General features: G+C 29.0%; 3 protein-coding genes across 3 annotated transcripts; 2 read left to right on the forward strand and 1 right to left on the reverse strand.

Annotated features, from left to right (window-relative positions):
- Positions 1–12989: 12989 nt before the first annotated feature.
- LOC137824466 (Chloroplast-targeted copper chaperone protein) lies at positions 12990–14921 on the reverse strand. The gene is made up of 3 exons (XM_068630120.2): positions 14275–14921; positions 14025–14100; positions 12990–13744 (listed from the first exon to the last, which is right to left on the reverse strand). The coding sequence occupies exons 1-3, from the start codon at positions 14722–14724 to the stop codon at positions 13620–13622; spliced, it is 651 nt and encodes a 216-aa protein (XP_068486221.2). The 5' UTR covers positions 14725–14921; the 3' UTR covers positions 12990–13619.
- Positions 14922–34103: 19182 nt separating this feature from the next.
- EXO70H6 (exocyst subunit exo70 family protein H6) lies at positions 34104–36502 on the forward strand. Its single transcript, XM_068623116.2, has one exon. The coding sequence runs from the start codon at positions 34421–34423 to the stop codon at positions 36281–36283; it is 1863 nt and encodes a 620-aa protein (XP_068479217.2). The 5' UTR covers positions 34104–34420; the 3' UTR covers positions 36284–36502.
- A 32314-nt stretch (positions 36503–68816) lies between these two features.
- Positions 68817–70884, forward strand: KCS3 (3-ketoacyl-CoA synthase 3). Its single transcript, XM_068642190.2, has one exon. The coding sequence runs from the start codon at positions 69060–69062 to the stop codon at positions 70467–70469; it is 1410 nt and encodes a 469-aa protein (XP_068498291.1). The 5' UTR covers positions 68817–69059; the 3' UTR covers positions 70470–70884.
- The last annotated feature ends 1205 nt before the right edge of the window (positions 70885–72089 follow it).

Below are 72089 nucleotides of genomic sequence, written 5' to 3' on the forward strand. Positions count from 1 at the left end.
CGTGCAAGCTAAAATGGACCCCTTCAGCACTGCCTCGTTTTCGCTCAATCCAAAAAATTTTGTGCAAGCTAAAATGGACCCCTTCAGCACTGCCCTATTTTCAGTCAATCTAAATTATTTTCGTGCAAGCTAAAATGGACCCCTTCAGCACTGCCCCGTTTTCGCTCAATCCAATTTTTGTAGTAGAACCTAAAGTGGACCCCTTGAGCAGTTTACCATTTTGGACCAATCCATTTTTTTAGTAGAAGCTAAAATGCAACCATTGAGGGAAAATGCATGACTGCTAATACTACTCACATAATTGATCGATTTAGAATAAATTATCCGCATTTTCGGGATAACCATGTACACTGTAATCTTACAAAATATTTTGAATATGGTAAAAAAACTTTCATTCAAACATATACAACTAGTCATTGCATGTGGGTGGCTGAACATGTACAACAATTGTTCAATATTACATAACAAAATTGTACATGTGTCATTCATAAACTCCATCCTGAATACATTGTTCACATTCGTCAAGATTACATCCTTATGTACTCTTTCGATCCTTTCAGTTTATGCAACAAAAAAATTACTATTATACACATCTTTATTACAGGATCCAACAGGAACAGTTAGAGCAAGTGTACATGCAAAGGAGTTAAAAGATCCAGAATTTGGATCACAAATTGCAGTAGGATCAGTCTTTGTGCTAAAGAATGTATTTATCTTCCATAAAACTTTTTTTTCAAATAAGTCCATTTCATATTTCATGAAATCATTAATATTGTTATAGGTAGTCATATTTAGTTCGAATCAAAGAACATTCTACCTTAATATATAACCATAAACAACATTGTTAAGGTATGTGGCTTTCATTATAACTATAGTACAGACAACTGTGCCTTTCGTTACAATATTCATGCCTATAGGTTTTAAAATTTAACATATGTACACCATCTGATTCATGCCTATAGGTTTTCAAATTTGACATATGTCCACCATCTGATGAGGAAGTTCGTTGTTCTCATCCAGTAATACGCGATCCACCGACTCTAGGTACAGTTTCAAAAATTGTCTATACTTAAAAAACAATGTCCTATATCCAATATTATAATTCACATTTCAATATTCAAAATATATTCAGATGCAAAACAATTGGAGTTATTGAATAAGAGGGAGGAAGATAGAATCTGACGTTCAAGGATGGTTTAAACTTCCACATCTTACAAACATGGCTACATGCACAATGAAGACTATTATTGTGTAATTAAGGATACAAAATTGTATTTATAATTTATAAGCACATGTTTGAACAATGCTTATTACATGTGTTAAGTGAATTTTTTGGTTACTTGTCCTTCTTAGCTTCTATGAACTTAGTTTATGTGTGTTGACACTGCCATACATTCAAATTTAAAAAATATGTTCACTTCAACCACATAAATGGAAGACAATTAAAATTAAATAAAGCTTCAAAAAGTCCAACCAAATTAGAGTTACTAAAATTACAACGTTGTTGCTAAATACATGTCTTAAATTCTCTAACCACATTACACCCAATGAAATAAACATATATCATTCTTAACAACTACTTCGTAATAAACATACTTAAGTACTAAACACGTCATGTACGATCCCTTTCAATTATGACTAACAAAATCATTTTTTCCCCTTCCATACCTAGTCCATGGTGATTTCATCACAGCCGACTTCACATGTTTCCTTGCTCTATGCTTCACTCGGGTGAATATGTTACTTTTTTCTTCTCCCCCATTTTGGTCTTCGAGTATGTCTTGCTCTTGGGGTACGTCTTACTCTTCGGGTACGTCTTCCTGTTCGGGTACATGTTGCTCTTTGGGTACACCTTGCTCATCAGATAGGCCTTGCTCTTCGTGTACACCTTGCTCTTCAGGTATGCCTTGCTCATTGGGATCGTCTTTATCATTAACGTAAGACGTCTGCACATGTTCGTCAACATTGAATACGTTATTTAAAACCAAACAACAATGAAAGAACATCAATCTTTAAAAAATGAAACAATTCACACTTCATCGCCCACTACAACCAACACTCAGTCACTTCCCATTTCCAGAACAAGTTTCACTGGGTTTGTGCAGGAAGCAAGAAGTGGGTCACCACATATTCCCTGAAGGGTCACCACATACTGTCAGTCTCTAACTTTACTAAATTTTGGGGTTAATTCACAGGGTCCTACTCTCACAGCCTCTAAATAACTCATTTAATCCACTTTCTCCCCACCTCGTGTTCCTCCCTAACCAACATGAACACAATTGACATTTCAAGAAAAAGTTCCCCTGCTAGGTTTGTGCAGGAACTGTGATGTGGGTCACCACATACTCCTACTGGGGTCACCACATACTGCAACCCTCTAAGTTTACTAGATTTCTGCTCACTTGTCACTGCCTTACACTCATGCCCTCTAAAGTCTTGATCTAACACACTTTATCCCCACATCATGCCCATCCCAAACCCTAAACATGAACACTCACTTCATATTTCCATAACAAGTTTCATTGGGTTTGTGCAGGAAGTAAGAAGTGGGTCACCACATATTCCCTGAAGGGTCACCATGTACTGTTAGTCTCTAACTTTACTAAATTTTGGGGTTAATTCACAGGTTCCTACTCTCATAGCCTCTAAATAACTCATTTAATCCACTTTCTCCCCATTGAAATTTCAAGAAAAAGTTCCCCAGTTAAGTTTGTGCAAGAAGTCTCATGTGGGTCACCACATACTCCTATTAGGGACACAACATACTGCAACCCTCTAAATTCAGTGAACATTGTGGTTACTTGACACTATCCTACTTTGATGGCCTATATAAAAAACCGATTTAACCCACTTTCTCCCCACCTAGTGCCCTCCCCAACCAACATCAACACTAACACTAACACTAACACTAACACTCTCTTTTTAACTTTCTTATCCATGTCAACATTACAAAATTTCCTTAAAAATTTTGGTACCTCATCAACCTAACATTCCAAACAAACACTCTGCATTATTTTTACAGTAAGACACATATTTCCAACAACAAAATATTTTCCACAAAAAATCAAGTCATACTCCAGAAAAATGGGTCCCGATTTTTGGACAACTCTAAATGAGTTGCTCCACCAATCCCTTTTCTTTGTGTATCCTAACATGCTACTATGAAAAAAAAATACTACAATAATAGTGAAATACAAACCCACAAAGACCCACAAAGTAAACCCAACATCAAATACGAATGTACATTTATCTTAACAGTCTATACGAAAAAAATCTGTTTTGGCTCATACAAGGGTCACCACAGGACAAATAACAGGAATGACCCAACAACAAAAATCACACAACAACAAGGTTTCACTTAATAAACAAATGAAAAAAATAAATGTATTACCTTTCAAAACAGGATGTGCAAGAGGAGAACGCCACCCAACCACCGTGAAAACAGGATGTCCAAGATGACACCGCCGCCCAACCACCGTGGAAGGAGGATATCGAAGACGACACCACCGCCAAGCCACCCTGAAAATAGATGCACCTACGACGACCACGAACGCCGCTGCACATAAAGGTTGCGGAGAACTTGGAACAAATAGCTTGCGGAGAAGAAGATGTGGTGGAGAAGACGATGTTGTGGAGAAGACGATGTGGTGGAGAAGACGATGTGGTGGAGAAGAAGAAACCTAATTTCACATTCTACCGCACCCTAAACACTAAATTTCAGATTTTGCTTGGACCCCACAATTCAAATAAAATAATATTTGTTTTGCCACGTTGGCAGTTGTATGGTGGAGCAACTCATTTAGAGTTGTCCAAAAATCGGGACCCTTTAAATTATACCTAAGAGTATCGGAAGACCCTCTCCATTCTATATAAGAACAATAAGTGTTGTAATTATTTATATTATCATGTTTATCTAACTTTTTTATTTATATTTATAAAATAAATTTTTCTTATTTTTTTAAATTATTATAGTTAAATAAGATGAGTTTATAACTAAATAAATTATTACTTTTTTTATAAAGAAATTGGAGTTTAAACATTTAATAGAAAAATTATTGTAAAATTACTTGGTACTAAAGAATTTAATTGTTCATGTGTAAAATGAAGAAGATAATTTCGACTTTTGAAATCACTTATGATAGATTCATCACTACTAGAAAATCATCATTAAATATAAATCAATCTTAAAAATAAAAAATAATTAGTTGTTATATTGATTAAATTAAATACTATTGGTATTTAAATTATTTTCTATTATTGATAAATAATTTCTAAATTGTTATCTAATTAGCTACCTAGGTTTTTAGCTACAAATTATTTAGATTCTAAAGTTGATATTTAAAATCTTGGTAGCTAATTAGATACCAATTTAGAAAATATTTATCAATAATATAAAATAATTTAGATACCAATAATTTTGTTAGTCTCTAAAATACTATCTAATTTAGTCAATATAGCAACTAATTATTTTTTGCCTCTTAAATTGATTTCTATTTAGTGATTTTCTTGTAGTGGATTATTGAGCAAAAATTCTCAAAATATAACTTTTGCATTATGAGAAGTTTTGCTACATGATTTTGGATTTTAATTAAGTGTATTGAATAAGACATACTTCATGTTGTGTTTTCTATAATATCTCTCATCTAGTTTACAAGTTTTCTTCCCACCTGCATAAGTCTTTGCTGCACACGGTGATTTTACAATAAGAAAAAAACTTTCAGGCAAAGTAGCATAAATATCATCCATCTAATAATGTGCACCAGAGCCTATGTCTTATTTATTTAACCTACAATAATAAGCACATTCAACATGAACATACGACAACACCTACACATTAATGACATTGTATAATCACAGATTTTAAGCAAAAATTTGAGTATTACATTAAATCTGAGTAAGAGAATGTGTCATTCATACCCAGAAATAGAGTTGTGTCATACAGAATAATTCTTCAACATCAACCTTATTGTTCTTAAATATAATTTTATTCCTGTGATTCCAAATCCTCCAGAACATAGCTACCCACATCTCTTTCCATATTTTATTTTGTTTTGCATTTAGTTCAAATAAATGGAATTTTTGAAAATGTTACATTAAATCCATATGTTGTACTAATTGAATTACAACTCATTTATCACACATTTATCAAACATAATTTGATTTCTTACACCCTACAATGACATGTGTTAGAGTTTCATCTTCAAATTGACAAAATACATAAAAAAAGTATTAGATAATATTATCAATTGTACTTTAGTAGGCACTCTCCCCTTCACTAATCGCCAAACATTATGTTGAGTAGCATGAAAACACTTGAACACTCCATAAAGCAGGAAAACAAATCCACTAAGTAAACCACTATTATCCTACAAACAATCATAAGTTGACTTTTCTATATACTCCCATTTTCTTCCTCTTCTAAATTTTTACCCCTAATATTTGCAAAGATTTGCTTCCTGTTGTGTTTTCCAGACAAATTTCCTACATCTCCATCCTAAGTTCCACTCCCATGTTTGCTCATCTCACCTCCCTAATCAAAGGTACCTGAGTAGTCCCTACATCATTCCAAAACTTAACCTTATTCTTTTTTCCAATCTTCTATTATACATTATTATTATTGAATTAGTTCTTGTGGTGGTTCTTTCCACAAACCTTCCTTAAGTCTACATTCGAAGTGTTAGATTGTGAGTTGGTTGACTAATGTATTGAATTATTATAATTTTTTTTTTGTTATGTTTTGAAATGAAAACATAAGTGATATGATTATTGCCCATTATAATCACAAAACAACTATAATATTAGATTTCCATTCCTAGACATGGAAGTAAATGAGTACGTGCTAGATACCAATACAAGCAAATTATGGGACCACAGATTTTCAGCTTCTTCTTTCTCCATTTTATTACTTTTTTTTTTCTTCTTCCATCATATCTAACCCATTAGTTACCCAATCGAATAGAACAGAGAAAATTGGAAACAATTTGAAGAAGGAAAAAGAGCAATTAATTACGTACATAGCATTCAAGTCTATATAGTCGTAGAGATTATCAGCGTTATGGAAATATCCATATGCTCGACAATGTTTGATTAATTTTTTAAAAGTAAGTTAATTGAGAAAAATGGCGTCCAAACAATAATCCTCACAACAACATTTGTTTTATGAATTGTTGAGTAAATATTTCTATTTCTACAATATTCAAGGGTAAAGACATCTAAGGATCAAGTTGTGGTGAATATATATTTAGATTACGGGTATTACAGTTAATTGCTGATTAAAAAAAATGGGTATTACAGTTAGAAAATCATTACCATTTTTATTTGGAGTTTTCATTTATTTATAGTTTTTTCCTATGAACCTGAGGATTATCGTAGGTTTATGAAGGTTTAATATTTTTCCTAATCCGGTTTAGGATGTGATTAGTTTTGTTGTACTCAAAGATGAGTTATTCTTTGGTGTGATTCATGTTTGGATCTAATGACCGATATGTCGATAATACCATTCGGTACTCAAAGTATAAGAATCACTACAAGAAAATCATGAAATAGAAACCAATTTTTAAAGACCAAAATAATTTAGTCACAATAGTAATTAAATTAGAGACCATTTTAGAAACTAAAAATGGTTTCTAAATTAGTTTCTATTATTGTTAAATAGTTTCTAAATTGGTATCTAATTAACAACCAAGGTTTTTGTTACCAAATTTATAAACTAAAGAATTGGTAGTTAAAACATTGGTTGCTAATTAGATACCAATTTAGAAATTATTTAACAATAATAGAAACTAATTTAGAAACCATTTTTAGTTTCTAAATTGGTCTCTAATTTAGTTACCATTGCAACTAATTATTTTAGTATCTAAAAATTGGTTTCTATTTCATGATTTTCTTGTAGTGAATGATTAGAAAGAGATTTGATTTGGTGGGTTGTTTTGGTGAATGAATGATTGGCAAAAATTTAGGTGTGCCTGGTTGGTGAAAACAGAATGAGCATGTGTGTAGTGCGTTGTTGTGTTTTAGTAGAAAAAATGGATACAACCACTATGATGTGATAAGAGAAGAGATATAAAAACAAATGAAAGCTATATAAAGTATCTTTCAAACAAAAAGTATATGAGTATTATTGTATTTTTTTGGTTCCAATGTCAAATTTTTCAAAAGTCATCATAGCCTTTCTTTTGCTCTATTGCTTTCTGATGGGTTCCAAGTGAGTAAATTCAGGGTGTGGAAAGAAGAAAATAATAGCAAAAGGAAAACTGAAACAATGAGATAGTTTTATGATAACTTACTTTTATTTTAAATACTTTTTTAATTAAACACTCTTTCATAATTATTTTTTTAAAAGTATTCATTTTAACCCGTTTTAGATAGGACTAAAAGAAAAACTCTCTTTTTTCAAATCACCAAATTTTTTAAAAATTAATTTTAAATTTTGAGAATAAAAGTAACTTACTATATTTAAGAGACTAAAATATTTTCACCGATTTCTAGGATTTATTTATCTAATTCCAAATAAAAAAATTAATTAAACAACCTCATAGTCAATGACGAAAAGAATATTTAAACAAATTTCATTCTTGTAATATAGTTAATCTCATTTTATTTTCCTATATTACATTTAATGATTACCGGAAATGGAAACTTAAACTTAATTACATCACATGTTTGCTTGCTTACTCGGCGAGACCAAATAACCGTTAATTGTATATCTTTGTTAAAGTTTATTTGACATTAATTTTCTTTTTTACTTTCACTTTACAACCCTTTTTTAATAATAAAATATTATGTTTTATAATAAAAATTAATATAAACAAAATTTAAAAATAAAATAATAATATATTTAATTATCAAATGAATAAAGATTTCAACTTATCATTGTTATTCAACTATATCAGTTAGGCTAGGTTAATAGATACGAAGTCATTGATATATACAACCCTAAAAATAATATTGGGTTATTCAAGTTGAAAAATCACAGAGATTTGATTCTTAGTTGAGTAAACTTATACAAGAAATTGATAACACTTTTAATCATAAAACAATAAGTTCGTAGTCTTTTTTTCTCCTATATTTATTCATCTAATATAAGATTCTGTACTCCTTACTTTAATTTATGATAAATAGGTCTGGAAGGACAGTAAGACAATAGTGTTTTCAGTCAAGTCTGCTTACGAGAGCTATTAAAGAGAGAAGGAGAAGAGGAAAATTCGAGATTTTACAAATGTTTCTGGAGGATTAAAGCATTGTCTTCGGCTCATGTCACAGCTTGGAGGGTGATTGAAAACAAGGTAGCCTCCAAGGTAAATCTGGTGAGACAAGGGATACAGATTGAGTGTAATCTTTGCAGCTTATGCAGGTTATTAGAGGAGTCAACAAATCATTTATTCTTCGATTGCAGGATAGCTTGGCTAATTTGGAACCTATGTTATGACTGGTTAGGAATGAATTCGGTTGATCTTATCATTCCTGGGTCACATTTTGAACACTTCAAAATTTTGGATGCACCTAATTTAGTTAATCTTACTATGGGTAATATTTGGATAGCTTTGGTCAGTGAGATTTGGAGACATAGGAATAATTGTTTGTTTAAAGGAGGAGTGGTTGATCATACTGAAGTTTTTTCTCTGGCACAGGTCAAGGTTTGGTCTTGGATCAACTCAAAGATACTGTCAGTAAATTTCTCATTCTCTTAATAGTGTCTTGAAGCCTTGGTATGTATGTACTCGATTTAAGGTTGGTGCGTTGTTTTTTTTTTTTCTTCAGTTATTAATCTATAGATACGAAGGTGAAAGAACTTTTATCTTTTATTCTCTGTATGAGAATTGGATCACCCTTTAATTAAACCGATTTAATTTAATTGTTTATTGCCGATAAAAAAAATTCACATATTCCATCAAAAATAATTTATGACCCCGTTATTTAACATTTAATTATTCTAAACAAAATCATAACTTGGGTATCTATAGATTGATGCGAACATACCTAGCAAGGTTTTGCCATACTTTACCCTACACAGCAACACTGAGATGAAGTATGCATACCCTATTCTCTGCTAAATTTGGTAACAAGTAAACAAGTTAGAGAATAGAAAGACATGCAAGTAAAACTCATCATAATATTAAGTTGCATATTTTGGATGAATGGATTAATGCCCGTATATTGATCAAATTGTCTCACTTCACCGCCAACCAGACAATTTTAGAAGCCTTTGCCACCGCTGGGAGAGTCCACGTACGTAATAGATTTCGGAATCAACCAATGCCTTCGCATTGTCCAATCTCCACCCGGACATGCTCGTGGATCTCCAATAACTGAACATTCTTAAAGCTCTTTTCTATGGTGTTCATCTTCAAGCTCTCTCAAATGGGGGGGTAGAGGAGAGGACGATGGGTTCGGTTCATGCAATTCACTTGTTTTTCTGACCAACAAAATAGAAGTAAAATGGAGAGTGGGAGGGTAGTTGGTATGAGACACATGGCTTTTTTTTCTCTGTGATTTCAGAGGATTGTGCAAAAACGATAAGGGTAAGGAAGGGAGGCTTATGTGGGGTGTGTTCTTAGAGTTTACTAGGTTGAGTTGAGAGAGATTTGCTTGGTGATTATGCAGGCTGTGTGAGTGTGATGATGAAGAGAATCACAGTGGGTAGGTGTATTTATGGTGGTGTGAGACAAGTGCTAGCTAGCTGTATCGATCAGATTTTTTTTATCTGTTTTTTCATGAAAGAAAAGACTCTTAAAATGATTTATATATATAAGTTTATAAATGTTGTTATTAGGTTATTCGCTAAAGTTTATATCAATTAAAAGGAACAAGGAAAAACTAAAAAAATGACTGAAAGAGTTGATTTGACAACCATCACTGAAAAATCTCTGAAAATTAACTTCTTAATAACATGAAAGATGTTAAATTTGTTGAATGCTTTTATTTAAGCTCTTAATTAATGTGGTTGGCTAGAAGAGAGTCTATATTATGATGAGAAGATGGTGTTACCATTGTAGGGTACGTGGTCCAAACATGGAGTCTTTAATTTAATCTTGAAGATGGACAGGGCATTGGATACCCTCTTGTACAGCACAGGAATACGTGTTGATGTATTACTTTCCCTCACCAAATTAATTCTGATCGTTCACAAAGAAGCACTTTCCAGATCAAGTAGTATTCTGTTCTTCTCTCAGACATGGTACTTCTGTCTGCATGCAAGTTTAGGGCAAACTGGTGGGGTGCAATGCATGTGGACCAGAATACTATTGTTCTACTAATTAATTAATAATCAATGATCCATCATCAAGGCCCTTTCATGATTTTGATTGAAAAATAGCCAAATGTGAAAATTTATAATTACCGGAAGTGACATTTGTATTCTGATACTGATACGTTCAAAAAAATATTACTGTTTTTAGAGAACACGCTTTGAATAAAATTAGTAGTCAATTATTGTGGCACGATAATTAATTATTTACTAAACAAAAATTATTACAATCAAATAATTAAATATTTTTTTTATTACTTTTGTTTTATTTTCAAATATAAGGTTAAGGTGTAGTCTTAGGTTACAAGTAAAAAAAAATTAGCTGATTTCGCATATTCACAATGATGTATTGATTCAAAGAAGTGCTTGAAATCAATTAAAAATAAAAGATGTTGAAGGTAAGGACGAACAGCTAGGTCGCGATCTATATTGTGTTACAGGAAATGGTTTATCTGTCTAGTTAAAATATTGTCATCATAAGACTGGAAGTGTGTTGGAGAGGTGTAAGTCTGCCATGGTTATGTGTAGGTTTTCATGGTTTAGATGAGGTAAATATAGCTACAGGAATAGAAGCTTTAGGTTTAAGAAGGAAAGATTAGTTAATAGTTGTGTTTTTCCTTGTTGTTTACTTTGTTTTTATGCTAATTTTGCAGGGTGACTTTTTGGATGTGTGATATGGTGTGCTTATGTTACAGCAAGTACATGACCACAAGCCCAATAGACATAAGGTCCAACCATCGATGAAAGATTATATTGTGTAATAGGCCATGAAAGATTATATTGTGTAATAGGCCATGCTAGTTTTAGTAACTCAAGTTTGAAATAGGGAATCAGGGCTCATCTACCTGCACCATCCCAAAACATCACCTATTAGGTGATGCCAACCATGAATAATACCTTAATGGAGTTTCCCTAACCTAGATAGTGTTTTTTCTTAAGGATTCAGTAGCACAAGCTTAACATTGATGATTTCATCGACGTCCTCCATATAACCACACCATACAACAACTCCACATAACCTGACCATACAACAACTCCATAACCCAAACCACTAAAACGAACTTCATCATCATCCACTTCAGCAACTTTGAAAGCATTGATCAGGGTTCAGAAGTCAATCTGAGAAAGAAAAATTAAAGGAAGATACCTTGTGCTTCAACCTTAACCATGAAAGGAGCTAAGCTGAATGAAAAATTTCTTTAGCATCGGGAATCCCTTGCTAGACAACCAAATTTTGTTGTTCTCAAATACTCCAAACAATGGCTACCCACATTCCCTTCCATACCTGATTTTGTTTGATGAATAAATGGACTAAGTGAAAGTTCTCAATGGTATTTTAAGTCTTTATGTTGGACAAAACAGAGAGACCAAACTCGCGCATATACATATTTCAGGAATAAATGTTGAGATGATTCTTCTTGCGCTTTACAAAGCACATACTATCACACCTCTCCTGGTGAGATTATTACTAGTTGTTAATCTATCAAGCATAATCCCCAAGCAGTAGTTAATTAATGTTTTAGGTATCGTTTTTGCTTGCCATAAGAGGTTAAACACGTTATTCAATTAATTAGTAGCTGAAACCTTAGTAATTAATAGTTATATACCAATTTAGAAACTAATTTATAAATTTTTATTAATAATAAAAATTACATTAAATAACAATAATTTTTTAATTTATAAAATAATCTCTACTTTAGTTAATATAACACTATAAGAAAATCATGAAATAGAAACCAATTTGTAGAAACCAAAATAATTAGTTGCAATAGTAACTAAATTTTAGACCATTTTAGAAACTAAAAAGAAAATTGATTTCTAAATTAGTTTCTATTATTTTTTATTATTGTTAAATAGTTTCTAAATTGGTATCTAATTAGCAACCAAGGTTTTTGCTACCAAATTTAGAAACTAAATAATTGGTAGTTAAAACCTTAGTTGCTAATTAGATACCAATTTAGAAACTATTTAACAATAATAAAAAATAATAGAAACTAATTTAGAAATCAATTTTCTTTTTAGTTTCTAAAATTGTCTTTATTTTAGTTCCTACTGTAACTAATTATTTTGGTCTCTAAAAATTTGTTTCTATTTCATGATTTTACTGTAGTATAGTAATTAATTATTTTAATTTAGACATTTTTACACGACTTCATTCTATCATACTTGGTAGATAATTGAGTTTCTTAAACATGTTATTCTTTGATAGTGCTTATGGAGAAAACTATTAGCCGATAAAAAATTCCATTTTAGTGACCTAACCTTTTCAGTCTTACTCTTTTCTTCAATCTATCATTTTCAACTTTCGTTCCTCCTCATTTGATTGCATATAAAACACAATTAAAACCGATTTCATTGGGATCCTGCTGCAACGCTTTTTTGTACTTTCTGCTTGGCGGAAAGCACTTCAACACTGCATTTTTCTAGCAATTTAGTTTTCCTCCCAAAACTAGTACCCATTTCAACCCAAAAGGAAAGTAATTCCTCTATTGGAACAGAGCAAAAATTACGCTTTCAAAAGAACATATGTTAAACAACTATGTTAATCGGTAACACAGAATTCGGTCAAAAAACTAAAGCAAAGAAACAACTCGAAGAGGAAAGCAAAACTGGTGATAAACAGACCTCTGATGGCTTCTACATGGTACCTTTTGTCTCATGAATTGGTTAGAGAAAGTAGATAAAGTATATAAGGAAGATAAAACACCCCACCACCTCAAATTTGAGAAGGACTAGGCAACCATAAAAGTGGACTATGCTCTCATCATTAGGTTACTTGTAGGGAATATAGAATGTACAATGTTCACAAAAACAACAAAAGCAAAATGAACCCTCCAACAATGGGACCTGCATAATGTCACATTAACCAACTCTCCCTGCTTTCAGAGTCATCAGCTGAAAAAGAAAATGTTAGAAGCATAAGTTTTAAGAAGAGAATGCTTCCAAACACACCAGCCTGGCCTTGAGTGCTGTCTGCTACCACTGTCTGGCATGCATTACCTTCTGACTTGTGCACCCCAACAAAGTGCCTTCAACATACATTTGCAAGCTTCTCATATGCCTGGAGATTACGTTACTCATTATTGCTTTTCAAGTGCTTAGCCTCAAGGGTTGTGGTGTGAGTGAGCTTCTTCAGCTTCAAACACTTATTTTCAATTTCCTTACTTTCTACTTTTATATATTAGTAAACCCCACGAGTAATGTGGGTCTTGGTGCAGGGCTACCTTTTACTCACCACAATAAATAAACAACTAAAGCAAAATGTTCATTTACAACACACACATTAAGATCCATTCACTGCTTCACAACTCATCCAATTTCTAATCATACAAAATACAAACACGCACACCCTAATGGTGTATCAAATTCAACTCTAGAGACATGGCCATAGCTGTGCACTCTTCACCTTGGATACACTCGCCAGTACCCCCAGTGGCGTCACGTCTCCGATGATGGTCACTTTCTTTGTCTCCATTTCTATGCTGAACGATCTCACTCCTACAAACATACAGGATTAGATTAGCCATACACTATTCTCCACACAAACATTTAAAATATGGAGAAACTGTAAGACCAACAAGTCACTGATGCTTTAGTGCTAGATTGGTTGATATAAATGATTAGGTGCATAACCAAAAACATCAAACTTTGGTGTTTAGAAACAACACAAAATTCAAGAATACGGGAGTAATAATACTGATGACACTTTTTTGGCTAATTATATTAAGGATCTCTTATTTTGTAACTCCAAAACTAAGTATGGATTGACCAGACTCACCTTCCATTTTTGAAATATGTTTTCTAACTTTTCCTTCGCAGGCCTTGCAGTGCAGTGACACCCTCAAAACAACAACCTGAAGGTTTCAGAAGACAAAACATGACCACCCTAATGTCATCGTTAAACAAAATGAGTATTTATAGTAACACTCCAAATTTTCATTGAGACAAAATAGTAACTAATAAGTATCACTTTTAAATATTATTTAGAGGAAAAAAGAAAGAAAGAAAGAAGAAAAGAAAAGAAAAACCTGGTCCTTGGAGCGAGCTGCAGAAGAGGAGCGAAGAGTTGGAGGATGGTTTGTTTTGATGGGCATGGGCTTGTCCTTGACATGATGTTGAGAAGGAAGCATTGGTATGAATTTATTAGAGTCTGATACCCACTCAATGAATGGCGCATCACCAAGGAGATATCTTCTGGATGAACCATCAGCAGCAGCATGAGTATATAGGTCGCTAACATCACCAGAACTTTTTCTACGCGTGTCACGGTTATCCTTGTCAGCTGAGCTCTTTCTGTGCTTCTCCAAGTAAGGCATAGGACTTATGGGCAATTGGGATGAACAAGGTACACAGAGTTGCCTTTTCCTTCCATCGTGGTAGTAGCTTTTGGTCCTTCCACGCACTGTAGAACGATGGTGCATGGTAGAAGTTACAGCAGTGGAAGCTGAGGAAGAACAGAATAAATCAACTCCTTTCATGGTTTTGGTCGTAGTAGTTAATTTCTTTGGTTGCAAACAGCTATAAAGATAAGAGAGAATTGGATGGAAGCAATGAAGTTTGAAGTAGTAGGTAGTAGCTGAAGTCAGAGTAGAGGGAAAGAGAGTAACATAAAATCTTAACTAGGTAGGGGAAAAGGAATATAATGCATTTTGGTCCCACTCGAGTAATGATGCCTTTGATACAAGATTAATCTAGATTTTCAAAGAAGGATTTTATCCTTTATTACATTGACTTGGTATATACGATGAGGCTTGGATAAGAAGGCTTCCACATTTAAATTTTGTAAATTAGAAAAACTATATAAAAATAGTATAATTCATTAAAATCATAAAAAAAGTTACGTTAAAATCAATTTTAAAAAGTTAGAAAACTAATATCAATTTTGTTTTTCTTTAAAAAAATTGTAATTTTAACTTTTTTGGAAAAATTTTCATTGTAAAGTTGAATATTACTTGTCTTCTCCTTTTTTTATATATTTTTGGTTTTTATCAATTCTTTCAAATCTCGAGAAATATAAATATAATTATATTCTGATGTTCATATTACTATCGCTTCGAGTTACGAGTATAAATAGAATCAAAGTTTTATTATCTTTAATTTTAAGATGTTCATTTATTTATAGTGATTGTGTTGGACTTTGATTGTATGGATGGTTAAGTTAAATCTAATGGATCTAATTCTCTCTCAATCATGATTTGATAATATTTAATGTACAATACTTATTAATGATATTGTTAATCCTTCGTTAATCATATTATTAATCTTTGTGTGTTGTTTTTGAACGATTGTTGTGTAATGGATTGAAGTGTCAATATGTCGTACAGGTTTCAGTATTCGATAACTTGGTAATTCACACTTATCCATACTTGAGTGAAGCAAAAGAGTTTGAACGAAAGAAAAAATTATTTCTTTATTTGATCAATGTAACTCGATACGTCATTTGATGGTTCATGACCAACTTGTCGACATAGCACAAATTCTAGTAAATAAAATTCTTCTCATCTCATTAATTCATGAAATTTCAAATTTTTTTTGAAAAAATTAGACTTCTTTCAACATAAATCTATAAAATCTTTCAAATTTAAAAAAAAATTACAAAACACTATAATGAAACTACAAAATTTACTCATAAAAGCCATTCAAGAAAATCTTATACATCATAACATTTCTTTGATAAAAAGTTTGCTCATATGTGATTAGATGTAGATACCACTTTAATTGGAAGTAACCCTTGGGATTATGCACAAATCATGACTATTTTTTTTAAAAGGAGTGGAACATCTTTAAAATATTCGTACTAATTTATTTACTTTTTACTAATAAAAAAATATATTTTCCTAGAATTTGTAAAGTGTGTATGAAATTAATATTTTTAAAATCCCGATCCAATCTTCCTCCAACACTATGATAATAATTATGGTAGAAAAAATGTTTGTTATTTTTTTGAATTGTTGGGACTATAAGAAAGTGGATTGATCTTTGGCGATCGATATGATTACTAGCACTAGTTGTGGAACTAAGAAAGTTTAGAGGGTGACGAGGACGTGGTATTATTGACGCATGATTGTTTCACAGTGGGCTCCTTCTTTCGTTTTCTTTTTATTAGCCTTTTTCTCATGCTTTTCAAACACTGCTAGTGGATCAATGGTTGCAAATCATCAGTCACATTGCTTGGTGCATTTTCTTCCAACTTAATGCCTATCATTTTATTATGTCTTGTCATTTATCATCACTTAATTTCATTCATATACTTACGTATACTTTTCTTCAACTTTGGAACTATCACAATTCGACAAGTAATGTCCCCCCTCTGGTTAAGTAGCCATCATTATTAAATTACACCAAAATCATAACCACATACTTGTGAATAATGTATTTTGTGGCCTTAAATCCAACTATGCAATGAATCACAGCTTCAAACCACAACAAAAGTGTTCGGGTTGGTTTTTTTATTAAAAAGTACACTTTAATTTTAAGTCGTTGAAAATATAAAATTATGAGTGGTTCGATATCAGTCTTTTCACTAAATAAGTTTTAAATAACTCTATACATATTAAGAAGTGAACTTTAAGTCTAGTCAATTAGATTAACCTTATAAAATTGATTCATAAAATAAAATTTACACTTACTTATTTTAGGCATTTAATGAAATTAGTAGTAATTCGATGTTGGGTATGAAGTTAGGATCAACTGAGTTGGGTTGACTGGTGTTTAGTGAGTGAGCTTAATCATTGTATTTCCTTTATAATTTATATTTAAAGAGATCATTGTACTTGTAATTGGTGTGCAACATGACAGAAATAAAAACCTAATAGTTGTCCATGTGGATGTAGATCAGTTGGCGACCGAACCACATTAAATCATGTGTTGTTTATTTTTTTGCAATTCATTTGTAATTATGTGTGTTGCTTCTGCATGTGTTTTTTCCCATCATTTAAACCAATAAAGATGAAGATTTAATTGGGCAGTTTTGGACATATTAGGTTTGATTTAAGAAGTATGGTTGTACAATTAGAAAACATGGCAGTTTTAGTATTTTCTATAGTTTTGTTTATCATAATCTAAAATTGTATAATTTGTTTGGTTTAATATGCAGTGTGTAGAAGAAATTAATAGCATAATGTTGGGATACCATTCCTGAAATATATTTTTTTATTTAATGTATTCATTATTTAAAAAAAACACTTATTTATATATTATTAAATATTCTTATAATATATATTATAGGATGTTTAACATTTTATTAAATATTTTATCTCTAATAATGTGATTTCCAACATTTATTCCCAAATAAAGGAACTCTAGTAATGGGAGTCCAATATTTGTTCCCGAAATAAATGAAGTTAACTTCCATGACATAAGCATAACATTTAATCTAAATTAAACCCTGTGTTAGGTTTTAAAGTGCCGTCAAATTGTAATAAAAATATTATCCGATTGAACTTTGAGCACTACATAATCTTGTGCAAGATTTTGGGGATTGCTTGAAAAGAGAAAGGACAAATAATAGGTCAAATGCACAACCAAATTTCAAACAAATGGAAAGAAACAAAAAGAAAAAGGTACATGGAAAATTGTGAATTCTACTCAAATAGTAACAGCAAAATTATTACAAATATAAAGCAAGTAATCATTAATTTATCTATTTGCCATGCATGCTCATTGCCTACAAAAGTTTCAACCACTCTGCTACCAACTATATTACAACGATTTAATTCAAATAAATCATAGTTTAAAGGCATCTGATAATAAATTATCCATCTCATAATGCATTGTCTTGTGAATAAGATTGTTGATAGTTTTTATAATTATTTTAAAAAACCATGTTTGAAGTGATTTTTTAATAGTCGATGTAATGTAAATTATTTACATCTATCATGTAAGTCATCATCTAAAATAAAAATTTATTTCACTGATTTGATTAGTTTTTAAAATTTAAGATCAATCAAGTTTCCTTAATATCTTTTCAAATGGCATTGATGAAATAGTTTCTCAATAAACATCAACTAAGTTGTCTCTCCTATTTACATTTTTTTTATTTACAATAATCTAATTATATTAAATAAAATAAAATAATTCAGAAAAAAATCTGTGGGTAAGTGCAGATGGATTCTTATTAACTATTGAATGCCTTTAATTAACAACTTTATCAACTTTTACTGTGCGAGACTGTGGATATATATATATATATATATATATATATATATATATATATGATATACCCTTCAATGATTATTGAGACTATTTTTTTATATTGTTAACAAAAAGAAGATTAGGTTTATATATAATCACGCGTAGAAACCTTGGGCCTAGGCCCATTTGTTTCCCTTTCTCTTTCCTTCTTTCCTTTCATAAAATAAAAAAAAATAGTTTGCATGTGTCTCTCCTCCCCTCTAACTCTCTCTTCTCTCTTTAATTCTAAATTTCTATTTTTATATTATTATAGACTGTAGTAAGATAAATAATACATTCGCCCGATTGGATTCTAAAACAGAATAAGAATAAATTCATTTTTCTCTTACATGAATGAATTTAGAGAAAAGATAAATATATGAGAAAAGCAAAACAACAATTATGTTAAAGAAATAATAATTTTTTAAGAAAATGAGAAAGAAAAAGTATGAATATATCAAGGCATCTTAAATATTTTCCTCCCTAAATATTAGAATTATCATGTAACTTATTAAATTTCAAGTTTTAGTTTTACCTTTAAGAAAATGGATTCAGCTTTTGTGGGGGAAAAAATTGTGAGAAGATTTGTTTGAGATTTACTTAAAGATAAGATTATAGTATATAGGTAAGTGTATATTTAACTTTATAAAATAATTTTATAAGATTAAGTTAGATTTAAAATTATTTTTTTAAATAATTAAACTGATTATTATGAAATAGAACAGAGATGAATAAAAGAGTAAAAGGAAGGTAAAGGATATCATAATGAATATCTCATTTTCTTGTTATTCAAATCAAAACAAATCGTTTGAATATATACAAATAGTACACTCATTATAGGTTTAACTAAAGAGAGAAAGAATCAATAATTAAATACTAGAATCATAATACACAAAGACAAAATAAAAATAAAGGTTATTCATCTCTATAAAGAAACAACTGATTAGAAAAAAAACACCAATTAATACTAGGATCCTTCTATAACTAACTCTGATATCCGTATCCTTTAATACTCATGGTATCTTATAATTCTTGATGTGTTATTATTAGAGTTGAAAATTATTAAGTTATATTCTAGAAGAGATTTTTGAATGGTTGATGTTGTTTAGAAGGTTTAAGTCTTAACGAAGGTAGGCGAAATGAGGAGAAGGAGGAAAATGAGTAGTAAGAAGTAACATTCTAGAATGGCAGTTATCGTCCCTATGCTGAAAATTCTTTATGAAAGCATTGCTGGCATCATTTAGTTTTTGTGGAATTAGTAGCTAGAAGATGTGCAACATTTTGTTCTCTTCTGTCTCCGTTTTTGTCCTCGTATTTAACATTCAACACGGTTTAGGTTTCCAGTTTCGGAGTGCCTGGTTTTCTTGGTTCCAATGTTCTCTGCCCTATTTAATATCTTTCCTTTCAAGACACTTATGTTCTGGATCCTCAAAAATGAGTTCCAATTATTACAAACAGTTGTGGTTTTGATCTTAGGTAATTCCAAGGAATAGACCCAATAGAGTGCAATTATAAATACTTTCAAAAACATCCCAATACTAAGTCAAACTCTATTTTATTATTCACATAAATGATGATGAACCACAATCATAATGATTCTAGTTGAGCTAAGTGGTGTACCTTAATTTCATGCACTCACCTCCTAAACCCAATTCATTTGATTTTATAAATATGAATAAACTGGTTTGTAAAAAAAAAAACGCTATAATTAATATTCCAAAAAAAAAGTTAGACTGAATAAGTTATTTTTCAGAAATTTCACATAAATCTGCAAAAAAAATTATTTATTTTAGATAACATGGCCATTTTATTAATTTTTAGAGAAATTCACTCTCTTCAACATAGTTTTAGGGACTCCGAAGTTGGCTCCTCAGACCAGTACAGTAATTTGGATGAAATTAGCCGCACGATTTTTTAAAAAAAATTATATTATATATATATATATATATATATATATATATATATATATTAAAATTGAAATAATTTTGTGTTATGTTGTTTGAAAGATAGAAATATAAACAATATTTTAATTTAAATGGTTAACACTACCAAAAATAAAATAATAATGTTTTAATTTAAATTGTTAACACCTAACATATTTTTCAATAATAAATTATAATAAAATAATTTTACAACTATAATTAATAATTTTCTTAATTTATATCATTAAATATACTAATTAATCAGTTAAAATTTGTAAAATAGTCAATAATTAAATAAATTTAAAAAACTCCGTATTCGATGGAATACTTGTCTCAATTTCTGTGGGACAATAAGTTTATGGTTACTCATATTTTTCGTGAAGGGAATGTGTGTGCTGATAAGTTGGTTAATTTAGGATTTATTCATAGAGAATCATTTCATTGGTATAATAGACTTTCAGCTAGTCTCTTCTTATAATTATTTATGAATAGGTACAGTCTACCTATGTATCATTTTTGTTAACATGTGAGTTTTGGTCTAGTCCCCCCATATTTTTGTATTTTTTTTTCTTTTTTTAATAATATTTTTTTTCATGTGATGATAGATGATTGTTGTTACTTGAGGTGTCAGTCTAACTGAGATATCAAGTTTCATAGTAATGCTGCCTAACATGAAAACTTTTTAAAATATATATATATATATATATATATATATATATATATATTTAAAAAGCTTATTGATAATTTGGTAACTTGATTTATAGCATATTAGCTATTTTGTCGTTTTTAACTTTTTTTAAATGAATTTCAAATTTAAAAATTAAAAATATATGTTTATTATTGAAAAATCTTCCCCTCACCTAGTACATTCTACCCGCAACTCCATATTAATTTTGAAATGTAAATTTTTTCTGATTAATAACATTAAATATAATCTCATATTTTGAAATAATTCAAGTATCGACACAATTTCATAGTATTTGATAGAGCATGTGTTTGATAGAGTGGTTCTATTATTTAAATGTATTTGAGATGATTGAGAAGAAAATTAATTATATTCAACATTTTTTATAATAATTTTTTTTTAATTTTGTATTGTAATTTTGCATTTTGTTAGTTTTTTTAGTTTTATGACTTTAAAAAAAAAACAAACAAAAACACAATCATCATAAACAAAAATATCATCAAATTTACCTTAATTATTAAGGTTCACCACAAACAACCACCAACACTCTTAAAAAATAAGAAAATAAAAAACATCTCACTCTCTACTATTAAAAAAGTATTATTAGAATTAAAATATATATATATAGAGAGAATTGCAGTACTTGAACCAACAAGTTTTCCTTAAAATTATGAATTTAAAACTTAACAAGAAAGAATAATATTTCCATTCTAGAATCATAAGCTTTCTTAGGGACGAATAAAAGAACAATCATAAGCTGAAAAGTAAAGTTTGAGGCAGTTTTAAACATTAATACTTAGAGTACTCATACAGATTGAACTGCAAAATAATGTAGTTTTTGAAACATTTTGAATTGAACAACAACGTGAAATCCGGCCAAAAGTTTGGTTGAATTTGCCGAACATCTTTTTCGTTACTTTTGTTTGTTTTTGTGTTGGATTTCTTATTCCTCTTAAATTAATAAATAATTATTTAATGTTTCCGGTAAAACATGTTTGCCTATTACTTAATATTCAACGAATATTTCGGTCTTCATCAGTGAAATTTGTATTATTTATTTAGAAAACCCTCCTTTTGGTTGATGAGGTCACCATTTTGGCCTCGTCTCAGATCCTTTGCATCTGCACTCTATTCTACACATTTCACTGTCTTCGCCCTTTATTCCGTTGCCTCCTTTCATTTACGTCTTTATCATCTTCACTTTTTTCATCTATATTGCAATATCAAACTACCTTGGGTGCACATAAGTTGGGTTTTTTGCTTCTTTGATCAAGTCAAAAGAACCATAATTATGAGTATTATTTCATTTTGAAAAAAAATGCATTTTAAAAAAAAAAATACACACAGAAGCAACACACAAAATCACGAATCAACTACAGAAAATAAACAACACATGATTAAACGTGGTTCGGTCGCCAATTTGCAACCTACATCCATATGCAACTAATTAGGTTTTCATTCTGTTTGTTACAATTTTATTACAAAGACAAAGATCTCTTAAATAGATATTATAGATGTGACAAAATAATTAAGCTTACCACTAAAACATATTGTCTAGTCAGCCTAGTCCAATTGGTCATGACTTCACACTCAACATTCACTACAAGAAAAAAAGGTTTTAATAGAGGTTATTTAGTGGAGGTTAATATAACCTTAGGAATTGATTTAATTAATGGAGGTTTTTTCTAAAACCTCAACAAAATAACGAAGGTTTTTTAACCTTAGCTAAATTCCAAAGGTTTATTCTAAAACCTCAGTAAAATAACAGAGGTTTTTTTAACCTTTATTAATTTCCAAAGGTTTATTTTAAAACTTCCGCAAAATAACGAAAGTTTTTTTAACCTTCGTTAATTTTCAAAGGTTTATTTTAAAACCTCCACAAAATAATGAAGGTTTTTTTAACCTTTGTTAATTTACAAAGGTTTATTTTAAAACCTCCATAAAATAACAAAGATTTTTTTAACCTTAGTTAATTTCCAAAGGTTTATTTTAAAACCTTCGTTAAATTCTAAATATTTATTCTAAAATCTCATCAAAATAATAGAGTTTTTTAATTTTTTTTAAGTGTCAAGTTTATTGTAAAACATCAATAAAATATTTTATATTTTTTCAATTCTTAATAAATAGATATAATTAAATTTTTTAGTGAGTTTAGCCTAAACTGGTATACATATTTAAATATGCTTTGAACTTAGGTCTTAGAGGTTGATTCATTAATTGAAGTTAGAAGCCACTTCATTAATTGAAATTATTATTCAATTCTTAAAGATTGTTTTTATGAATTTCAATAAGTAAAAATAAGTTGTGTGTGAAGTGACATTAACTTATCACATATATACATCATCATTTTATTTTTTGGTTACATTTGCAGTATCAAATTTTGAAGAATCAGACACTGGAAACTATTCATTATAATAATATTAATAATAATATTTATAATAATATTAACAATAATATTTATAATAATATTTATAATAATATTTATAATAATATTTATAATAATATTTATAATAATATTTATAATAATATTTATAATAATATTTATAATAATATTTATAATAATATTTATAATAATATTTATAATAATATTTATAATAATATTTATAATAATATTTATAATAATATTTATAATAATATTTATAATAATATTAATAATAATATTTATAATAATATTAATAATAATATTTATAATAATATTAATAATAACATTTATAATAATATAATAATAATATTTATAATAATATTAATAATAACATTTATAATAATATTAATAATAATATTTATAATAATATTAATAATAACATTTATAATAATATTAATAATAATATTTATAATAATATTAATAATAACATTTATAATAATATTAATAATAATATTTATAATAATAATAATATTTATAATAATATTTATAATAATAATAATATTTATAATAATATTTATACTAATATTAATAATAATATTAATAAATATTAATAATATGAATATAATATTAATTATAATAATATTAATAATAATGTTAATATAATATTAATTATAATATTAATATTAATAATAATGTTAATATAATATTAATATGTATAAATTATGTTAATAATAATAAGTAAAATAAAAATAATAATATGACCAAATAACTTCTCTGATCTAGTGGTTAACCCTTCTCTCCTTACTAGAAGGACTTGGGTTCAAATCCCAATAAACCCTCACTAAAAAACGACACAACTATACGCAGTAAAAATTTGTTTAAAAATCTTATATAATCTAGAAATTGATCCGAAAATCAATTTAAATACAATTTTCTTTTCTAATTCAATAAGATACCTTTCAAATAAATGTGATGAAATTTCAAAGTGTATAACACTTCGAATACAATGATTAGCTCTAATATATTATTATGTAAACGAGGTTGGTTTCGCAATATTTATTAATAATTTGATGTGTTTCCCTTTCATTCTATTTTTTCTTCCACACTTTCAGCAAAGAAAGACATGTGAAAAAGCACTAAAGACAAACAAGAGATGATGCAATCATTTTATATATGAACGAATATAATTTTGCAGTCAATTTTCATATACATTTTTTTAATGAAATTGCCCACGTATGTGTCTTTCTTTTACTTAATTTATTCCTAAATAGCTTCCAATAAAGCTGCAAATATGTTTTACCTCGAGCTATTTGGCGTGTGCTCATAAATTCGTTGAAAAAACGTGCGTTTATTCAAATAATAATATAATATGTTACTATTATTTTGATAGTTATCTGAATATTTGTTAAATTTTTTAGAAAATATTAAAATTAAAAAATATATAATACTATCAAAAATTTAATATTAAGAAATCACATATTTTCCTTTTCTCAACAACAATAAAAACTTATAATTATAATTTTTAAAATATAATATTAAATAAATTTATAATATTTTAATAATTTAAAATTAATTTAATGTAAAATAAGAAGAAGAAGAATATATTTCATTCTCATATTTAATTTAAAAATTAAATAGTAAGCTAAGTTTGATCAATACTTACCTTTACGTGTGTATTTAAGTAATTAAATGTGTATATAAATTGTCAGTACTATTGTTTGGCTAATTTTCACGTGCAGTGTGGTGTTGTAATTAGTTAACTTATCAAGGTTAAGTGTTCTTATAGATAAGTTGAAACTGATCACATTAACATCTTTTTTGTGGTATACGATCTAATCGCGTATTGATTAGATTACACGCATTTCTTTTATCATGAGATTCCAACTTATCTTCTTCATTGTTAAGTCAACACTTCTATAAATAAGCACATCACATTTCAACGAATCAATAAATAAAACATTTTTACTACTAAAAATAACATTAAAGATGCATTGAAAACCATCAATGTGATTAAATATTAATAACTTTTTAAGAAAATTGTAATTGTTTTTTTTTTCTCAATTATCTAGTGTGAGTAAACTAATAATGCATATGTTAATTATATGGGCTCCGATATATAATGTTACTAATATATTACATGTAAATAGTTTTCTTGGTAACATCAATTCTCTCATAGTAAATATTAGGTTGATCGAGTCATAATTGAATTATAAGATTTAAATTGTTATACTTTTAACTATAAAACGTTTCATATTAATTATCACTTATAGTTTTTTGTCTTATTAGTAAATGTTTGACTTAACAATTAGTATTAACACTACGAGAAAATCATGCAATAGTAACTATATTAGAGATCATTTTAGAAGATAAAAAAAAAATAGTTTCTAAATTAGTTTCTATTGTTAAATAGTTTCTAAATTGGTATCTAATTAGCAACCAAGGTTTTAGAGACCAAATTTAGAAACTAAATAATTGGTAGTTAAAACCTTTGTTGCTAATTAGATACCAATTTAAAAACTATTTAACAATAATAAAAACTAATTTAGAAACCAATTTTCTTTTTAGTTTATAAAATGGTCTCTAATTTAGTTACTATTGCAACTAATTATTTTGGTTTCTAAAAATTTGTTTCTATTTCATGATTTTCTTGTAGTGTATAACCAAAGTCACTAGTTCAATTTCCAGTGCAACAATTGTTTAAGGAGAGATTTTGCAAGTTGCACGATTATTCTTTGGTGTAATCATGTGAATCCTAGACTTTGAGGACAAAAATCTCCAAAATTATTCCATTTACTACACTTTTTTTTTAATAATTTTAGGCATTTTTTTTCTATATTTTAGGTTTTAATAATATATAGTTTTGTTAGGAATTTCTTTTAAACAAATTTGGTGTTTTCTTATACCCAATAGAGATATATCAAATATTTACATCTTAGATATTTTATATTTCCATGTCTTTGTCATTTTGCATATTGTTGTATTTGTGTTTGAAGTATGCAAAATAAAGTCATTGCAATTGATATTTTTACTTATTCAAGTTTTGATTTTAAGCCAACACCAATTAATTTTAAACAAATGGTTGAAATTTACTTTGGACCTTACCTAAGTTCAACATAAATTTACGCAAAAATTGTACATGGTTTAAAATAAATTTACATAAATAAAATAAATTTAAATAAATATTTTATTATTCAACGTAAGTCTACCTCTCTCGCTCCTACACTAGACTCTTTGACAAACATAAACAAACCTAAATATCCGACATAAAAGACTTTTCTTTTGTACTAGTAAAGAAATAAAAACATTAGTATAACTAAATTGCATTTAAAAGATTAGCATTAGAGGGTAAAATATCAATGAGTGTTTCATAACTAAATTGCAATTGTAATATAAGCCGTTAAAAATGATAAGTGTGTTATTTAAGTAATATTTCATTTTAAAAGACATACACTGGATATTTATTGATCAAATAACTATAATTTAACCCCTAATTTATGAATTTAAACATTTTTATATATTTTATGAGTACAATATGAATACGAATGTTTTATTTCCAAATTTGTGTTAGTTTCAAGATTTTAGGAAAAAATGGAGATGAAGATAAAAGGGTTGAAGGAGAATAAATAAGATGAAAAGGAAAAGTTGGAACACTCAAAACTCACTCAAAACTCGTTCAAACTTGCCCAAGCTAGATCACTCAAGAGGAACTCGCCCAAACTTGCACATGCGAGTTCAGTACAGGGAAGTTGGGTTTTTTCTCGTCCAACTCGCTGCCCAAGGAAGTTGTAGCTCGCCTAGCCGAGAAGTCAATTAGCCCAAACCCAATTATGTTAAATATGAGGCATAACCCTATATATCATTGGGAGAATAAAAGGATATAGAAACCCTAGAGGAGGCAACAATCAAAGAGAAAGATCTATGATCTTCTTCTGTTGTTTTCCATGCTTGTAATGACCATTACGAGTGACTAATTTTATCTTTTGGAGTTGAAAGTAATCTGTTCAAACTCTTATGTATTGAGGTGATACTTAAACATAATATTTTATCATGATTTTGATACTTAAATTTGACTGAAAAGTACTTTTAAACATCCGATCTAAAAGATAATACTTAACATATTTAAATGCAATGAATATATTTAAAATGTTAACTACTATCAACATGTTTGTAACGATAAAGAATTTTATAAATATGTGAGAAATTGATATTTAGGAGACTATCTTAATATTGATAGTTTTATATACAATGAATCAATATAAATGCTTTTTAAAATACAAATGAGTGAGAGAATGAACCCCAACCCCAATCCCAATAAACTATTCCTTATGAATTTGATATATGTCTTTAGAAACTTCATTATAAATTATTTCCTCTATTTCTTTCTTTTATCATATGAATTGCTATTTTATTTTCTATCCAATTATATTTTTAAAATTAAAATATTATTATTTAGTGTTGATTAATTCTTCAAGTGTACGAATATAACCAAAGTTGACAAATAAGATTAGGATTGTTGAACTAACTTGACTTTTAAAATCTATCATTCTTATCACAAGCGTAGCCCTTATAAAAAATGTATCTTATTTACAATGGATAATTGAGTCAATTCCATGTTTTTGATAATTTTAAATTAACAATTATAACAAACATTCAAGTCAAAGATTTATTTTTGAAGAAATTGAAACTTTGATAGATAAGGAGTTGAGTTTGAATTTCATCATTCACCTCATCCATATATGTAACTGATCAACATAAAATATTACAAAAAAAAATCATGGCACATGGATACACGTACAAAAGTTACTTTTTAATTCCTCAAATATACAAGTTGTTTAGAATAATTATTAAACTTTAAACTCGTCATACACACAGAAACTAATATTCATGACACTCGTTACAATTTTGAGCAAAAATAATGGGTCGAAAAGCTTAAAATAATGGGAGGCTCAAAACTTTTAAATATTTTACTACTGAATTTGGAGTATAATTCGGTAATATTTTTAAAAAATTGAGCTTGGTTTCCAACGTAGAAGGGGAGATTTACATAAAAATAACTCTCTCATGTTTAAATTGTAAAAATATAAGAATGATAGGTTTTTAATAATAAAAAAATTTAGAGTATAAAATAAGATGAATTATATTTTCCTCACGAATAAATATTTATAGATTCATCAGGTAATAATTATTTGAATTAGCTATGTTCATTATTCATAAATAACTTATCAACATTTAAAACTTATTTATTAAGTCATTTTACTCATATATTCATTAATAAAAAATAACAGCTCAATTATAAAGTTAAATAATTATCTCGAGTTATTCACCGTTACCGACCTATAGATACACCAATATATTTTCGACCTGTTAAAAGATATGCATATCCACGTTTAAAAATGCTTTCGGTTGCTTAAATCATTTTCTTTTGAGCTTATTCTTCTTTTATTAATGTGGTTAAAATTTCAGTGGCATTTTTCCATCTTATTCTCATTTCTAAAATTCCAGACAGCATTTTATTAATATAAAGTGGATTCCTAGATTAAAAAAATGTTTATTTATATATTCTTATTCTCTTGAACTGTGACGTTTTTTTTTACAATATTAATAAGATTATTTAACCAATCATTTTAGTCACTGCGCAACTTTCTCGTAATAAAAGTCTAAAAAAATAAAAAAATAAAAATCCACGTGTCGCTTTCTTATTAATAGACAATGTGAAACTGAAACATAAAGTGAGACAGGTGAGGTAAATTCAAACGGACGGAACCTAGAGAAAACAATTCCCAAAAAAACAAAAAATTTAACCCTTATTCTTTTCACACCCCTTGAAAAAAGATTCCCACTCAACACCCAACTTTAATAATATAATAATATATATTATGATTTTATATTAAACAAATATATTTTATCTTGTAATAGGCTCAAATAAATATTTTTTTTAGTGGTGTAAAAATATATATTCTCCTTTCTAAAAGTGTTATGAATTTAGGGTCTTGTTCAGGGTTTAGAGAACTAATAGTGGTCTTCTTTTACTCTGTTTGGCAAAGAAGGTCAAAAGTGAAAAGACAGAGACGACAAAGAAAAAGGCTGAGAATTAAATTTCTCTGTTGGAAGTGAAAAAAAGTTGGAAAGTGAGAATGTGTTTAGTTGCCGTCCAGAAAAAAGAAGAAAAAGTTTGAGTTGTTGAGTCAGCCATGATGCACCTGCACGCGTTATTACTTATATAGCATTAAATAGATAGTTACAAATATTTTCACTCTGTTTTATTCCTTTCACACTTAAATAAATTATTATTTTATTATATTATAATATTTTATAATTGTTTTTACTGTATAGAGTATCAAACAAATTTTATAAGTGTTTTTACTGTATATAAGAGAATAGATTAAAAAGGAACGAGTAATTTAATCACAGCAGAGAAATAGTATAAATAGTAGCATGTATTAATTATTGTTGAGTAGAGAAGACGGGTTCATAAAACAGCTTTATTTCTGACCGCTGTGTATTTATTTATTGCAACCGTTCTCTCTGACCTCTACCCCATCCACTCACTCAAAATAGACTCTAAAAATGATGAAAATTAATTTCAGATAAAAATATAAAATGAAAAAATTATTTAACTTTGGTTTAATTTGTGATAAATTAAGATACTGTAAAGTTTAAGTATATAAGAAACAAGAATCACGTGGATAATTTTTCTAACACGAATTCAGTCAAATTCTTATAATTTTTTCTTAAAAAATGCATTCTTAGTATCAAATCCTAAACTTGATATTGATGTGATAATTATTTTATCTATTAGAACAAACTAATATAATTTGAAGACTTTTGTGGTTCGAATTTGGATTTCATTTTTGGCAGTTGCATTAGCACAGTCGATTTAGGAGTAAACTTGTCTAGTTTAAAATAATATTGCTCTCTTTCATTTAAACTGACGTGGATTTTTTTAAAGCGCTCCGAAAAGATAAAATTTTAAATTAACTGATATTTTTAATTTTGTTATCTTTTAACAGAACATTGATGAGTTTATTCTTGATTTATCTTCAAATAATATATATTTAATATTCTTCTTAATTTACATAAAATTAAATTGCGACTATTTTTTCGAACATACATAGTACCTTTTAGGTTGTTCAGTTGGGCATTAATGTTCGTACCAGCTCTTTTCATTGATAAGGACCAAGTCATAGTCAAACGTTAAAAAAATTGGTGAGAACGATTAATATTTTTTCATTTATTTTTTAAAATATATTAAAAAATGTTTTTAATAACATTTTATTAATATTTAAGTGACAAAAAAATTTCTAAAAACTAAAATTTAATTCCAAAAACTACTTACTAACCATAATAGTTGAAAAGATAAAAAAAAATCATATAATTTCTTATTCATATATATATATTAACTGTAGCTGAATTATATATTTAAGAATATATAAAATTGAAATATTAATAGAACAATAATTTTAATTTTGTTTGATTTTCTGGTTTCTATTTATAAAGTCATATATTTTCATAAAAAATATGATTATAACATTTATATTATATATACATTAAGTTAAACTAATATAATAACATCAATATCAAAGTAACAAGACACTTTATATTTATATAAATATATAATCGTTGTTATTATTTAAATACACACATTCTTAAATTATATAATACACATGATAAATCACTCTTATATGTATTTAATATGTACTAGACTTCTTAAATTATATAATAGAGACTTGATAAGTCACTCTTATATATATATTTAATATATAATATATACAGGACTTCTTGAATTCTATGTTATCTATCAACTTGACAGATTCAATATTTAATATTCAATATATACCGTATGTTTTAAAAGAGACTATTTCATATAACAAAAATTTAATTTCTCAACACATGATGTCTTAAATCATTGATAAATTAATGAATATTTTTTTTATGAATTATGAGTTTAATATTACAAAAAATCTAACTTGTCTCTTAAAATTTTCTACATATATAAAAAACAAATACACACTTGTTTTATATTTCAAAACTTAAATACAAAAGAATTACCACCATTATAAGAAAATCAACTTAAATTTTTTTAAGAAAATATGTTAGCACCCAAGCACGTTCAAATATGATTTTCCTTTAAACATGAAACAAAATAAATATAAATTGTCTTAAATTTAAAAAGGATTGGCCGTTACCTATTTCCATTCACAATAAAAAATCAACGTAAATTTTGTTAAGAAAAGGTTAGTTGGTTAATATTTTTAATTATTTTAAATAACATTCTTGTATTGAAAATTTTAGTTATGAAGTTAATTCGAAACTTAAGATGATGATAAGTAAGAAATTTTACATAAATGAAATCTTAATAATGAAATGAATGTGAGCTTTAACATATAAAATCAATAGAAAATTACTTCCCTTATTTTAAGTAGCGTGATAAAACGCCAGAAGCTACTGCAAAAGTTTATTTCCAAACACTGCCAATTAAACTATTTTGTTCAGCTAATGGAAAAAGTCAAAAGTAGTTGAAATGTACTGTGAAACAAAAGAACTAGTATTCATAATTATTAATTATTATAAAGTTGTGTATAAAGAGAGAATAATAAGTATTACATTTTTATTTAATTATAAGTTACTTTATATTAATATTTTATTATTTATAATTATTTAAATATATCAACGATAATTTAGTAGCTTATAGTAAAATAATTATAAAAATAAAATCTTAAATGCTTCAAGAGCGATGCGAAAATATAAAACCAATAGTTAAACATAATCCTCTGACAAATTTATTTAACTTTTTATTCGTCTTTAATAAAAATTTATTTTATTTTCAGAAAATGTTTTAAACCGTGAAATAAAGTAACTTTAAACAGTCTTTTAAGAAACAAATTATTATTTTTATTGTAGATAATTTTTTTTTAATACTTTTTAGAGATTAAAACCCTATTTAAGTCTAACATAATCTTATTTTTAATTTAATCGATATTTTAGTATTAAAAAACTATATTGATTTGCATTTTTGAGTTTTGTGAAATATTTAAATTTCTATCTTAATTTTCTCCTTATGAATACTATCATCTTAGAATATTTAATTAAATTTAGTAAAATTAACTTTTAATAAATGTCACCTACTCCGTTCTAACCGTTGATGTTTAAAATTGTTACGCTTCATTAAGGAGCACTTAGTAAGTATTTAACATTATATTCTTTATTTTAAAATGATAGTTTTTTTAAGCTTAAACACCGACTAAAAAAATTCTATTAATATAAATTAATTAATTTTTTTTTCTCTGTATTGATTACTCTTATATTTAAATAGAAGTTTTATTAAAAAAAAATGGTCTGTACAAGTTAAAAAGGTTATTATTTAAAAACTAATATATATTTTGGAATGGATGAACTTATATATTTAGCGTAAATAACCTTATTTAAGGTAAGATATGTAAGATTAAATATAGTTATTTAATAATGAGAAAATGTGGAAACATTAATTAATGAGACTTAAATTTTTTAAATACTAATACTTTTAAAATTAGAAAAACCTAAAATATCACAGTTGTGAAACGATTAAAAAGTATATTGTTAATTTTTTTATTTGTTAAATATAAAAACATGGCTGGACGAAAAAAATTATGATTTTGATTTTCAATGACTTTTTTCATTAGTTGTTCTTTCTAATAAGTACTTTATTACATAGACAATTTAAAATTATTACGTGAGAAAAAATGGATAACAAAAAAGAGAGAAAACAAAGCAAAATAAGATATAGACAAAAATATATTTAAAATATAAAAGTACATTTCCTCCAGTAGAAGATGCGTGCATCCATGATATTCTTTCCAAAACTCGTATTTTAAATGTTTATTTTATATAAATAGTACTTATAATTATTTTTTAATGTGAAAGTATACAAAAAATTATATAAGTAAATAATTATTTAAAAAATGATATTTTAAATTTATAAGAAGTAATTTATGTTTTCTACAGTGATAAAAAAGCTAAAATATTGAAAAAAGTTTCAAAACATATTACTACCTTTTTAAAAAAAAACTCTTAAAACACTATTATTCAATTTCTAAAGGAACTTCGTTAATATATATATATATATATATATATATATATATATATATTTAGTGCAGATTAAGAAAAATAATTACTTCAAAATAATAGTTCATTTCCTTAAACATTTTCTATGTAATCAGATTCCAATAAATAAATTACTTATAAGCTAAAGTTAATTTTTTAATACATATTAACAATAATATATTATAATAATTCATCGTTGATCTTATAGATATAATCGAATACAATCATATATTTATAAGGAAATATAATTTTAACAAATATTCTCTATTAATCTTGATTTATTTATTTTTATTTTCAATGCTTATTATATTATTTATATTTATTATTAATATTATTAAGTTAGTATTCTGTGGGTGAACTTTGATTCAGTCAGTAATGTGACATCGTTTTATAGAAACTAGTCCAAAGAGTTGATAGCTGGATATGTTGAGAGTAATGAAGTTTCGCATGCAATAAAAGTTTTGTTTTTTTGCAAAATACTTTTACTCGTTTTTTAAAATTCCATAACAGTGACTATTAAAAACATTTCAGTGGAAAAAGGAAATTTTGTTACGTGTTTTCGAAAACGGAAATAATTTTTGTCTTGGAGGAGAGTGATAATTTTGTGCGCAGCAAGAAAAGAGGACCATTTGAATGAAGTGAGCTAATCCTCCGGTGGCTAATTGATGAATCAGGAGTTACACAACAGGACAAGTAACTTGCATTGCATCTCTTGTTACCGCGTATAAAGTTCAACCAACGCAAGCTATTACGCTCTTTGGACCCATCACAGAAAAAGTCAATGCTGATAGATCAAACGCCGTCTATATAAACCCCTCACGCTTCTCACACCTCACAAACTAAACTGCTCCAACACTTCTCTCTCTCTCATTGTTCTCTTCACAAACTCAACTCAAACTTAAACCCATTAATCGTAATCAATTCATCAGTTTCTTTTCCTCACGCAAAACAAAATGCCGAGAAAAGGAATGAGAAGCATTTTCTTCAAGCCATCATCATCTTCTCCTTCAACCTCCTCCTCATCACAACCACCTCCTTCCCCTCTCCACACATTTTCAGACTCCATGATGGAACAAAACATACACACCGCAGAGTCTCTCATAACCGAATGGGACGATTCCAAACTCGCAACGCCGCTTTTCAGCGGCACGCGCCAGGAAGCTAAAAACTACCTTCACGCGGTCAAGGGACTGCAATCCGCCATGCACTACTTTGTCAAACAGGATTCCTCCTCCGCCACTCTTGTACGCGCTCAGTTCCTCATGCAACTCGCCATGAAGACGCTTCAGAGAGAGTTCTACCAGATTCTTTCCTCCAATAGAGACTACCTCGATTCCGAAACCGTCTCCGCGCGCTCCTCCATCGATTTCCGCAGCAGCGTCTCCGATTACGTTTCCGATTACGACGACGAAATCACGGCCTCCGAGGATGACTTCCGCATCTCTGAGACCGAGCGTGTTTCCATGCTCGCCATGGAAGATTTGAAAGCCATCGCAGATTGTATGACTTCCTCGGGCTACGGCAAAGAGTGCGTCAAGGTTTACATCATCATGCGAAAATCGATCGTCGACGAAGCGCTGTACCATCTCGGAGTGGAAAAACTCACCCTCGCTCGGGTTCAGAAACTGGACTGGGAGGTTCTCGAGTTGAAGATCAAGAAATGGTTGAACGCTGTTAAAGTTGCCGTTGGAACTCTCTTCCCCGGCGAGAGAATCCTCTGCGACCACGTCTTCTCCTCGAATCCCGCAAAGAGGATCGCGGAGTCGTGTTTCGCTGAAATCACCAAAGACGGCGCCGTGTCGCTGTTTGCATTCCCTGAATTTGTGGCGAAGTGGAAGAAAACGCCGGAGAAAATGTTCAGGACGTTGGATTTGTACGAAGCAATCTCTGACCGGTTGAGTCAAATCGAATCCATATTTTCTTCCGAATCGACGTCTGTCATTCGCTCACAGGCAATTACGTCCCTGGTGAGACTCGGCGAAGCCGTTAGAGCGATGCTAGTGGACTTCGAAAGTGCGATTCAGAAGGACTCCTCCAAGACAACGATCCCTGGAGGTGGGGTCCACCCTCTCACGCGGTACGTGATGAACTACCTCACGTTCCTCGCCGATTACAGCGGCGTGTTGATTGATATAATTCCTGATTTGCCGCAATCGCCGATGCCGGAGTCTTACTACCGCAGCCCGATGCGCGGGGAAAACACGCCGGCGTCAGAGTTATCCGAGAAAATCGCGTGGCTCATTCTCGTCGTGCTCTGCAAGCTCGACGGCAAAGCGGAATTCTACAAGAACGTAGCTCTTTCATACCTGTTTCTGGCTAATAATATGCAATACGTCGTCGAAAAGGTGCGCAGATCGAACCTAGGCTTCCTTCTGGGAGAGGAGTGGTTGGCGAAGCACGAGTTGAAGGTCAGTGAGTACGCGTCCAACTACGAGCGCGTCGGGTGGAGCAAGGTGTTCGCGTCGTTACCGGAAAATCCAGCATCACAGGTAACCGCAGAACAGGCGAAGACCTGCTTCGTGAAGTTCGACGCTGCGTTTCACGAAACGTGTAGAAAACAGTCGTCGTGGGTGGTATCCGACCCGAAATTACGAGACGAAATAAAAGGATCGATAGTTTCAAAGCTGTCGCAAAAGTACAGTGAATTCCACGAGAAGAATCGGGTCGGGTTAAAGTCCATTCGGGTTATTTCGCCGGAAGATATAGGGAAAAACTTGTCCAACATTTTGTGCGGGAACGGGAGTGTAGATTCGGGTAGTTTCTCGTCACATTCTTCGTCAACGACGTCGTCTTCCCATCGCTCTAATCGGCGGTGAGCTTGAAACTGTCGCCGATCATTGACGACGTCTCATATTCCCCCATTTTTTTATTTTTGTAATTTGTAGATTTAAATTTAACGTTTAGAAAACTGTCCTCTGAATGAGGACAAGATAGAGAATATTCCTATTCCTATGTGTAACGTGCTTATGGATGCTACACTTTTTTTTCTTTTTTGATGATGATAGTACATTAATACTACACTTTTTTTCTTTCAATTGCTTTGCTGTATATTATAGTTAACTTTTTTAATTAAACTTTATAGTGTCTCAAGGAACACCTCGGAGGCGTAATGTCCAAGAAATTTGGTGTAATCCATTGTTGGTCCGAAAGAAATAAGAGCTAGAAAAACCTAAACCCTAATACTAATAATTAAAATCTGACCTTTTTATGATAGAAAATGAGCCCTAGAATGATGAACATGAATACTTGAATAGGGTTAGGAGCTTTTGGACTTACTAAATTCATAACAATTATACATCTCGCATTAAAATAGAAGCCCTTCATCGTTGTATTCTATCACGTAAAGGCCCATATGAAGTTACTATCTCGTTAATGGCTATCGCTTTCTGTACCATACGAATTGGGACCTGCACCCAATTATTGGAAAAGACAAAATTATCATCTAGGGTAGGGTTTTAAATTCAAAATAAGTTTTGGCTTTTATTTTCCATATATGTGTAGTGTTTTGGTGGTGGGAGTTGTCGTTTTTCTTCCATCTTAGCTGTATTTTCTGGACCTACGGTCGATTATTTGCAATTGTGTGTACAGTGTTTTCTAGTTTTTTTTTTTGAGAAAAAATAAATAAATTAAAAAAAATATTTTATGAGTATCATAATCTTTATACAAGAACCAAAACTTACTACCTAGTAGCACACTAAAAATCACAAACAGAATTGAAAAGATAAGTCTAATGCTTATACACTAACACTGGTTTTTAAAGTTGCACTATGCATCAACTCTGCATAATTTCGACTGCAAAGTGTTTTCTAGTAGTTTTTGGCATCTATTATATGAACATTTTGTCGTTACAGAATGGTTAAATTAGGTTTTTTTAACTTCCAGAATGTAAAATCCTAGACGGTAATTTTGTCTTTTCCTTACAATGAGTGGGTGCAGATCCCAATTCTTATGTTACAGGAAGCAATAGCTCTCTTTTATTTTTCCTTGCTCAAGGTTCCAATCTCTTCAAGCCTATACTCACTGTGCTTTGTGGTTAGATGATGAATAATTTGGGCTTTCAAACTGGAAATATTTCGGAAATAACAATCTGGAAGTATTTTTTAAAGGGGTCAGAACAGTCTTTTCGGAAAGTGAGGGGACGCAGGAAGAAATTTGTAGAGGCGCAGGAAGAAGTTTTCCTAGAATTTTTGTGCTCGTTTAAAATTCCAATATGGGCTTTCAAACTGTTTTGGCTGATTCTCCCTGCACCATATCAATTCAAACCTGCACCCAACACACTCACATGAAATGTCCATTTTACCCTTAATAATTTTAAACTTTTGCCTTCCAGATATTTATATCCGTAAGTCAAATTACAAAGTTCCGGATATACAAATTCATAACTAATATGTGACTTCCGGATTTCACTATCCGGAAGCTTATTTGGACAGCATAAATGACCTTCCGGATATTAAGATCCGTAAGCAAACATAAATGAGTTCCGGATCTCAATCCTCAGCACCATTTACAGTACACCATTCCGGATACAAAAATCCGGAACTCATAACTCACTTCCGGATATGACCATCCGGAAACTTAAATGAAATATGAAAATAACCTTCCAGATTTCAAAATCCGGAATGTATAAAAATGACTTCCGGATATTGAAATCCGTAAGCAAATATGTGAAAAAGGGTAGAATGGGATTTTAAAATTTTTGTTGGGTGCGAGTCAAAATTGATTGGATGCAGGAAGCAATTGTCAACTGTTTTCTCAACTCTTCGGCCCATGACACAACCATTAACTTGGATCATAACTCATTTTCTAGTGCTAGATTTTGAATGTTGAAATGAATTTAACTTTATTTCATCGTTACTTTCATATTTTCATTATTATTTATTTTATTATTTTAAAATTTTAATTAGTTATAATGATAATATTTTTATTTAATAATGTAGGAACATACCAATTCAATGGTTATGCAAAAACGATTAGAGTTACTACATGAAATTTGATTTGTTTTATAAAAAATTACAAGAGGCTAATTAAATATATTAGTTCTGTAATTATGGGGGATTGTGAAAAGAAAAAGAGGTTGCAAATATAAATTCAAAATAAAATAGATTTGGTCGTATTGGTTAAGGTATTAAAAAAATTATATGATATTTAATTTTATATTGCAAAATCTTAAAATATTTCTTATTTTCAAGAGAAATTGGGCTCATTTTCAATAACTAATTTATTTATTTTTTCTATAATTATCACCTTAATCCTAATTTAATTTCTTTATTTGAAATGTAATAAACAATACCTGGTAAAAAAATATTTGGTAACTTTATATGAGATAATGAAAGAATAAAATAAATGAACAGGAAAGAAAATATAAAAGTTGAAGCTCTAAGTCTAAAATGTATTGATTTCAAAAATTTAAAATAATTGACCGGTCATAATTAAGTTTATTTTGGTTAAAACATTAATTATAACGTAATATCGTGTTTGAAAGCATAATTTTAGTGAAGATTTAAAAAAAATGTTATTGTTGTGCTTATAAAAATGAGATTAATATAAATTAAAAAAATATTAAAATTGTACTGAAAAAACACAATTGTTTTAGGAATCACAATACTATGTTACAAGTCATTCTTCCAAACTCTAATTAAGTTTAAAAAATGATCGAAATTAATAATGTTTTTAGTAAAATTGCAGTATTTTATTTTATTTGGTCCATCTTCCTCTGCTAAAGTAATGAATGCAATTCACGGACACCGCTACTTTATTACTTGTCACGTTCCTTTCTTATTAAAACAAAAAAGCTCTTTCTTTGCTTCTTCTTCATCCCACAGCTGTCACCACTCATGCATCTTATTATTCCATTTCTCATATACACTCAAATATGTTCAAAAATCTTTATTCACCAATTCAATAAAAATAATAATAATAATATCAAATAAATGAATATCAAATAGTGAATAGGTAAAAGTATTTATAGATTAAAGAGAAGTATAACGTATTTCAGTTTTACGAGTTTTCTGTTCGATAATAATATTCACAATCCTATTTTTTAATACAACCATCTTACAACATTCAATATTATTATTTTAATATTTTTTTTATATAATTTAATTATTAATTTACTTTTTATTATATATATTTATATCTAAATCAATCACATAAAAAATTATATATTGTCAAAATATCATTTTTCTTTTCTGTCACGTTATAAAGTAATTATAATATAAGGTAGTTATGAGCTATACAACTTCAACTCCTTTTAACATTTCAAAAGTTTGGGGTGTTTTCATTCTTGTGTTATAATTGATTTATTTCAAAAGTTTGGGGTTTTTTCATTCTTCATTCTTGTGTTATAATTGATTTATTTGAAGAGTTTATGCTCATATATGGCCTTAACTTTGGTTTTTGTTTAATGTGAATATCCCCCATAGATTTATTTAGATGGAAGGACTAACAATTAAGAAACTTGTTCTTGTCATTATGGTATATATTCATCATCAATTTTAATCACTGAAAGAAACGTGAAACCAATATGAGAATTAGTTGAGAATATCTACAAACTTTCATCCAATAATTCGGCTGTACCATTCAAGCCAGAATCTAATAATGAACTTACCAAAAAGTGCTTACAGCATATGCATAACTGTCTTCTAGACTCAAGTAGCCATGTTCATCTTATACTAATCACTATTAGTTTTATAGAGAAATTACAACTGATAATTATACTGATTATACTAATAGAGTAAAGTAGTTATAACCGATAAGATAGTTACAGTTGATAGAGTAGTTATACTGATAAAACAGTTACAATAAAATAGTTATAACTGAAAATTTAAAATATAACTTTTAAGAAGTTATGATATCTTATATTTTTTCAATATTCACCATGAATAATACAATATCATATGTTTAAATTCTTACAATAATCTTTCTCATAAGGATATACAATACAATACTTTTCAAATCATTATTAGTTTGTAGAAGAAATATCAATGTAATATTTTCTAAGAAAGTTTATGTGGAAATAAAAACTGAAAATAATATAAAAATTCATGCACTTTAAAAATAATCAGTGAAACTCTTTAATTTTAAAATTCATGTTTCTTTGTAGTAGTTGGCATATTAAAGGGAAAGGTGCCGGATCAGTTCACATTTTTCAGTGGACACTTATGTAGTTGTTTGAGAACCCTCACCACGAATTCAAACAACTAGGATTTCAAGTACACACGTGAAAGAAGAAAAAGAAAGACTTTTCTACAAATTAAAATTTGGAAAAAATTATTGTATTAACTTTTCCAAAATAACTATCTTAACTTATGTCAAATTTAACTTTGAAAGAAAAATTAATATTAAAAAATTAACTTTAAAATTAATTTAACGTTACAAAATCGGTTCATAAAATAGGATTTGCATATATATTATGAAAAATTTTGAATTTTAGTCAAAGTGAAATCTTTAACATACATTCTTACATCGAGATTTGTTAACTTGTATGTAAGACTATATATTTATGGATGGTTAGATAAATAACAGATGATTTAATCAATTCAACAAATTTTTTCTCTTTATTTCTAGTCGTGTGATATCCAATAATTATTTTGATGTTTTTATTTTCTTTTATATAAAAGCTTTTGAAAAAGTTATCTAAACATGTACATAACCTACCTCAAGAGTGTGGATTTATGTATGTGCAGTTCCAAACCCCTTCTATTGTGATCGCAAATTTGGGGAGGAGAAGGATTTGAAGTTATCACTTTTGAACCATCTATGGAGGTTTGTATACAGTGAGATTTGCACATTATACAGATAACTCTGATATGAAAAAAATGCAGAGAAAGTACGTTGTTCTGTAACAAATTTAAATAATGGATGCAGACAAATACGTTGTTCTTTGGTAATAGCGATGGATCTGCATCAACTGTGCTTGTATCATTAATAACATATCTTCAACCTTTGGTATCCTTTGTGACTAACGTAATGCATATACACTCTTTTTTTTATTTTTTATGTTTGACCAATATCAACCATGCAAGTCCATTTCAACTACACTATCATCATTCCAGAATGTATAAGAGATGATATTTGAAGAAGAATAGAAAGACATGAAGGAAGATTCTTCTCACTAACCCAATACCATTCATCTACCATTATTGTTATGGCGTGACTGTGTCAACTCAATAATTTCAAAGCAAACCTGTACCAATCCATTACAAGTAAATCACAAATAAATTTGTATCATATTAATAAAACCTTAGATAAACCTTCGCATTTTCACATTTTATGCTGCTTAAATTACTAGATGCGTCCACATCTCTTTTAATCTCGTGGGGTGAGGTTTTCCCCTCACTCTGATACCATATTACAAAGTGGACTTTAAGTCTAACTCAACCCCATAAAATCGGCTCAATGGGGTGAGGTTGCACCCACTTATATACTATGAAAGACTCTAATCTCTAGTTGATGTGGGATCTCCAACATGGATTGTGTTGGTAAGTAAGATCTGGATACATAAGAATAAATATATTTTTAAAGATAAAGTAATTGATCATTCTGAAAATTTTTCTTGGTATAGATAAATGTTTAGTCTTGGATTTCATCAAAAGTGTTTCCAGTGGGTTTTTCCTTTTGTGATTGGTGTCTAGAATCTCTAATTTGTATGTACTCCATTATTATTTTTTGATTATTTATAGGTTAGTCGGACTCGTTTTTGATGTCTTTGATGGATGTTAACTTTTGTGATAGTTTTGAATGGTAGAAGGTTTTATTGGCTAATGTTGCTTGGATATTGATTCTTATTTTGGTTTGGAGATTGAGGAATTTATCCTATTGTTGAACGCTTAAAAACACTTAGCACGTATATAAATGCCAAAACCAAACACAAGTTGAGAGAAAGAGCGCAAAGATGCAGATTGATGTATACCTCTAACTAAACCACGCTTTCCACCATTGAAGACAGAAAAAGTCAATGAAAATTAAGTTGGGTCATGCATTTTGAAGTGTAAAGCCAAATATTTGCAACTTGTTCCTTATCCACTCGTGAACGATATATATATATATATATATATATATATATATATATATATATATATATTTAAAAAAAAATTCTATCTTCTTTAATTTGTTTTACTTTTATTACTTTATCACGTTTCTCACCTCACCTTTTGCCCCTTTTCATATCTGTCTCTTTTCGCTGTCTATATTTCTAATATTTTTGAATCACAAAAAAAATTATCCCATCTAATTTGAAGAAATTCAAAAGAAATTTGAAAGGAGCACTTAGGGTGAGCAGATAATATTAGATAAATAAAATTGTGTAAATTAAATTACAATAGTTAAATTCAGAAAGAGGATTACAATTTTGTAGGTATCCAATCTCACTAGAAAAGGATATTTTAATATTTATAAATTTAGAGATATATTTTAAATTTTATTTTGGTATAATATTTTTTTTATTAAAAGTTAGTAGTAAACTATATAAAGTTATAGTCCGTTATAAAAATAATTATTAAAATTTTACACGTGATTTTTTCCCTAAAGATTAAGTATATTTATGTTATTTATTTAAAATTAGAGTATTTTAAAAAAAAATTAACTTGCAACTCAAATAACTTATATATATAATTTAAATATTAAATTTAGGTTCTACTGAATTAGGTTAAATCAATTATAATCCAAGGGATCTTAGTCTAATCCTATGTTACATCGTGAATGCAATCAATTGAGTAGACATTTTGACATATTCATCGAATTCGATATAAGCTTATGAATACAGCCTTTGTAAATAATAATGCACTAATTTTGAAACCTACATACTAATATGTCACTATTGAGTATTGACAGATAGTTTCTAACCAAGTCTTCTAATATATTAATTTTAATATCATTCTTAACTATATATACACTAAAAAAAAGTGGAGCTCATATAGAGATAAAACAAGATATATAATAACTTGTTTTAACAATTTTTTTTAATATTTACTCACAACAAAATCATCAAATTAAAACTAATTTTAAAAATAAAATAATTAATTATTATTAGACCAAATTAAAGACTAAAATATTATTGGTATCTAAAATAATTTCTATTATTAATAAAAATTCATAAAGTAATTTTAAAATTGGTATTTAATCATTAGTTATTAAGTTTTTTATCTACTAATATTTTAGATTATAATTTTTTTGAGACTAATTTATAATCTTGATAGTTAATGGTTAAATATCAACTTAAAACCTATTTTATAATTTTTTTATTAATAATAAAAACTACTTTAGATACAAATAATTTTTAGTCTTTAAAATAATATCTAATTTAGTTAATATAGCGACTAATTATTTTTGTCACTAATTTTGATTGTTATATAATGAATTTTTTGTACTAACTCTTCACATTCTTTAAAAAAAATTCAAATATATTTTAATGTGTTAAAATATTGAAGAAATAGTCTATTCAATATAATAAATATTAATATATTTTATTTTATTACAATAAAAAATAATCTTATTACAAAAATTATAATTTCGTTAGTTTTATCTCAACTCATTGAAATAATTGATTTTTTTTAATCTTTAGTAGTTTTCTCGTATATTTAATAAAAAAATATTAAAGAGAATATTTTTTATTTTATAAATTTAAGATTCTTAATAATTTTTTAAGGTTAATCTTATATTAACTTAGTTTTTATTTTTTCTTAAATTTTAACTTATCTTGACCATTAAAAAAGTTCAACCAATCAAAAATAAAAAAATTAAAGTTTTTTTTTGTATTGAAACTATTTTTTTTATTGTACTAAAAATTAAATATGTTTTTTCATACTAAAATGATTATTTATCTTAAAAAATTATAGGTTGGTTAGAGCTTACTAGAAAAAATATTTCAATAAATTAAAAACACAAATTGATTAATAAAGTAACTTACAAAGTCTTAGAATTTAAGATTGATGGATGCTAGATTCATGTTAACCAACCTTTTTTTATCAATAAAAGAATGTGTATATAATATGAGAAATTAGGGTATTTCAACTCTTATGCACAAAATAATCATTATGTATTAGACACACGCACATGTACACACATAATCATACAAATTTACCCTTAGATAATTTATTATCTGGTTTTTTAGTTTATCATATGAGTTATCCCCCTAACTTGAGACCTCTCTCTATATGCACAGTACTTAGTGAAGTGCTTTACATCTTAAGTTTCTTTCATTGTAGTCTTCTTTGTTTATAATTGTGAATTCCTTCATCCTTAGTTGGGTCAACATTGGAATGTATTTCTCACCCCCCTATATTGATTATTATTTGATAAGTGCCAACTTTCAGTAATTTTCATATTAAAATATAGGAACTTATGAGTATTAATTGCTAAAATAAGTATAAAATAACCCTTAATTTATGAATTTATACCTTTTTACATATTTTAGGATTTTAATTTGAATAAAAACGATTTATTTCCAAATTTAGTGTTAATTTCAAGATTCTAGAAAAAAATTGAGATGATTGGGCAGAAGGACAATATACAAAACTTAAAAGGGAAAGTTGGAATGCATCAACACTCATCAAGCTGCCAAAATGTGCAAAAGAGCCATCTCACCACCAGGGAAGCTCGCCATTGAGAGGAAAACACCATTGAGTGACTTGTAACCCAATTGGGAGAATAAAAGGTGTGGGAAACATTAGAGGAGGCAACTGTCAAGGAAAAAACATCCTGGATTTTCTTTTCATGTCATCCTTGTGTGTAATAGTCATCATGAGTGACTAATTTTACCCTTTGGGATTGAGAGTAATCTGTTTAAACTCTTATGTATTTGTATTGAGGTGATATCTGAATATAATATTCTGTTCTTGATTGATTATTGGTATTATTGTTTTGCTTCTAATTCTTGATCCAAAATCTTAAATTTGACTGGAAAGTAGTTTTAGGGTTCTGACCTAATCTGTAACATCCCTATTTTTTTCCCATATTTGTTAATATATTATGCATGCAAATATCTAATTAACATGTAAACATATATTAGGTTATCATATTTGTATCTCAAAAAGATATCCCTCTTCATAGGGAGTTAATATATACATCAAAAGTAAAAAAAGAAAGAAAAAGAAACAAAGCATTCAAAGGTAAATCTATCCAATACTCCAGTTGCTCACTGAGGAGCTCTATTACCTGCAATCTCATCTGCTCCCGTGTAAAACACGATCATCACAGATAAAGAAACAAACACAAACAAATAACAGGGTAAGCTAGCTATATAAAAATTTCTATATAATTTCATGTCAAATTAATCAACATAATTCATCAAGTCTCATACAATTTCTCAAATCATCAAGTGTCTATTAAATTTCGTAATTCATCTTTTCACATGTCAGACTTCTACTGACTCATAACACATAGACACTTGACTCTACTTCCGGAAGACTCGTGCGTTGACTTAGACTCAGAGATCTGCATCTGTCATACTACATCATTGTGAAATCCACACAGTTATGCGCATAATTAATCTCAATATCATTTCTTTCCTAGTATGACAGGGTTAATTCATATAACGGGTCAAGTTAATTATCTTTTAAACAACTTACCCATTCACATGAACCTGTTTCGACTCTCACCACCTGAATAACATTTATATGATTCCATTATCTCAGGAAAGTCAGGATATCTCCTTCTAGACGAATCCCTAGTCAATGCACATCCTAAACCATCTTAGCACGGTATTTTCTTTCCTGAAAATACTATGTCTCGATTAGAATTCATATTTTGAATCTCATAATATCCACCATCAAACAATCAAATCATACCCATTCTTAATCACAACACTTTCAATTTCAATCAAACTACAATCTACTCAGAACAAGAAATCTTGCAACAAAATCTGGAATTGGTGACCCCGTCACACTCACATTCAAATCTTCTAACCTAGGGTTCTATTGAAGATTTTAAACTAGCTTCCCTTACCTTTACTTGAGCATATGCTCCACGAAGAACTCCAAACCTACCAAAATCTTCAAAAGTAGCTTAACCTGCACCATAGAGTCCTGATAAAAAATCTAACTATATCTCTAAGACTCTGATCTACTAAAGACTAATCCTAAAACTAAAAGAGGCACATGCATACACTTAGATTGAGATAGACCTACAAGTTCAAAATTTGACTCAGAGAAGGGTAAAAATTGAACTTACTCTGATCGGAATAGGATTCACTGCCAGGAGTCCAATGGCAGACTCCGATCGCCAAACTGATAAGCAAGGAGATCATAATCTTAGAGAGAAGGGAAAAAAAAGGAAAAAGAGGAACAAAACTGAACTTACTCTATAAGAGATTGATCGGGCAGTCTTGTAGTCTTCACTGCTAGGAGTCCAATGGCAGACTCCGATCGCCAAACTGATAAGCGAGGAGATCAGAATTTTAGAGAGAAGGGAGAGAAAGGAAAAGGGAAAAGATGGTGGTTCTTTTAAAATGAAACCTCAATAACTGAATTTTCTATTTATATGTCATTTTCATTTTAATAATAAAATATTCAGGTATCATTTAAAATATACCACTTCTACTCTAAGGTTAGTTTCTAGACCCTTACATAATCAATAATACTTAACATATTTGAGTGTTAGGAATAAACTTTAAATATTAATTGTTATCAACGTCTCATATGAATACTAAGTTGTTTTTATAAATATGCGAAGAATCGATATTTAAGAAACATCTTAATAATTTTATATGTGAGAAATCAATATAAATGAATTTTATACGGGCATCAATATCAATCAAAGGATATAATGTTACCATACTAATCAAAATACAAAATAGTGAGCAAATCCCTATTTTTCCAACTCTACGTAACAAATTCTTTGCCTTGTTTCTTATTAATCATTGTCATCACAACAACTTTCAACACATTTTTATTATTATGTTTTATATTTAACGAATATTTTACTTAATTATTCAACTATTTCTTATGGATTTGATATTCGTTCTTAGAGACACATTATTACTTCTGATAAAGCGGTGCACTTGTCGTAAAAAGTTATCACTATTGCAGATCCCCCGCTTCCACTTTCATTTAGCCAATAAAACAATGTTGAAAAAACTTGAGATCCTTAACCCCTAAACCCCATCTTCCTTAGATTTACATATGTCCTCCCATTTTAACTAATCTAATTTTCTTCCCTATGCATCCTAACTCCACCAAAATTTCCTTTAAATTTTCCTAATTTCATTTCTTACTCATGTTTATATTTGTTAGAAGGATATGTAACAAAGGGGTAGTGGTATGATAACTTTTATCAAGCACACTTTACCCTGCAAAAACATAAATCTCCCTTTCCACCTTCCTAATTTCTTCTTGATTTTGTTTAGTATTCTTTGCCAAAAATATTGTTTTGGTTCCCACCTACCACCGTTCCCAAATATGTAAATGGTACTTCATATTGCTGCAATTTAGAAATTTTAAATATCTCTTCATGTCACGCTCCTCTACACCCAACCCATCTATCTTGTTTTTGTGAAAGTTTATCTTTAATCTCGAGACAACTTCAAAACATCTAAGGATACTCTTAGTAGTGAATATATTATTCATAATGCCTTAGTAATGTAGGATACTTACTTGCACCTCCTTCTTCCCTATTTTCACTCCTTCCAACATTTTTTTTTTCAAATTGCTTGTCTCACAATCCCTGTTAGTTCCTCTGTAAGTATTAAAAACAAAAGGGGTGCAAGTGAATCCCATTGCCTGAGGTCTTTTGTAAGTTTGAACTCTAACGTTGGACTCTAATTGACCAAAATCAATATTGTAGAGGATTGTAAGCACCCCTTCATCTACCTAATCCATTTATTATGAAATCCTAGTCTAACCAACATATATTCTAAAAAAATTCATCTCATAAAGCCGCAGGTTTTCTCAAAGTCTACTTTCACTATAAGTACGTTTTATCACCCAACTTGCACTTTAGCTTTATCCCTAGGATCATGCATGTCTTCTCTTTCATCCTTATTCCTCTGTGTTTCATCTTACAATAAAAGTCTTACGATATTTTTCCTACAATATTTAGAAACCCAATTGAATGGTAAATACTTTCACAAAACTAGAAAGATTCACAAGAGACAAAATAGAAAATAGTACACATTTCAAAACCAAGGTGACTCCATTTTTTTAGCAGAGTATATATATACGATGTATCATTGTCAAGTGAAGGTACAGTGTTTAAATTTTCCCCTGAAATGGTTTTTCCTCCTCTGGCAGGGGCCTTTTTAAAGAGCAAGACCATAAAGTCTCACATGCAAACATACCTTGTATTAAAGCTTTTTCAGCACCAAGACATTATATATCTTCTTCACACCATCACCATGTATTTTTCGAATCAAACTAGGTGTCTGTCACCTTAACTAGGTCAATATGATCCATCATTTTCAGGTGCCTTCTCTCTTCTCTGACATCTCTGACATCTCTGGGTCTATTTCTCTTTTATGTGTTTTGTACATAAAAGTAAAAGAAGTTATCATGTTAATATTTTACAACCTTCATCATCATGCGTTCACAATTAAATGTTGATGAGCGAATGCATGACTTTCTCCTTATATAACTCTTTCGTTAATATTAAACATTTCCATTTATTGAAAACTGAGAAACAAATTACATTTAATTTAAAACATTCGTGTTCATATATAGCATCTAAGTGCGTGAATGTTAGCACGTATCTTGTGAGTAATAAATGCTACTCATATAACTCTTTTTCTTTCTGTTATCGTGTAGCTAATCCATCGCTTACCCTAGTCTATTAATTATAAATTTTTAATCAAATTTATGTGGAACTATCTCCCTATATATCTAAATATACATTACACTGTAATTATTAAATTAAAATTAATTTAAAAATAACTAGTTGTTATATTAACTAAATTATATATTATTATATAGATTAAATAAATATCAGTATTTAAAGTAATTTTTATTATTAATAAAAGTTTATAAATCAGATTATAAATTGATACATAGTTATCAAAATTTTAGTAAAATTAATTAAATATTAATTTAAAAACTAGTTTATAAATTTATATTAATAATAAAAATTATTTAAAATATTAATAATTTATTAATTTATAAAATATATATAATTTAATTAATATAGTAATTAATTATTTTTTATTTTTAAATTAATTTCTATTTAAGGATTTTTTTATACTGATAACTATGTATTAAAGTTGAACAATTCAATTAGGTATCAGCTAGTATAGTGAAATGGGTTAAATTGTTGATTAGTGTCCAATAAATTGTTATATGAGGTTTTCACAAATATATATATATATATATATATATATATATATATATATATATATATCAAATGAGATGAATAGTTATGAATTTAAAAAAAAAAAAAAAAAAAGCTGCCGATAATTTTTTGATGGTCAAACTGTTGATAATTTATGCAGTAGATTTTTAAGAGGAGATAGACTTTAGAAAATAAAGGGGAGTGACTATAAAAAATAGTCAATAATATATGCAGTACATTTCATACCAATATATTTGTATATATATAGTTATATGTTTTACATGTAGTTATGTATCAAAATGTTATCTCATTTTATTTTATTTTATTTTTTTTAGAAAAAAAATATAAAATACGTTTAGACATAGCAAATCAAATATATTTTGTTCCAAAAAAATTATAAATATCAATCATTAATATTTTATACAAAAATTTATGATGTATATATGATGAGATAGAGTCAATAGAAGGCACTCATACAAATGTTGATAATAGATAATGACTTTACAAGGTTAATATGTAAAATGTCTGTCTCAAACACCAACCAGATTTATGATTGGTGATCTGAGATGAATGTTACTGTCTCTGTCAAACTAACTAAGTTCTGTGCAAAACGGAGGCTTTGATTGGATCATAGTTACGTTGAATCTGAATCTCTAATTGTGGTTGTGAAGCTAATCTCAGAATTACGTCTTCGCTTTCATTGATTTATGCTTTTGCATGCATTTCACTCTAACAGATATCTTACATTACTTAAAAATTTAGCATTTATTGAAACGTTCGATAATATTTTATAAATACATTTTCAACTAAAAATCCCAAACACTAAGAAAAGAATTTGAAAAACACTAAAAAAAGAATTTGAATAACTTTTTACAATTATACTTCCAACTAAAAACCGATATCCAAACACCGAAGACCAAGAGAAGAATTTAAATGAAAAAAAAATCACAACCAATAAAGATTTTTTGTTTAACCAGTAGAAGTGATTCTCTCGGTCCCAAATAGTTATTGTGTATATCTGAAATAGAAAGTTGAGCAGAAGATCGTTAACACATAGCATAGTACATGTTGTTTCTATGAGTAACCTTGAGTAAAGGTGATCTATCATTTTCAGGTGACCCTGCAATGGACCTCTCTGTGGGGTCTTTTACAGAGAAAAACAGTGAAAATGGTATGCTATGCTATATATACATGGAATCTGACATGGGATGACTTACAGGAGATTTTTAATATATTTTTTTTAGTCATACAATGAAATACTCATGAGTTACTCAGCTTCAGCCAGTTTTATTATTATAATATGAAAAATGACAGTACGACAAACTTTAGAGTTAGTATATATTTTTTATATGATGAATATTGAAATAAATTTATATAATAAAAAATAAATTTAAAATTAAATAATATAAAAGATATTCAAATAATAATATTAAAAGTTGTAATGTGATTATATTAAAAATATAATTTATCTATATATTATTATTCTTACTATTATAACTTTTCATTTTCCTTTATTCGCAAAAAAATACCTCAAATTGCTAAGTGAGTGTGGTTTGTTTTTGCAAGTAACTTTTTTGCAAATTAATATAGCTCGATACACATAACATGGACACACCCGTTCACTATAAATATTTGAACATATGTGCTTGGTAGGGGATAAAATATTCAACAAGTAACAATAAATAAAAAGAAAGAAACCATCATTTTAATGCACTACTTCTAAAAAACAATTAAAAAGAGTTGTATAGTACACATACGATTTTATTAAAAAAAATTGTGTAATTAAAATATATTTTTTATTCTAATGTAAAAATGGTGTTTTAAGAGTACGACTTTTTATTCTTAGTGTCTCTCAAACACATCTTTTTAAAATCTCTCCATTTGATAAATTAAAAAAAAAATTATATTAGTTTCATGAAAAATTTTAAAATGTAAAATTTTAAAATAAAATAATAATATATTTGATTGTCAAATGAATGTGGACGTGGATATCAACCTATCATTGTTCTTTAATATCTCAAACGAGCACCTACACTTGCAACTGTTCATGTTTGTTTTTGAAGTGATACACAAATTTATTTTATTGGTTTAACAAGAAACAATAAATAAATATGAATCACTTAAGAGTGACTCAACTCTTATACAAAAACTAAGAAGAAAGATAAGATAAGACCTCATACCTCAACTTATTCCAAACTCCCAACAAAAGCTACCAGTTATTCCTTACCCCAAAACCAGCTCTTGACAACTGTCAGAAAATAACGACACATTAAACACCGAAATATATAAAAACATAAACAAACCACCAAACACTAACCTCCAAAAATATTAGAGCTTTTTTTTTTAAAAAAAAAAACTCTTTTACAAAAAGTAAATACCTTAAAATACCACAAACACAACAAAAAAAAACATACATAATCCTTTACACGACACTTTTGCTCCTTTTATAGAATTTTTTTTTCTAATCTGAAAATCAGATACTTCTATTACATAATCCCCTTACTCCAATCCAACCAGAAGTGATAATCAGAATATTCACTTGCACACCTATCAGACTAATATGGCACTGATATAAGAGTGTGATTGTGTTTTATTTATGACATTTTCTTAAATTGGGCAACTCTGTTTAACATGGTGTTAGACCCGAAGAAGTTGTAGAAGTGGAGGTTGGCAATGGTGTTAGACCCGACGACGACAATCTCGAGCCAGATGCGGTAGATGGAGTCAATGTCGTGCGAGGTTGGTGTAGACGATGCCGACGTGCGTGAAGGTTGAGACATAGACGGTAGTGCACGTAGACATGGCAGAAGGACTAACGTTAATCAAATCGAGTTCGATGAAATTATAGATCTACTACGTAGTGTTTTATGTTTTGGCCATGAAGGGAAAGAAGATTAATGCATCGTTTGCTTCTATTGATTTCTTGTGCCTGCAAACAAATTGAAAGGCGATGATATAATACGTTTGTTTCTATAAATTTAAAGGGAAATGCGAGCGTGGATTCATGAAATTCACAAAAACAAATTTCTTTGCATATAAGAGTGTTGTGCGAAGAAATCCACATAATCACATACATATTTACATTAAAGTCCTTACTTATTCATAATATTTAAAATAATATTATAAAACAATAATAAATTTATAAACAATATTTATAATAAGAAAATTAATAATTTTTTTAATTTTTTTATCAACATTTAGTTAATTAATTTATAATTTTAATTTTATTTTATTTTATTTAACTAAAATCTACACAAAAATAACTCATATTTTATTTTTTATTTTTTTTAAATATAAAGATAAATTTGTAATATTACCTTTTATACTATTAAAAATAATTCAAAATACTTTCATAACCATCATATCACCCACAAACTTCAATAAACTTTCTTCGCACATCTACTCCAGTATACCTCAATCCAAACACACTAACTTTATTCTCAAATCTTCACACATACACTCCCTCAAATTTTCACACTTTCACTCCTCAATCTAAACAAACTGTAAAAGAGAAAATTCTATTATAAATAAAAAATTCATTTTTAATATATTTTATGAAAAATATATGATTATTATATATTAAAATTCACTCTTTCTATAATTTTTTAGAAGACAATTTAATGAAGTGTATTTTGATAATACAATTTTTTTTTATATATTATTATGTAATAATATCTTCTCAAGCGTGGCCTATACTTATTTTTTGTTCATGATTTTTTAATTTATCCAATTATTTATTATAATATAATATTATTTATCCATTCCTATCTATATGTTCTTAACTTCGATTAAAACTTAAACATTTAATTACTTCTTAATCAAATTAGTTTATCTTAATATGGAGATGTGCTTTTATTTCTGAAATGGATATATGTACTAAATACTATACGCAGCACATGACATGTTGTTCACAATTAATGAAATTTCTAGCCCTATATTAATGATTCTAATAATTCATTCCAATTGTTAAAAAAAACATATTCTCATTTTTTTCAAAAAGCAAATGTTGTAACTTTTTATTAATGGCTTAAAAAGAAAATTAAGGTAAATTGAAGTTTGAAGTATTGTAATGTAAAATTATTTAAATATTATTATATATTGAATAAATTACTCTAATTTGTTGTTAGTATAATACTGTATATTTAAACAATTTTTTTTTTAGTATAAATGTATGTCTAAAAAGATAATCACTTAATCATATTATGGAAAATAATAATAAGGTAAATTGAATTTGCAAGTTCTGAAATATAAAATTACTTAAATACTAATATATACTAAATAAATCACTCTAATTTATATATTGCTAGTATACCACTATATATTTTTTTAGTAAAAATATTTATCATAAATATCCTTTATATTTAATTTCTTTAAAAATTTATATTTCAATAAATATTAACATATACTCGATGATACTTATAACATTCGTAACTACCTTATTAATGAGTAACCATTAGATGTGGACAAGTAACATGGGGAACTGTTTTATCATCCTTATTAAAACTAATGCTCCTTTTTTTATGATTGGTTTGTTTCTATTAATAATTTCTTTGAAGTAAAGCCTTATAGGTGAAATCTAAATATTTAAAGAGTTGTCCTTTTAAAAAGTTCAAGTTGGCTTGATTAGTCAATGTCTGATATAACTCTAACAAATTATAGGGTATAGGCAAAAAGAAAAATTAGACTTTGAAAACATAAAAAAAAATAAAATCATTTAATTTCAATTTTATTTTTAATTCAAAATGTATATATTCGTCTCCACTATCAAATCTCTCTATAAATATAGGTTCAAAGATAAAATAATATTTATTATTTTTAACTATATACTGAGAATGACTTAGTCATTTGAAAAATCTTCTGTAAGTATTGTATTCTCTCCTTGACCGAATTCGAAGACTGAAACTTATCAAACAAACGACATCAAAGAGTATTTTCAATCAACAAGACAAGATCTTCCCCACCTATGCAAGAACACAAATTTCATCAATTTTAAAAATTTTGATTTAGAAATTTAGTCTTTCAAACAAGATAAGATTTGTAATAATATAATTAGGTTCTAAATAAGCGAATATATTTTTTAACTATTATTTTTACATTAAGTATAAAAAAAATACTTTTATTTTTATCTCTAATTTATAATTCTAATGTCTTAATTTTCAATTACTCACAATTTTTTCTCTCTAAATTTTTATGCAATTTTAACTTTTAATTTAAAAAATTTTAAGTCTGTAATTTTTTATTATCGATAACTTTTTATTATTTTAAACATACTATAATAAGATTGGAGAAAAAAGTATACTATTTTTTTTTATAGGATCTTAATTTAAATTTACTCTAACTACAATTTTGATAAGTCATAATTGATATCACTTTCTCATTGTATAGCACTCTTCGGTAGAGAGAAAGATGTGAATTAGCTCCGAAAAGTTAGAGACAAATCAGGTAAAAATTAGAAAAAAAATGGTTTAGTTAGATGATAAAAATTAAAAATGAATAACTAAATAATTAAAATATTAATTTATATGAGTTATTCTAACCTTTATTATTTTTTAAAACCATCTTTACTAAATAAAAAAGTTAATCTCATTATTTCCATTTTTTTATTATTTTTTACAAGATTAAATATGTTTTTCGTTCAAGTACTTTTATGCGAAATTTATTTTTATTATTAGTCTAAATTTTAGATTTTATAGATACTTGTGTATTGTCTATGCCGAGAGGTTGACTGAGAGGTGAATCGAAAAGTGAAAATCAAATAAATAAATAAAAAATGAATAAATAATTAGTGACTATAGCAAAATCCATTTAAAGGGTCCAAAATATGAAGGGTGTGTTAAAAAAATATTAGATACAAAGAGTAAAAGTCCAATTGGATTTAAAGTCCATGCTATAAATAGGTGATCAATCTAAAAAGGTAGGTATAGTCAATTTATTTCATAATTAACTAATACCAATTCTGATTTTGGCATCGGAGCACCTTGCAGGTACACACACCCATCCATGAATGGAGACAGAGACAAAGAATCGAGAGATCCAATTGACCTAGTATGTGAGAGTCTACAAGTCATATCCAAGTCCAAACCCAAAATAGAAGAGTAGGAAACCGAAAGCGAAAGACCAAATTGAGATAGAAGACCGAGAAATCAATCGCCTCAGAAGAAAAAAAATTGTTTCTAAACCTTTGCAAGAATAACTTGTAATAAGAAAACTATTGAAATTGGTAATTGATATGAATGTTAAAAGTAATTCATATGAAGTCTTCGTTAATTATAATATTATAATACAATATACAATTGAAAGTTTGTTTGTTAGTTAAAAAAAACACTAATAAGCGTTAAAAAAGCACGCGAAATTAACCTCACGAACCATTTATTCATCTAGTCTTTAAGAGATCATATGAATCTCTATGTTTCATTTAAACTAATATGGAGCATATTAATAGTACTTATTTCATCCTTTATACTTTATACAAAATAAAAAGATTAGAAACCTTGATAATTAAAATAACATCCAACTGTAGTATTTATTAAATATATTTATTAAAAGATTTGTTACAATAGAGAATCATGTCCACATTTGTCATTCCAAATGGTCCTCAACCACTTCAATGGGAACACTACTTTATTCAAATCCATAACTCACTTCCACCAATAACTTTCACCATCCCAACTCAATCACCTAAACCAATTCAGTCTTTTGAACTTAGCAGGAAGACATTGATGAATATGAAGGACACACCTAAACCTAGAAGAAAAAAAATAAAAGACAAAATAAGATAACCTAATTATATAAAGGAAACAAAGATCACACGACCCCATTTATTATTATACACCTATTTTATATCATCTTTTATGTATCTATATGCATCTCTCAAATTATCACCATTTTAATAATATCATCAACATCAATCTAACTAATTATGATAAATATTTAAATAAAAGAATTGGGTTAAACAAAGAGGCTATAGTTGAACTCAAATATTTTATTAACGTAATAAATTTTTTTCACTACATACACAATAAAAATGATCAAATATTTAAAATTTTAATAACTGCGAACTTTAAAAAAAATCAAATTTCAATGCATCACTGATTCAAATTTTATGACAATACAATTTAAGCGTATAAATTACTCTCTAAATAAAATGAAATAGCAGTCTACCTCGTCCCAAAACGGAGGGCCATTTTGAAAGTGCAGATCAACCAAATTTATTCCAATTCCGTAATACTTTGTAAAAAAAAACAAAATAATTCAGCACTTCTTATTACGGAAACCAATTATTAGATAACAACAACTCAAAAACCCGTCTCTTTACTTACGGATATGTATCTCTGGCTATATCCAAATCATGAGTATACTTGGAACTTAAATTTGCTAATCCAATTGCTCTATTCACGACAACCAAATTAATACCAATTTCGGAGTATGATTATGGTTGGACAGAATATTTTATAAATGAAAGCAATTTGTTAGTAACGGGACATGTAAAGTCAACATCTGAATCAAGTTGTAACATGCATGCTTAACTTCAAAAATAATAATATATTTTTAAAAGTGTATTGTAAATTTAACTTAATCTTATAAAATTGGTTTATAAAATGAGGTTTTGTACTATTTAGATATTCTAAATTTTTTATTTAACACACATCTCTCACGTTGAGACTTTCAACTTGTGCGTGAGATTTTATATTATGCATTATCCGATAGCTCTACAACAGTAATTTGATAAGTCTAACAAACTATCGCTAAAATAGATTATATAGATGACTCTGATATTATATTAAGAAATCAATTTTAAACTTAACATTTTTTAATATATATATATATATATATATATATATATATATATAAACTTTGCATGAATAATCACCACATAAATCACACAATTGATTTTATTTATACTTGGAACTAATATTAGCTCCTTCAAAGACAATAATGTGCAACTGAAAACTAATTATTAAACTTTAACGCAGTATCAATATTAATATTTATTATTATTATTATTATTATTATTATTTTATAATTTACTATCTAAAGTTAAAATATCAAGTTTAAGAAGGTACTTTTTTTTTATCAGCAATAAAAAATCAATAAATGAGAACCACTTCAGGGGTGGTCCAACCCTTTTACAAGCATACATAAAATTCAACTTCTAACTCGACACCCAAAACCGTCGGTCAAATGACCAACCAAACCAAGCGCTAACTAGCTTTATCGAATCAGCCGTAGGCCAAAGGATCCAGAACCCAACAGGGGTAGGAAAAATAAACTTCGCGGGACTTTGCAGCAATCCAAGACCACACCTTTACTTGCGTCGAGGCAAAAACTTCTAACACATCTGCCACTCCTCCATTAAAGACGACCGAGTTCCTATGCTTCCAAATTTCACTCACAATTCCAACCTAAATTGCCCCCCAAACATCATTAACCAAAACTGATGTCTGACTCAACCTGAATTGGATAAAATTTTGCATAGGATCCAAATGGATTACGAACGACACTCCAAACCACTCAAAGCAAAGACACCAGACCCTCCAAGCAAAGTCACAAACGGCGAACAAGTGACTCGATGACTCGTCAACCTTCCCACACAAGCAGCATACATGGTTTTCAAAAGTTTATGCTAACATTGTGAAGAAATTATCATCATAAAAACGAGTTATGCAACCCACTTTTGTCATCCCCAACTTTAGAAGCCATACAGGTATTTAAAAATATTCTGCTATAATTTTTTTTCTATATATGTATATATAATAGTGTACAAATTTTATACACACGACTAATTAAAATTTGTTACTTTATCATCATACTTTTAATTAAAGGATATGACAATATGGTGATTTATTATTAAATATATGTAAAAAAAAATTATATGTGTGTATATCATTTTCAGTCTTATCCTTATTAAATTTTGCAAGTGGAATTCTTATCCATTATAGATTTGTGGGTATGCAAATGATCCACACGAAATTACTATCCTTATCAAAAGTGTTATTACTTTGATGAAATTATATCTTGAAGAATATGATTGGGTCACCACCTTTGAATACTAAACATACTCCAAAAATTAGGTAGATGAGAAAGATTGACCGAATCCAAGTCTTACTTATGGTTCTTATCAGTTTATGTCACATCTATTTTCAAGTTTAAAAGAAAATATCTTCATATAGTAAAATATGAAATTAGATAGCAGATGATATCAAATTGCACTTAATTTGTTTTTATATTAAAATGGTGTAATTTATTTATTTAATTTATTAAAATAGATCAATTTTAAAAAATGTAAAGAAGTATTTTGGAAACATGATTTTAGATAAAATAAGAAAAAAATGTATTTTTAAATAAAAAATTTATTAAATTATTTTTTTATCAGAGTTGTGTTTTAAGATATGATTTTTTTTAGAAATTCGAACTGGATGCTTGAAGTTGTTCCTTAATTTTATGAAATTGTATTCAATTAATATAATTATTTTAATTTATTAATCAAATTATATAAAAAGTAATATTTAAAAATAAAAATAAAACGTGGTTATCAAATAAGAAAATTTACAATACATAATAGCATATATAAAAATAATAATAAAAGGTAAGAAAAATATTATATATATTCAAATACAAACTAAAAAATATGCATGTTTTGAATCATTTCATTGGTATAATAGACTCCCAACTAGTCTGTTCTTAGAATTCTTTATGAATAGATATAATCTACCTATGTATCGTTTGTGTTAACATATGAGTTTTGGTCTAGTCCCCCCATATTTTTGTATTTTCTTTTTTTTTAATAATATTTTTTTTTTCATGTGATGGCAGATGATTATTGTTACTTGAGGTGTCAGCTTAGCTGAGATGTCAAGTTGCATAATGATGTCTAACACGAAAACTTTAAAAAAAAACACGATTTTTACACAAATAGAAAATGGGAAAAAAATCATGTTTTAAAACATGATAATCTCTTAACTTATCCAAAATCGTGCTTTAGTACAAAGCACAACTTTTTTATTTTTACTTTTAAGTTGCGAGTATGAATTACCCAATTTTCTTACAAGTTTTAAAACTTTTATATATATATATATATATATATATATATATATATATTTTGATAAGTTTAGGAAAGAATTTGACAATTTTAGTAAAACAAAACTACTTATAACTTTTTAAGCCATAAAAGATCGAAGGGTATATAAAAAAAATTATTCAATCATAGCCGGTGAAAAATCTTAATGCAACATTCTTTTCGTGATTAAAACTATTTTTATTTTATTTTTATTGATAATTATTAAACACCTTATTTTTATTTTGTCACATTCTAAATATTGTATACTTATGATTTTAAAACATTATTCTTATATTTACTTGAAAATAAATGTAAGTACTCACAACAAAAGTACATTTTAAAAGCTAAGTCTAATATTTTTTACTTAAAAACACATTTTTAAAACATTCTCAACAAAAACTAGCTTTTTTATACTTATAAAGACTATTTAAAAGTGTCAAATTTACTCTTCATCCTAGAGCAACTCAGATTTATATATATTTATCCTCGACCTTTACTTTTTTTTTTCTTAACATAATAGTTATAAAGAGTTGCTTATTAGAATAATTATATTATTACGTAGAAAAATGAAAGGTGAAAAGTAAAAAAGTAATTTTCTCTGGATTATTTTAGAAAACGCTTTTTTCATTTATTTTTTAAATTTTACTCTACAAATTAATCTAATGGAGGATCATTAGCTAGGGTGCATATATAATTTAATCATTAATGTTTTTAAAAATTTAACAATAATAATAACATCTGATTTGATACTCTTTCTTATTTAATAGTATGTTCCTACCCTCTCCTTTCATTGTTGTTTACAGGTAACTGGATATATTAAAGGTATTAATTATGATCTGACCAGATTTGGTTAGGGATTTGATGGTCTTGACTTACAAGTCCTTTAGCATGTGGAAGTTGTATACTTGAAACAATAAACTTTCACAAGATTCAATTCATATTGTGTTATGTTTTGAAGGTTTCATGATAATTGAACTTGGCCCTCGATGTTTTGTTCTCATATATTTATTATTCTATTCGTAAGTGGCATTTTCTGGCAGTACTTGATACTCCATCTCCCACAAACCCTACACCGATGATGTTTTATAACCCTTCTTATTAGAGGTGCATCTCTTGTTTCTTCCATCCTCGGCTCTTGATGTTTGAGCCTGTCCATTATCATCCCAATAGTATTTACAGTCGTGCAGAAAAGCAAAACGAGTGCGATTATTTTACATTTATAAGAACGGTTATATAGCCGTATTTGATGAACACGTATTTGTAAATTGAAAAAATAAGAAGGCGGCTATATAGTCACATTCGTAAATTCTATTTATAAATGCAGTTATTTACATATATAATCACATTTATAAATTGCATTTACGAGAGACGTTTAGGATTTCTTTTCTTTTTCGTTGTTGATTGGGTTTCTAATCATAGTTCGCAACTTTGATCTTTTTCGAAGAACAGAGTAATTATTTTAGCATTTCTTTTGATCTCTTGGTGCATCTATATCATACCTCTTCGTATTTCATCCCAATGGAAGTCCAAAAAATTTAAATAAAAATTCTCCAATGAAACACAAATATATGACAGAGCAAGGTGGCAACAACGACGAGGAAGGCACAACAGAAAGAAAACAAATACATTCCCAATGAAGCATGACCTTAGCAATAGCATAAGACAAAACATAAGAAAAACGCAAAACATACAAAAATCAATGGTAAGAAGAAGAGAGGAAGACAATGCTTACCAATGGTATGAAAACAATGCAAAGAAGAGAGGAACAAAAAAGGAAGCACAATTAATGGAGGAAGCACATAAGAGAAATGAAGCGCGAGAGAAAAAAAGGTATCAAAATGTAAGTGGCGTGTTTCTGAATTAAGGTTAAAAAGGTTTTAAGAAGGCGACTATTTGTAAAGCCGCATTCGTAAATCAAGCGTTTTGATTTACAAGGGCGGTTGTACAAATAGTCACCCTTGTAAATCCAAACGCTTGATTTACAAGTGCAACTTTACTAATAGCTGCACTTGTAAATGAACTTAATTACAAAAATGTCACTGTGTTTTTAACGAAAGCGTTTGAGCGCAAAGCCACACTAAATAAATCGTACTTGTTTATACATTTTGTACTAGTGTTATCGTCTCGATGGTAATCTAAACGTTGTTTGTCTCTGTCTTTTTCTTTTGGGAGAGATTAGGTTCTATTGTGTCGAACATTTTTAGGTGCCTGACCTATATTAGCTCCCCGATTTTATCTTTAAGTATCTGACATTCTCTGATTAAGTTACTAAAATTGTGATAATATCGACATTGCTTCCTTGTGTCAGTTTTTGAAGGGGTTGGTATTTTCCTCAATGTGGAAATGAGCTTAGCATTAAGGGTCTCTTTTAGGATACAACCCTGGTTTGCGATGAGGGACATGTATCTTGAAAATTTTAGTGGTTTGGAGTCCCTAATCTTTGGTATGCCCTATTGCTTCCCATACTTCTCAGTTTCTTTTTCTGTGTAGTCATCTTGGATCTTGCTTTGGTTTTTAAATTCTCACAACTTTTCGAGATGCATGAACTTTGTGGACCTTCGCCATAGTTCATCTAGGTCGGTCACTGGTTTCTTGCATAAGCTATCAGCAAACTGTCCTAGTCTCAGTGTCGTGACCATATGTTGCACTACCGCTTTTAGGCTTAAGTTGCAAATGTTGAGAGTCACCTTTCAAAATCTTTTCTATGAACACTAGAACCAACTCAACCTTTACATGAAGAATGTTGATCAGTGTGATGGATGTTAGGTGGTGAGGTCGGCTTGTTACAAACTAGATTCCTAAATTGGCTATCAGTGTGTTGACAGTGCTGGCAGGTGAGTGAACCAGTTAAGTGTCCTCCCTTTCAAAGATGTGGCAAAGGCTTTGCAAATGACGACATCGTCCATGGAGTATAAACTCATTTGTGTCGTTTAAACATCAATGTGCTCATTGTGGTCGGTCGGTCACTCGTATCTATCTATACTTAGTCCGTTCTAGGTTAGAGGTAATTGAGCTTCCATTATCCCATCAATGAAAGGGTGTCATCAAACTCCTCTCATTGTTCTAACTGGCGATTTCTAGGGGTCAGGTTATGGCATACGGGAAAGTTAGTGGGGTTCCCTTTGGGGAAAGATATTGGTCAAATTCGTTTTCGGGGGGTGCCTATGACCCCTCGGTGATCTTCCTTCTCATCTCCTCATTCTCTTACCAAAGAGCTTAGATTTCTTCCTCATTTTTTTTGCTTCATTTTGGTCATCTCTCTTTGAAGTGCTAAGAGTATGGCTACATAATCGTTCTCTATTGTTCTCTGCTCGCTAGTTTTGTTTATTGTAGTTACCATAAACTCTTTTGTGTCCTTCTTGACCCCACGTTGGATGCCAATTATTCTTGTATAGGTTGGGAATGTCTCGTCTCACTGGTTGTGCATACTCCTCAATGTCGATTTCTGGTATGTCTCCATCTTTGACTTCAGCTAGGAGTGGAGTACCTGCAAGAGGTCATTTGACGTTTAATTCATTACTCAATAGTGAATAATAATTGTTATGCATACCTTAGTTTGACATGATAAATTTTATAAAAATAAATTGGACCCTTGTGTTGGTGAACCTACAATAACATGAATTTTGTTATTAATCTCCATTTTAGTTTGACACAAAAATACAACTTATCTTCTTCTCTCCTACTTAAATCACTTTATCCTTGATATATTTGGCTAGATAATAGTTTAGTTATCTTCTTTAGGATGTTTATGGTCTTGTCTTGGAAGTCTAGACACTTATGTAATACACATAATATGAGAGAGAAAATGTGGAATTTTGAAAAAAGGAAAAAATATTTTTGAATTGTTATAAAAAAAAGTAATTAGACTGCCTAAACTTGGCTGTTTTATTAAAAACATTATACCTTCGCAAACAAGGGATGATTCATTGTGTTGAGAGTCTTCAGCTCACTCACATTATAACTTGGATTCAGTTTTTTTATAGACTTGTAAAAAAAATCACTTAAGATTGATAATTTTCTCTAATTTTATTAAAGCACGTGTAAGAAATTAACTCATATTTAATCTCTCAACACATGCATAAACACTAACATTTTTGTAATAATTATTCGCATAATTATATGAAAAAAAAAAAATTTACTGACACACGCTTCACTTTTATGGTTGCCGATTAAAAAAAACGCTTTACTTTTATGGCAGAAGAATTAGAGAGACTTATGATGTTGTTTGTGCGATTCAAAACCATAAATATCCCCAAAATATTAATACAAACTAAGAGTGTAAGTCAATTTATCAAATAAAGGTTTATAATTTTTTTCACAAGAGATTCAACCCTATTAAAAAGGGAAAAAAATAAAAAAAAATAAAAGATACAATTAATATATGTATATTGCAAATATCCTATTGATGTTTTTTTTATAATGTTAAAGGATGCATTTCCATATCAATTTCCATTTGTTTGTTGAAGTATACATGTTTAGAATAGTTTTGACAATTATTTTTGAAGAGATGAAAGAGAGATATACTTGAGTAAATTTATCAGAAAATAGAAAGAGGGTAATATAAATAATGTAAAAATGTCACGTCGTTCATTACCTCTTCCTTAAATGTCCATAACTATATTGGGTAAGGTACTTATTGTAGACTATACTTCTGGCTCTTCACTTTATTTTAAATTTTTTTTATATAATTAAAAATCTTTTGAATTTACTACATTGCGGCTTCTTTTTTCGAATGTAAACCACCTTAAGATTTTTTGTTTTGTCTATTTCCAGAGACAACCACCTCTTAAAAATGATTATGATACTTCAACAAGTCTTTTCTATAATTGAGTAAAAGAAAAATATTTTCTGGAATCACATTTACAGGAAATAACTATGAAACACTATATATAAAATTTTACTTTAGCATCATAATTATTTTTTTATTAACTTTTTTATAATATACTATATCAACAGTTTTTGGAACATAATTATATAATAATATAAAATTAAATAACAGCATAAAAAACTGTGCAAATTTGGATTGAAATTTAAATCCTGTAATATTGAATATTTAGACCACATTGTTATCATAGTTAAGTGAGACGCTTGCTTTGCACGTCGGAGGACAAGTTTAATTTAGGTTTGTAATAATTTATATTGAATTGATGGTTGATTAAATAATCATTATTATTGTACTAATTTATTTTTGAAAAATACTTTTGTAACTCTATCATATCAAAAAATAATTGACAATTTCTAGTAAACCTTGTTACATTCTTCCTACGTCTCTATATTTTATTTTTAATTTTCACAATACTCTTCTGAATATGATGGAGAGTGTGTTATTTTCTTCTTCTTCATTCTCAAGTGGCTGATGATGAACATTAATGATTGATGTAAGTTTTGTTATATTTTAACGGGTGATACAAATCAGCAATGTATAAATTAAGTACAAAACTAAAAAAAAAACATTGAATACAAGTAATATTCTTGTCAACTCTCTCACACACCACTACACCAAAATCATGAAATAGAAACCAAGTTTTAGATACCAAAATAATTAGTTACAATAGGAACTAAAATAGAGACCATTTTAGAAACTAAAAAAAAATTGGTTTCTAAATTAGTTTCTATTATTTTCTATTATTGTTAAATAGTTTATAAATTGGTATTTAATTAGCAACTAAGGTTTTAACTACCAATTATTTAGTTTCTAAATTTGGTAGCAAAAACTTTGGTTGCTAATTAGATACCAATTTAGAAAGTATTTAACAATAATAGAAACTAATTTAGAAACCAAATTTCTTTTAAGCTTCTAAAATGGTCTGTAATTTAGTTACTATTGCAACTAATTATTTTGGTTTCTACAAATTGATTTCTATTTCATGATTTTCTTGTAGTGCACACTCATCAAACGATGAAATTGTTCTATCAAACACTATATTTGAAAAAACAAATGGAAGTGTTGCAATGGAATGATAGATATGGGATGCAGGATGTAATTGAAGTTATTTAAAAAGATGAAAGTATGCTGAGGATTTAGTATTTAGGATTTATTTAGGATTATTTAATTTTTTTTTTAAAAGTTAACTTTTTACAATTAATATAAAAGTGTATGAAAATGTATGGAGGTGGAAAAAAAAATTACCAAATGATTTAATTTTTTAAAGTTAAAAATTGATTCATTTTCCTTAAAATCGGTCCACATGAAATCAAGTCAAAAGAAACTTAAGACTAATGAAATCAAGTCAAAAGAAACTTAAGACTAAAGAGTGTTTTTTCTACATAGTGAGATCACAAACTATCAATTTTATAAGATTTAGTCAAAAATCTATATTAAAAGCTATTTATAAAAAATCTATCATATATAAAGATTTTCTGCATACAATTAAACTCAACTTGACCAATCTTACTTTCATTTTACTAAATTATTTTGACTGGTTACGCGTTAGATTCAGTTTACTAAGACTTATACATTTGTGTTTAACTATATATGTATTTAATAAGGTAAAATATATAATAATATAATCATATATTTTTAAATAATTAGATTATACTATTTAGACACATAATTAATTTACAACTAAAACTGTAGATTCCAATATTCCTATTTTAGAGAGGTGGACTGGGAGTCGGGCCATTGGGTAACTCTTAAACAGCTAGACATTCCCAATGGGAAAGCACATGCTCTGACCCATTGTGACTAGGGTTGACATTGCAAAATCTGTTTTTGCCATTACTATTTTGAGTCATCCATAAATTATAAGTATGTCTTACCATCACTTTTATTTATCTTATTAAATACATATTCTCATGCCTGCTTATAGTAATTTTCTCAAATAAAATTGTATATAAAAAAAATTCTTCCATAGTATCCAAAGTTCCACATCATCCATACATGTTCTAGCATAATAATTTGGACAATTTAGACAATTTTAATAAATTTTGTAGTGTAATATTTAGACAATTTACACAACGACGCAAGTTCAGTTCATAAGATATTCTGAATGAATAAATCATTTATAAAGTGATTTTTTTATTAAAATGAATATTTGACTAAAATGAAAATTTGACCGAAATTAGACTTAAGAAGAATAAAAAGAAGTTTACAATTTGGATGTTAGGTAATTCAACCAAGGTCACATACCGTTAGACAATATGTGTTAGTACGAGTAACTACCAATAGAATTATATAAATATCTCTATAGACCATAAATTTTGGAAGTAACAAGTAAGGGAAGCAAGCGTTATCTCTTAATCTTCTAGCACCTTAGTCATTTTTTTCTACTAAAATCATAATATTGTAGTATATCTACTTTTATAATATTCACCACTAAAGGGACACTTGAATTCACTAGCTTAAAGTAACAACTTTGAACAAAAACAAATGGCTTCCACCGTGGCACGTAAATTTGTTCCTACATTCACAAGACAACACAATACAAAACAATGAGAAACAACATATAGACCATTCACCCCAAAGAAGATGGTCAAGCTTCAACCTTACATCAAACAAGACAACGTAGAGGTTAGAAGAAGAGTAGAGGAGGCTCAAGCAGAACAAACTGATTATGCAAAGAAGTAGAGATGTCACACCATATGATGGAGGAGGCCTTGAGAGCACACAAAGAATTGCAAAACACCAACGAGGAATTGTAACAAGTCATGCATAGACAAATGACTTGCCAATAAAATGTTGACCCGTATCCGATCCACACTTGAGCAAACCCATTATGAAAAATTGTCGTCGTTTTGTCTCACACGATTCTAATGGAGCAAGCTCTTCAATTATTCATTCCCATTTGAGAAAATCTAGCTTAGTCACTGCAACAATTCTATATCCAAGACACCGTAAACTCATAGATCGAAGAAGAAAATGTTGAACATCCCCTTCCATAAACAAAAACCTTTAGTATAAGATTGTTGCTTAGCTAAAGGTAATTGATACGATAGGAGCCAACTAATAGCTAGCAGGCTGCACTTTCCTATAGTTAGTAAATAGTTATATGCATTAAAGTTTTTTTATAGTGATTTTTATACTTAAAAAAAGGTTATACCTCCTATTGACCCTCCTACAAATCGAAATAGAGAGAAAAAAGTTTTCATCATATATGTCTATAAGGCTAGAAGTTGACTATGATCAATATCGACCTCAACTTGGCTGAGGGTTTACCTTATTAGGAAGCATGAACCCTAACTGAGCTAGAGATTTTTAAATTAAATTTTCTTAAAATCTAACACTATGGAATAAGAACAACTTATATTGTAATTTATTTTCTAGGCAAGTAGGCAGTCATACAAGAGAATAACTACATTTTCATAACTTGGCAATCATCGAAAGGTAACTTAAAACTTGTTTTAATTAGTAAGAACAATCAAAAAAATGTTGAAAGCGAATGAGGCAAAGATGTGATGGTTGAAAAATCCCTTTCCAGATGAACTTTTTCTAGAAGTGTTTAGATATTTTTCTGGATAAACCTCTATGCCTACTCGACTCAAGACTGAGGGTTGTGTATCATTATAACATGTATGATGATCAATAACCAAGCTTGTTGGGTCATACTATAGTTTGAGGAAGTCGAATGCCTCAACTAAAATTATACTTCAGAAGAATATAAATAAGTTCAAGATTTAAACACCAGGTAACTCGTTCAAGATTTATTAAGCGATTAATATTAGTATGAGTAGTTACCTATTTGAATAACCCTAATCCTCGAAAATAACAACTAAGAGAGACGTAACCTTGTAGTCTTCCAACACTCAAGTCATTCATTTTCTTTATTTACCCGTATAAAAATCATTACTAACTTAACTAAAGAATAAGAGTCATTACTAACTTAACTAAATAAATATTTAAATGTACTTACTCATCACTACTTTAAACAAACCACTTAAACTATAATAGATGTTAAAAGATACTTTACAAATATCTTGTTTTATTCCTCTTAACTCATAAACATTTGCAAATTCACTAAATTTTAAAATAGGCAATTATTCAAATACTATAATTAAAAAAACATTTAGTTAGTTAATTAGTTAGCTAGTTAGCAGAATGGAAAAATGATGCTTGTAAATATTAGAGTGTGAGTTTGTTGGGCGTTGAGACACTGACATGACATGGTGTCTTAGGTCTCTCTTCACATGCCCATTGCCATTGCCCAACTCATTCACCCACTCCAACCCTTCGGACTTATAAAACATGCACAACCCTTCTAATTTTTAATCCACAATAATTCTCTAATCCAATCTTCACACTCTCTCGCTCTCTCCCTCTCCACAACACACACTACACAAACACTACCATGGAGTTCCTCTATCTACTCTACCTCGTCCCAACGTTGTACTCGTGTTTTCTCATCTGGAAAATGTTGGAGGAGAGACGCGACAGGGAGTGTTACATCCTGGACTACCAATGCTACAAGCCCCCCAACCACCGAATGTTGGGGACTGAGTTCTGTGGGAAACTCATCAAACGCACAGAAAATTTGGGTCCCAGCGAGTACCGTTTTCTGCTCAAGGCCATCGTCAGCTCCGGCATCGGCGAACAAACTTATGCGCCAAGAAACATCTTCGAGGGTCGCGAGGGAGCGCCCACATTGTTCGACGGAATCGAAGAGATGGAAGAGTTCTTCAACGACGCCATCGCCAAGCTCCTTGCGAAATCAAAAGTCTCCCCCTCCGAGATCGACATCCTCGTCGTCAACATCTCCATGCTCGCCGCCGTCCCCTCCCTCTCGTCTCGAATCATCAACCTCTACAAGCTCCGCCATGACGTCAAGGTCTACAACCTCACCGGCATGGGTTGCAGCGCCAGCCTGATCTCCATGGACATTGTCAAAAGCATCTTCAAGACGCAGAGGAACAAGCTGGCGTTGTTGATCACCTCCGAGTCCCTCAGCCCCAACTGGTACACCGGCAGCGACAGATCCATGATCCTCGCCAACTGCTTGTTCCGCACCGGCGGCTGCGCGATTCTCTTGACCAACAAACGGTCTATGAAGGACAGAGCCCTGCTGCGGTTGAAGTGCCTGGTGAGGACGCATCACGGCGCCAGAGAAGAGGCTTACGGTTGCTGTGTTCAGCGGGAAGACGAGCAGGGAAGGCTAGGGTTTCACCTTGGGAAGACGCTTCCCAAGGCCGCAACCCGTGCCTTCGTTGATAATCTTCGAGTCATGGCACCCAAGATATTACCTGTCCGTGAGTTGCTGAGGTTTTTGTTCATGTCGCTGATTAAAAAAGTGAACAAAAACAACAGTCCTAAGTCTGCGATCACTGGAGCTACTAAATCTCCGTTGAACTTCAGAACAGGGGTGGATCATTTTTGCTTGCATACCGGAGGAAAAGCTGTGATCGACGGCATTGGATTGAGCTTGGATCTGAGCGAGTACGACCTGGAACCGGCTAGGATGACGCTGCACCGTTTCGGGAACACGTCAGCAAGTAGCTTGTGGTACGTGTTATCGTACATGGAAGCGAAGAAGAGGTTGAAGAAGGGTGACACGGTGTTCATGATAAGCTTTGGTGCAGGCTTTAAATGCAACAGCTGTTTGTGGGAGGTGATGAAGGACCTGGGAGACCCAAATGTGTGGGACGACTGCATTGATGACTACCCACCGGAGTCATTGGAGAACCCCTTCATGAAGACCTACGGTTGGATCAACGAGGTTGAGGACCCCTACACTTACGAAAATATCCCTGAATTTCTCAAGTGACCCTCTTCATTCTTTAGATCTCTCCTTACAGGTCAGTGATGTAATTGTGCATTCAATTTTTCTGTAAACTATACACTTATTATTGTTGAACCCAGGCCTCTCTTAGGGTTCATTACCCAATAATGTGTGCTGCTTCTAATACCACTCAAGAACTTAGGCCAAAAGGCTACTATGCTTTTCTTCCTTTTTACTTTCGTTTGCATTATTTCTTCCAAATCTGTCATAATAACCACTTTCTTTCTTTTTTACAACAAATGTAATAGCTTTTCTTAGCTTTTGTTTACTTAGATTATCATCAGTTTTATCTACTTTGCATTATTATGTATTGTTCACTTCTTCAAGTACATTATTTATTTTTTCTACCAAATAATGGTCAACTATGAATTCAATTCCAGTTATACCCTTTTGGGGTAAATTCCTAGTGTTTCTTGTTTCTTCCAAGGACTAATTCTTAGAATTGAAACTTCGTAACATATATAAGGGGGGAAAAACCCGTTTATATATCCATTATATCGCACACATTCGTATGGCTTATAGTCTTTTCACAGACAATTAAATTGTACGAACAGAAGGTTTAATAGCAGTGGTTGCAAGTAAATGAAGGGCAAAAATGTAGGGTAGTCCTAGATTTTGCTTCTTTGTCTGTATACAGAAGATTTGCAGTGAACGCAGGAAAGGCATCGGTAATGGTTGATTAGGGTGTTTGAGGCTGGGGCGTTTAATACTGTGTGTTTTTTTTATCAGCAAAAACTGTGTTTAAGACTGTGTTGATGACGCTGTTTGGGTCTGAGGGGGTGTTAAGACTGTGTTTGGTTCTAAGTAAGTACTGTTGTTGACATGAATAAAAAATAAAAGTCACATTTTGGTTTTGATAAACTAATTTAAAGGGAATTAGGAAAATATGCACTGCTCCTTACAAGGATGTGAAGAAATAAAAATAAAAAAACAGTTGATAATGCTTCAGACAATGAAATTACCCTAATCTTCTAGTACCATTTGTAATGTGAAATTACCAGTATGGAAAAAAAACCTGTAATTTCGTAATAATACTTTCATTGTGATAATTTAATCGAAATTAATAAAAAAATCAAATACATTTTTTAAATATGTCAATAAAAATATTAAAATTATTATTATTGTTCTGTTTCAAGGTTTAAACTATATCATTTAAGTTAAGTTTACTTAGACATTTATTTTATAAACACTAATTACTTTTCAATCTTAACTCATAATATTTAATTTTAAAAACTTTAAGTACCAAAAATAGATGTGTTTGCTTGTGGATAGGGGTAGTAAAAGTGCAACTCTTGTTCGACTTGTCATTGACCTGTCAAAAATGGGATGAGACGGGATGACCCGCTAAGCTTATACGGACTGAAATTGGTAACACTTCCCGTTATATGATGAGTTGGTAGAGTGGCGAATTGACCGTTACTTTTAAACAAATATCATTTTTTCTCTTTTTGTAATTTTTTTATTTTGGATCTATTTATTTTGTTGTAATCATTTATATCACTTTTTGAACAATAAAAATACAAGGAAGAACAATAAAATTGTATCAAACTTTAATATTCTAATCAAATAAAGGTTTAATACTTAACAAAATAAAGTAATTAAATA

This window comes from Phaseolus vulgaris, chromosome 11 (genome assembly GCF_051622355.1).
Source record: "Phaseolus vulgaris cultivar YP4 chromosome 11, ASM5162235v1, whole genome shotgun sequence".
In the NCBI taxonomy this organism is placed as follows: Eukaryota; Viridiplantae; Streptophyta; class Magnoliopsida; order Fabales; family Fabaceae; genus Phaseolus; species Phaseolus vulgaris.

Coding starts and splice junctions, on each gene's coding strand:
- LOC137824466 (XM_068630120.2), bottom strand. CDS start 14,724: ATGAAAGGAGTTGATTTATTCTGTTCTTCCTCAGCTTCCACTGCTGTA. Junction 14,101..14,274: donor CAGCTCGCTCCAAGGACCAG/GTTTTTCTTTTC, acceptor TGAAACCTTCAG/GTTGTTGTTTTGAGGGTGTC. Junction 13,745..14,024: donor ACATATTTCAAAAATGGAAG/GTGAGTCTGGTC, acceptor GTATGTTTGTAG/GAGTGAGATCGTTCAGCATA.
- EXO70H6 (XM_068623116.2), top strand. CDS start 34,421: ATGCCGAGAAAAGGAATGAGAAGCATTTTCTTCAAGCCATCATCATCT.
- KCS3 (XM_068642190.2), top strand. CDS start 69,060: ATGGAGTTCCTCTATCTACTCTACCTCGTCCCAACGTTGTACTCGTGT.